The sequence below is a fragment of the Megascapheus bottae genome, chromosome 6 (genome assembly GCF_031878675.1).
Source record: "Megascapheus bottae isolate mThoBot1 chromosome 6, mThoBot2.hap1, whole genome shotgun sequence".
Taxonomy (NCBI): Eukaryota; Metazoa; Chordata; class Mammalia; order Rodentia; family Geomyidae; genus Megascapheus; species Megascapheus bottae.
Genome location: NC_143514.1, coordinates 47,883,278 through 47,955,366, shown reverse-complemented (window position 1 = coordinate 47,955,366; position 72,089 = coordinate 47,883,278). Strand labels below are relative to the sequence as shown.

At 38.9% G+C, this 72,089-nt stretch overlaps 2 long non-coding RNA genes across 2 annotated transcripts; one reads left to right on the top strand and one right to left on the bottom strand.

The window, feature by feature from the left end:
* Positions 1-22,911: 22,911 nt before the first annotated feature.
* LOC150061759 (uncharacterized) lies at positions 22,912-25,448 on the top strand. The gene is made up of 3 exons (XR_016535855.1): positions 22,912-23,080; positions 24,218-24,263; positions 25,072-25,448. It is a non-coding gene; the product is annotated as an uncharacterized LOC150061759 (long non-coding RNA).
* Positions 24,578-44,366, bottom strand: LOC150061758 (uncharacterized). The gene is made up of 3 exons (XR_016535854.1): positions 44,316-44,366; positions 44,130-44,212; positions 24,578-25,141 (listed from the first exon to the last, which is right to left on the bottom strand). It is a non-coding gene; the product is annotated as an uncharacterized LOC150061758 (long non-coding RNA).
* Between the last annotated feature and the right edge of the window lie 27,723 nt (positions 44,367-72,089).

The following is a 72,089-nucleotide window of genomic DNA, read 5'->3' as shown; positions in this document are numbered from 1 at the left end:
GTAGCGAAGTATGGTACCAGGAAATCCAGGCTAGCCTTCAGTATTGAGTCCAAGGATGTTTTAGGGACTCACTCTACTAGTGCCAGCTGTGAGGTCTGGACATAAGCCTGGCAGTCTGACAGTTTAGCAAAAGTTGGCCCAAAGGCCAATGCCTGCTTCTCTTGCTATGGTTTTAATGGAACTCATACACACCCATTTGTTTACATATTATCTGTGGCTGCTTTTTCCCTACAATAGCAGAGTTGAGTAATTGCATCAGAGATCATGTTTCCAGCAAAGCCTAAAGTATTTACTATCTGGCACTTTTAGAAAAGTTGGCTAACCCTTGGCTTAAAAGAGTATGTGTGCTTAAACAAGCTGTTCCCACCCTTTAAATGAGGAAGCCAATCATATGCCTTTAAGCCAGACTAACCCACCATATAGCAGAGTCAACAAATGAATGAAGCCACTTCCAGCTTATTCAAAGCCTTCCGCTGCTTGGCTCCATCTGGTGACTACCCACTACCTCTAGATTTCTGTCCAATTTCTGATCTAGGCTTGACTCTTGAACCTGGCAGTTAAGCCTAATGTCCTAGTTAAATCTTTGAAACATCCTTAGGACTCAGAGATTGCATTTCCTCCTGTCTCTTTTGCTCTATTTTATTTGGCGCAAATATTGTTTCACCCAGAACTAGCACTCCATAAAGAAGACAAGGGACACAGGTTTTTACTGTACCATGCTGTTTCCATGTCCTGTGATGTGTACATAGAGAGACAGAAGGTGGCATGGTAAAGAAAAGGCAAAGTAGAGGTTTGAGGGTTATGACATCTGCTCCCTTTCCCACTGGATCTTGTGGTACATGGAGCAGACCCTGTCACCACTAGATCCCTGACTCCCCTGCCTACTGGTTCTGGCTTCATTTGACAATAGGAGATCCTGCTGGCAAGTTAGGGAAGTTGGCTGAATGTGTCTACTCTGCTCCTTCTGTTCCACAAGATGTCTTTGAAGATGTCTACCTGTCCTCTACTATTGCAATGCTCTTGAGGCAGCAGCTCCTTCCATAGTCTCAATTTCAGATGGCCTTCCTTCTTTTGGAGTTCTGGTAATTTTTTTTTCATTTCTTGTGGTTCCTGCAGCTCTGGGGAAGTTTTGTCTATGTTGCTAATTTTGAGGTCACCTCCTGGTCCCTGTTTATCTATTCAGCAATTTTCATGTTTGCCACAAGTTTAAACTTCCTGGTTAGATTTTGTTTATCAGATTGAACTGTGAAACAGGGGAAAAAGAAAGGAAGAAATAATCCATGGAAGAAGGATGAAAGTAAAGGTAAGGATAAGAAAATGTGTTGAAAAAAATCCCTAAACGGAGTTACAGTTGGATAGGTTCATGACTCAGGGCTGCCACTCAAAAGTTGTGGCCACAGGAAACCATTTCCCATAAGAGTAGGTCTAGAGCGATGGCAGTTATACAGAGGCATTTAAGCCACTCCAGTTTTCTGTAGAAGAGCAAATTCAGATAAGTATGGAAACTTTTTTTTTCTTTTTTTTTGTGCGTCATGGGGCTTGAACTCAGCCTGGGCGCTATCCCTGAGCTCTTCAGGTCAAGGCTACCACCCTACCCCTGGGCCAAACCCCACTTCCTGTTTTTTCTAGGGGTTAGAGACAAGAGTTTCAGGTACTTTTGTGCCAGGGCTGGCTTTGAACCTTGATCCTCAGATCTCAGCCTCCTGAGTTGCTAGGATTACAGGGATGAGCCACCGTGCCCGGCTAACCACAGAAACTTTTAAGAACCTTGTAGTACTTATCAGAAGATGGACAGCTATTAGTAGCTCTCTGAGGCTGGGCAGGAGGTTGGGAAGACCTAAGTTGAGCAGATAGGGGTTATGATTTCCTAGACAGTACTCAGTATCCAGTATTCAGTACCTAGTTCATAATCCTCAACCAGTCTCCATATTGTAGTCCAGATTTACCTGAGAAGTATCAGTATACATTGGAGCAAGCTCAGAACTTTTGAGGCTGGTGTGGTGGCTCACATCAATAATCTTAGCTACTCAGGAGGCTGAGCTCTGAGGATGGAGGTTCAAAGCCAGACCGGGAACAGAAAAACCTGAGACTCTTATCTCCAATTAATCACTAGAAAAGGGGAAAGAGGGGCTATGGCTCAAGGGGTAGGGTGGAAGCCTTGAGCTAAAGAGCTCAGGGACAACACCCAGGCCCAGGGGTAGGGCAGTAGCCCAGATTTCAAGCTCCATGACCCATAAAAACAAAACAAAACAAAACAAAAATGTGGAATCTAAAAGCAGGATACTGATTTTACTTTGCTATTTGATTGCCTTGTAATCTTTTTTAAGATTTGGGAAATTTAAGCTAAGGTGTTGTTTGGTTTTGTTTGTTCTTTAACCTACAAAATAGATAAAATAGCACCTACATCATAGAATTGTGACATCAACATAAAATTATTTAAAATATCAGTAAGAGTATAACGAAGTGTTAAAAGACATGCTATGGTGTTTCAGGTGGAACACATGCCCTTCCTTGTATTAATTTCTCTAACCTGGCCATGTTATAATCCTAGATACTCAGAGACAGGAAAGTTGCAAGTTGGAAACAAGTTTGGGAAAAATGAAAATAAAAATCCAAGGGCTAGCATGTAGCCCTAGGCAGTTGAATGTTTCCCTAAGGAATGAAAAGTCCTGGATTTTATCTCCATGTCATAACATAATCAATTAAAAAATAAGTCTCAGGGGCCGGGAATTTGGCCTAGTGGTTGAGTGCTTGCCTAGCATGCATGAAGACCCGGGTTCGGTTCCTCGGTACCACATACATAGAAAAGAAAAATAAGTCTCAAAGCATAGATTCTTCAGTTAAAAGCTGAGGATAATATTACTCTCTACTAGAGAGACTTGTTGCAAAGATTAAGGTAAATAATTATTGTAAATTGTTCAGCAAAGTACCTGTTACCTTTTAAACATGTGGCATCAACCTTTCAGTATACCCTGCTTTCTACTCTTGAGGTATAGACTAATGCACATTTTTAAAATTTCTCTGTCAGATGAATATTATTAACAATTTTAGTTAAAAACATTAAAGATATGCAAAAGTGTAACTTGCTAGAATGATATAACTCATCCTTGTCTATGATTACATATTTAATTAAACACCAAAGTCTGGCTCTGACTACAAAACCCTTACTCAAAAAGAACCTGCATATTACTCTCAGTGACTAATTATTAATATGATTTTTATTATGGTTGAAATATATTAAGGTGCCTGATCCAGATCATTTGATTTTAATCTGTTTTCTACTTTTTATGTGTAAGGAAACATGTACTACCATCTTTTAATATTCTTCACTATGGTTTAAGAATGACTTTTCTCCCCAACCAACCAGAAACAAGGACATACTAAACCCACTAGCACAACAATGTTCATTGCAGCACTATTCACCATAGCAAAGATATGGAACCAACCTAGATGTCCCTCAGTTGATGAGTGGATCAACAAGTTGTGGTATTTGTACACAATGGAATTCTATGCTGCTGTCAGAAAGAATGACATCGCCCCATTTGTTAGGAAATGGAAAGACTTAGAAAAAATCATATTAAGTGAAGTAAGCCAGACTCAAAGGAACTTAGGCTCAATGGTTTCCCTCATTTGTCATAATCAGTAGAAACCTTGGGCTCTACTAGCAGAGATTTGCAATAGAGCAAAATCTTGATACATAAGGCCATATAATGTGAAGCTAATTGAAAGGACCTCCAGGATAGTGAAACAAAAGCCATATAATGAATGATTGTTGTCCTTAATGTACTATGTTGTCTCTCATCTCCTTTGCTGTCCCTTGGTTATCTCATATTGGTATAGTATCTCACTTTGTTATCTGATATATTGAATTTATTTGTATTTGGATATTTGAAATTTGATAGGGAAGGGGGGAAAACCAAGACGGGTGGGGAGTGGGGGGGGGGGAGGGAAATGGGTACCAAGACATGTGAAAGGGTATCAATGTATGTGAATTAATGCACCTTCTATCTGGCAAATATCATGTAACCCTTTTACTAATTACAATAAAAAAAATTAAAAAAAGAATTAAAAGCCTTAATCTCATCATTATTTCTTGAGAGTAATATGTAAGAATTTGATTAATAAACTCTAAATACTTATTAAGCCAAAAAAAAAAGAATGACTTTTCTCAAGTGAATTAGGTTCATTTTTTTTTGTGCTCCTTGACAAACTGAGACTTTTTTTGCCCCAGAAGTAGGAAATGCTTTTTACTTTTTCATTTAGTTCAATCTTAAGTTCAAAGATGATGTATATTTTGGAAAGGTTTTTTTTTTTAACTAAAAGTAATACAATGTCATGTATATTTTTTATGGTAGGCAAGGGAAATGGTTTAGAAAGAACAGTGAACCTGGCTTTTCCTGGTCCAGGAAACAGAAGTGTAGGTTCAGCTCGGTGACCTTGAGCTTGAGCACACACACACACACAGACCTCTGCGGGGTCTTGGTTTCTTCCTCCATAAACGGGAACTATTGAAAGCTGTGACCTCTGACATCAATCCCAGTCTTAAACTATGAACATTATTTTGCCCACAAAGTCAGTATCTTCCATGATGATTTTGGCAATAGGAGAAGTTCACTTAAATGGGCACCTTAGAGCCTTTATCTGACAGCACAGACAGGGCCTTATATCCTCTAGTACTTGGCTTAAAGCAAAGTGTCAGTCTGAAATTACAACTCCCTGAAATCACATTATTTCTATGTATTAGGCTGAACCTTAACACTTAAAGTTTGAAGTTTTTATGATTTTGGCGAGAGCAGACATCCTGTTTTCCAAGGAGAAAGAGCTTTTTAAAAATCTGCTTCACTGCAAATTTACTCTCTCAAAATCATATTTTGATGAGTTAAGTGCAAATGAATAAAAAAACATACGGATTTCATTTTCATCAAAATACACATAGGTTAACTGTGGGGAGAGAAAAAAGAAGAAATGAGGAGAAAGACAGAATGCAAGATGACACAATGGAACAGAAGGATTATATCCAAGGAACAAATTTCCATGTTTTTCTGAAACAATTGCAGGGCAAGAATTGTCCCATACTTACTGTCACAGTCATGGCTGAAGGACTCTTGTGTCCCCAAGAGTTGGACTCCAAGGGTTAGACTCCAAAATCAGTATGACAAAGGGAAAGAGCAGTGGCTTTGGGATGGGGCCACAGTTTGACCCTTTTGCTGGTCCTGTTGTCTTTTGTGTATTCAGTCTCAGGAGAGCTAGCTGTGTAGGTGGGAATAATAATAGCTGTGATATATTCTGGGTTGTCTTAATAATTAACATGGTGATCCTTATACTGTGATGATAGTAGAGTGGTAACTTAATCATTGGCTTGGATTTCTGCATCATTTCTAACCTGGCCTAATCCCCAGTAGAGATGGTACTTTTGGTGGAGAATCTCAGAGGGCTGTGAATGTGCCTTCCTTCCATCTTTCCATGGAAAAAGTCAACAACCTGTACAAATAATTGTAATGTATGTTCTAGATTTACTGTGACCACAAAACAATATGTTTACAAATACGTTCCAGCTGGTGATAAGAATAATAAGGAGTATGGGAATGGCTTTCTCCCAGCTACTCTAGATCACAGTATCCTGGATTTACTCCATGTCTAGAGCCAGTCCACATAGCTGGGCATCTGTCTAGCTGTTTCCAGGGTGACCTTTTTTATTGCTCCTCTCAAGATTTTAAGGTTAGTGGCAAGTCTCCTCCCCTCTCCTCATAGGCCTTAGTCCTGGATCTGCCCTTTTCATGGGAGCTTGAAAGCACAGCCTCTCTCTTCCTTCTCTTCAGTGAAAGAAGGAAGAAGGGAGGAACTTTCATAACGTTTCTGTTCTGGGTCTGATAGGTTAAGTGAGCTGAGGGTTAAAGCATTCTGAATCCTTGAGCAAATTAACTTTCGGGAACCTATTTTCCCTAAGTTCTAAGTCCTATACACACACACGCATGCACACACACACGCACATTCTATGGCTTGGTATTCTTTAATTTTAAATGTATTTGTATGCCTAAGTAATGGGTTTCACACATCTGAAACCATGCCTTTGGAAGATGGAATATAGAAACTCTAGGCTGGTAACTTCTGTTTTTTATGTTTTGTCTTGTTTTGTTTTGCCAGTCCTGGGGCTTTATCTTGGCCTGAGTATTCTCCTTGGATTTCTCAAGTGTAGAACACTACCACTTGAGCCATAATACCATTTCCAGCTTTTTCTATGGATATTTGGTGCCAAGGAATCAAACCCAGACTTTTGTGCATGCTAGGCAAGCACTCTACCACTAGGCCAAACTCCCAGCCCCCCAGCCTGGTAACTTCTGTGGAGTCAGTAAGAATCAAAAGATAAAGATCAAAAAACATATGTAGTTTACTGATTCCACTTAAGAAATCCAGAAGAACAAATCTACATGCATCCTCCAAAAACATATACTAGAGAAAAATTATTATAATAGAAATATTGATAGAAATTATGATAATACACATAATTTAAAAATCCAAGGATTGTGCACATGCATGTACCAGGAATACATGCCTATTCCTGGTATGTATGGGAGAATGACTAGGAGTTCAAAACCAGCCTAAGCTATTTAATGAGACATCATCTTAAATGAACAAAAACAATCAGAAAGTCATTTTCTCAGTCTGTTTTCTGCTATGATAATAGAGTAGCAAAGACTTTTCAGTTACCAAGAAAATTTTTTTTCCTCATGGCTTGAATAGGTAGGGTCCAGTATCTGGTAGGAGCTTCTTGCAGAGAGAATCCTTCAGTGAGAACAAGGGTACATGGAAGCTCAGGCCTCTCTTTCTCCTCATAAAAATCCATTACTCCTGTTCTGTTAGCCACAGCTCATCATAATCTCAACTAACCCTAACTCCTAAAATCCAAGCACTCTCAGGATACGAATTTAGAGATGAAGTTCGCAACACATCAACTTTTAAGGGATAGAGTCAAATGATTTCAATCATCCCCTATTTATCAACATGATAGTTACCTACTTCTGCTCTTTCAATTATCTCAATAAACTTTAAATATTTTTCCCCATCCTACAGTTTAGGAAATAGATGCCTGAGTGGTGATATACCTTGTTGAAAGTCACATTGTTCATTCAAACCAGTATTACGAATAGAGCTTTTCAGGTTTCAGAGCCTGGGCTCCAATGCTCTAATAATGAAGGAAAGTGCAGTGGGTAGCTGGTGTGGGTGGTAGCTTAGAAAGACAATGAGAAAGGCAGGTATGGAAGATGTTGCCAGAAACACTTTAAGAATGAGCAACTGAAGCCACAGAAGAAGTCAGGGATCAACAGTGGAAATGAAGGCTGCCAGTAATTGGGAGACTGAAAGATAAGCTTGGTTAGAAATCATCACCAAGTAGATGCCAAGCTAAATCTTTACCTCAGGCTGCCAAACAAGGCCACCAACCACACAGAGAAGACTGGTATAAAACGAAAAGTAGATAATCACCAGGATGAAACCAACAGCTCAATGAACTCTGGAACAGAGCAATGTCATTGCCATAAGTAGATCTCTTCTGCTCACCTGTACAGTGAGACAGACAACAAAATATTATAAGTTCAAAAATGATATATACCATTGTAAATGTTTGGAGCTTCTACCCCATGTCAGACACCAGACTAGACACTTTATGTGATTGTTACGTATCTCTCAATAGATAGAGTCATTATCAATAGCTCTCCAGAGATTGAAAACATGGGTTCATTTTGCCTGGCTTTTTGATAAGTCACAGAATAAAGATTTAAACAGAATTTGGAGGAATAGCATGTATGAATCTATCAGCATGACAAATTAAATTGCTTGAATTACTGTGAACAGGCAGCAATAAAAGGCTATGAAATCTGAGCTCTTCTACTCAGAAAAGGAAAAATCCATTCAGTGTTGATAAAATAAATGGCCTCTTGTATTTGCCTCTTCCTTTCTTCCTCCCTTCTTCTCTCTCTCTTCCTCCCTCCCTCCCTCGCTTCTCTCCTTCCTTCCTTCCTTCTTTCATTCATTGTTTGACTTTCCCCCCCAAGATTTTCTGATTGGTTCTTTTGATTGTTTCTATATGGTGAACTTTTCATTCATATTCTGCATAATCTTTTTATTCCTTTGTAGTATACATTTAGATACACTATCTATCCTCTTACTGAGTTTTGGTTTAGATAATTACTTAGTTATTTTTTCAATTATCTCATAGATTTCTTTCAAATTAGGCCATCCCTTAGGAAAAGTTATCATTCTCCTTTGGAAGGGTCATGTTTCCTTTCATATTTCTGGGTCCTTAAACTAGTGTCTCCATAAATAGTGAGCGGTTCATTTCTTCCATATTCATGCAGTGGATTTCGGGAGCTAAAGAACATGCACCTGTGCTTCTTTTGGTCCCAGGAGCAAGAATGAGTGGTGCTAAGACTTTCTACTGCAGCAGTTGTAATTAGAAGATTGTGTCTGGTTCAAAGACTTTCCTTGGATCCAACAAGTGCTGTGCAGGCATCGGAAGAGGTTGTGGGTCCTTGATCCTGCATTTGCAAGGTTGTGGTCATGGGCCAGAAGTCCCTGGTTATTCCTTACATTAGTGAAACGGGGATCTTGTCCCAGAGTTCTCCCAGGCCTTTTGATTGGGAGAGGTATCTCAGATTTTGCCACAGATATGAAGACATGGATGAGTCTCTGAAACTCAGACCCCAGGGAGGACTTTTCCCAACCCAGAGCACGTAGGTTTCCATGCTCTGAGGAGGAGTAGAGAGAGATAGATCAGAATCACACCAATCCAGGGATGTACAGACCCTGAAGCAGCCAACTTCTATTCAAAATGGTGGTGTTTACTGAACCTGAAAAAGACAAAGAGCTGGAAATCGAGCAGTTTCTATTACACATGTGTGAATGCTTAGGTGCTAGCTTGCTAATGATACACTGTCATTTGTTTATATGTATGGAAGAATTTAGTCTGAGATTAACACCTGACATTCTCCCAACTCAAACTCTTTAACTTACCATTTTCTACCAAAAGGATTCCAATGTGTGTGCTTGACCCAACTGGATTAAATCAGTTTTTAACACATGGCCTTGACATCTTGCTATAACTAACCAAGATAATTTGCACATATGAAATAAAGTTTCTGCAAGGAGAAATAAATATTTATTCAAAGTTCATAGAAGCAAATTAGCGGCCCACCCCCCTGAAATTGCCAAATTGTTTTAAACACAATCCAGTTCTCTTAGCTGAAGATTTTTACACTGGCTAATGCAAAGCACCTTTTGCCTTTATGAGTAGCAGATTCAAGACAATAAAAGTGGCATCTTCTCCAAAATCTAGTTCAATACTATGTTAGTAGTCTTTTTATGTCCAATGCCTTACAAAAGAGCCTTCAAAAGCATCCCATGCTAAATAATTTCCTCTCCCCCCCAAAATAGACTTCTCTAGTCAAGAGTTTTATTTGCTAATCATAGTCCATCTTAGTTAATTTGAGCAGGAGTTCTACAGAACTGATATGATAAACTGAATGTTTGATGTTCAAATGCAATCAGTAGAGACTTGCAGCTAGACCATAGATATTGCCCAAAGACCAAATGTAGTGCTTCCCAAAGATTCATAAGAGCACCGATCTTTTAGGGCCTAGATAATATTTATTCTGACTCTGTATGTCTAGGGTCTGGCTTGAAGGTCTAGTCAGACCTTACATAGTGCCATTGTTGCTGGTCTTGGAACCTCAGATTTAGCGTAGACCCTAGCTGATCCCTATCTGTCAACCATTGCCACCTGCCAAAAACTTCCATGGGTTAAGACTGGAGTCTGTGAGTTAAGTCCTAAGTTCTCTAGAAGAACTTTTCCTTATGGAAAAGGAAAAAATACTGCCTTCTCCCACTTCCTATGTTAAGTTTAAATATATTTGATTGGTATAACCCACACCATATAGCATCTGCTCAAGGATGTCCGAGAAAAACACAGGTCTCAGATTTTTAGCAAGTTTAAAATGGTCCCCAAAAGTGCATGTTTTAAGTGTTGAGTAGTCTCAGTATTTACTAAGAACTCTGATATTGACATTAAGAGAAATGCATGCTATTAAAATCTGTTAAAAGCAAATAGTATTATAAATTATTTTATTAGTAAGATGTATTTTATCAGCAACAAACAGAACTTATGCTTATTAGTGGGGTATACTAGGTGATATTTCAATAAATAAATATATTATATAATGTTTAAATCAGAATGACCATATATCCCTAAACATTTGTCTTCATGGTAAAAACATTAATTATCCTTTCTTTTCTTAAAAAAATCATTATATAGTGGTACAAACAGATTTCAATTTAATGTGTCCATTTATTTACAATGTATTGTGATTTACTCTTTGAGATATAACCATTAGTCAATCCTGTCCCTATGGCAAATAACTGAGAGAAACAACTTGAATAGAAGAAATGTTTATTTTGGCTGGTTCCATTGTTTTGATGCCCACAGCAGGGCAGAAAGAGAAAGGGCTTAGAGCATAGTAGAAATAAGTTATTTACCTCTTGACATCCAGGAACCAGAGGAGGGATAGGAAAAGGGCCAGGGCTACACTATACACCTTAAAGGCACTTCCTCAATGAGTCATTTCTCTACAATGATGCTCCCCTTCCATACATCTACATTTCTCACAATGATGCTCCATCACCTCTCCCAATAATCCATTCAAGTTTCAAATCATATGTAAATCGAGCCATTGATGGGGCTACTGTCCTTATGACCTATTCATATCTGAAAAGTCATCACAGATGCACCCAGAGATGTGATTTATTCAGTAGTTAGGTAACTCTCAGTTCAGTCAAGATGACAATCAAGCTAACCATCTCGTGTAACATAATTATGATCCATAGTATACTGTGAAGTGACCTACTAGAATTCCTTACTTTTATGCAATGGTAATTAAATGAATACCATGGATCAACCTTTCCCTATCTTCCCCGCTCTCCCCATCTCTACTACTCATCATTCAGCTTTTGACTTTGATTAGGTGAACTTGTGCACTTGAACTACTATATTTAAATCTCTGCATAAATACTATCCATAAGGTTAAGAAACAAAATGACGGAATTGTCAGCTAAATTCCCCTAAAGGCCACAAAGATAGTCACTGATGAAGACAGAATTTGAATACAGGGGATTAAACACCAAAACTGCTTTGGGACTGCCTCAATTAAGACCTAAAGCTAGACAAAGTAGAACACTTCAATATCTGAGGAAAAATATACAGCTGAGAGACTTAACAAATTTTTCTTAACATACTTTCAAATCATATGTGGCATTAATATTTTGCCAATTATATTTCTTAACATTGAGCCGAAAATATTTCACGAAACCAACTTTGAGAAATTTAGTTTTAAATACTTTCTTGGCTATAGATAGACCTTGGTTTAGAATTTTAAGCCAGATGGACTTTGTACTGTCACTTAATATCCTGGATGGATAGTTCTCAAATTGCGTTATGACTCAAGGGGCCTGAAGAATGTTCTCTTCTAGCAAGTGCTCAAAAGTTGCTCATGGTGTTGATCTAAGACTCCATTTGGAGAACTAGTAATTTGGACATTGGCAACTTACTATCTCTGAGCTTTGATTTTCTGATTTGTAAAATAAGACCAATAATGCCTAGCTCATATAGTTATTCACTCCACCATTAGCAAATATTGTTGAATGCCTACTAAGGGCAAGATAGAGTATTTGATGCAAGAATGCAATAGGTTAACTAGAAAATTCCTGTCTCCTTTTAGAATTTACAGGTGGAAGTATAACACTTCCGTAGATAATGAGACTTAATGTGTATATGGTCATGCATGTCATGAAGCATTTCTTCTTTTCTTTGCATCTCCTTACCTTAGATCTAAGTAAGTCTTACTCCTTTCTATATACCTACCCACATCCCATAACTATATCATTTCTTCCTGAACTTTATCATACTATTTTAAAATCTATAGCTCAACAAGTGCCTCCTTACAGAAAACGTTCTCATTTGTCTCATCAAATGGCTACCTTTTATTGCACTAAACTACTGAAACTGTGACAGTTTATTTATACATGGGATTTTAAATGTAGCCATTATTTTCTCACCAATATGGAGATGAGGTAGCTATGTAGATATAAGATTACATCCAGATTGCAGATATTCATACCTTATTTTATGTTTCTAAGTATTTATTCAGCATTTGTTATGTACACGATACTATGTTGAACCATCAAGAATATTTTCTTGATTCTCCAAGCATGCATTGCTTATCAGAAATGCTCTGACAATCAGCACCATATATTTGACTTGTTTAACGAAATTTTTGGCCCTAATTATATGCAATTCACTAAAATTTTTGAGAAAAATAAAATATGATCATTTTAATAGGCTGCTTCTTTAAAACAAGGGCAATATTGATTTCACATTTAAATCATTAATACTAATATCCTAATATTAATACCTAATCTAATGCATTGGAAATAGTCAATATAGTTTTAGAACAGCTCACAGATAAGTGACTATAATACAATGTGGTAGAATGATAATGGGATTCTACCCAGAGCTCTGTTAGAGTGTCTTTCTTTCTTTTTTTTTTCTTTCTTTCTTTCTTTTTGTTGTATTCTATTGTCAGATGATGTATAGAGGGGTTACAGCTGCATTTATCAGGTAGTGAGTACATTACTTGTTAAACACTGATACCCCTTTCCATGTTTTTCTCCCATACCCCCCCCCAGATTCTTTTTCAGAGGTGTTCATAGAAAATAGGTAAAACACATAATGGCTGATACTCAAATATGAGGGAATTTCCTCTTGAAGACTGAAGAAAGAAAGACTGATGAAAGGAAAAGGAGTTGCAATGATCTTGCAGAATATAAGTATGCATTGTTCTCAAAGAATGATAAGAGTTGAAAGCAGTTTCCAGGTATGAGTGAAAATCAAGACTATATATTTTCGGGCATGTAGGCAATGATTTAAGATGATGGGGATTATATGCAAAGGAATATGGGTTATCCCAGACTAAAGATGTGCACGCCTAGATTCCATTACATTTATCATGATGGATTTTACTTTCAAATATTTAACAATTGTGATAATTCCCCCTTAAAAATCACTTTTTTGGTATCTCTTGAAAATTTGGAAGTTCTGGCTCCTCTTTGGTCAGGACCACTTCATTTGTGGCAGTGTGCCTCCTCAGTCATCCACACAAAATCTTTATTCTCTATTCATTCTTCACTCACCACACAAGTACTTCTGTAGGCATCGAGGATACAGATACATAGATACATCAAGAAGTCACAACTTAATGAGGAGGGTGAGTATATAAGTAAATGAATTCACAGACCTACCACTCCAGAATTTACTAGATCTCTCTATTGTCTTGGAATGGGAGAATCCAGTTGAAAATTGACAAATCTTTGACAAATCTTTGAAAGATAAACAGAAGAGGAATGAAAAACATATATAAAAGTTCAATAAACAAGCTCTTTCTAAAAGAACAAATGGGAAAATGGGGGTTATCGAGAGGAATGAGGCCAAATTCTGAATTGATAGACAAAAGTTAAACCATAAAATATATTATATTCTATGCTAATGTAGACCTTCTTACCAACAATGCCATAGCTTTGTAAATAATGATCTTTAGAGCCTCAAAAGTGATTCCAAAACACAAATACAAAAATACAACAATGTTTTGACTCTAATCCTTACACTTTCCTAGACATGAACTAAGTATTGAAACATATTTCATAATATGTTTGTAACAAGTTAATGGGTGCAAATGAGAGAAGAAATATGTTTTAGTTTGTCTTTCTATTGCTTCCTTTAATGATAGGAACATATTCCTGGGAAATGTATGGTCACTTGTTATTGTTGAAACATCATGTGAAACAAATTTACTCTGAGACAGAACTGGTCAGTCACCCCACTCCAAACCTTTCCTTGGCATGGCCCAGTTACATTTCCCCTTTTTTATTTTGTAACTATCTTTGGCAAGCTACCTTTTATTAAAGTTTCTGTTTCCAATGATTTTTCACTTTAAACATGTGAAATTGCATTGCCCAAAGGAGGGAATTCTATTCAAATACAGCATAAAATTGCCTGGACTTTCTGTTTAGAGTCTCCTAATTTGAGACAAGTCACCAATCAAGAAAAGAAACTTCATTAATATTTTTGTTGTTGTTTTGGAATGCAAGCAACAGTGGGGACATTAGAGAGTAAAGATGAGATGAATAGGAGGTGATTAGTGACACTGGAAATGACTCAGAAGTTTTCCTACACAGCGGCTCATTTTGGGCCCTCCAATGTAAAGGTCCATGGGAAATATAAGCAGGCTGTCTTTCGGAACAAAACTCCTGGGTGGAAAAGTTTCTCTGCTTCTGTGTCTGGCTTTTCTCACAGTTCTTTTTCCCCCCACTCAGTAGCATTTGAGAGGATGTAGGGGAAAGTCTTAGGAAAAGTGTGTTAGTAATAAGTATTTAAAATAACCACAGAATTTTAGAATTAAAGAGTTTGAGTAGAGTGTTGGGAAACCTGAAGGTGTCAATTAGTCTTGTAAGAAACCCTCTACCCAGCGAGCCAACTACAGTCAAGTCTCATTATTCACAGACTCCCGTTTACAAATGTGTTTCTAAACTGAGAGCCCACAGTTGTAGTCCATGTTCATTGCAGGACATGGTGTAGAGGCAGAAAAACATGTGTCTTACATTTACCCCATTGAGGTCTAACAAAGTGATTCTCTGATTTCTAGTTTTACCTCCCTAAGCATGAGTGTACTGGCCTTGAGTTCAACATCAATGAATTAGCACTAAGAATTAAAGGTATCTTTAGACGGAAGCACACACAAAGCATGGTTATGAGTTAATTGATGGATGAAGGTGTAATAACCAGAGTTTCAAAGGAATCTGAACTTCCTCTAGGAGTAACTTTTAGCATTTGCCAATGTTGTTCCAAACAGCTTTGTAGACATTACCCCCATAAATAACAATAATTAACTGTAGTTTTTTTCCAGTCCTGGGGCTTGAACTCAGGGCCTGGGATTTGTCCTTGGGTTTTTTTCAAGACTAGCACTCTACTTGAGCCACATCACCACTTCCAACTGTTTTCTGGATTTCTGGTGCCAAGGAATCAAACCCAGGGCTTCCTGTATGCTAGGCAAGCATTCTACCACTAGGCCATGCTCCTAGGTCCAATTAATTGTAATTTATTGACAACTCCATTTCCAAACAGATTTTTTTTTTGCCAGTCCTGGGCTTAAACTCAGGGCCTGAGCACTGTCCTGGGATTTTTCTCAAGGCTAGAGCTCTACCACTTGAGCCTTAGTACCACTTCCGGCTTTTTCTAAGTATGTGGCACCAAGGAATTGAACCTGGGTCTTCGTGCATGCTAGGCAAGCACTCTACCACTTGGCCAAACTCCCGGTCCCTCCAAACAGATTTTATCTGACCTCTGTTTCCAATGTGTCGTGACCTCTTCCCAAAGGCTCTTCTTTCTCCCTTTCTTGCTGTTTTGGTTCATGGCATGAATCACCCATTCATTCAGGATGGACTGATTGTACTTAATTACTTGCTTACTGTTTGACTCTTTTTTCTACAATTTAAATTTTGTGAATGCAGAGATACTTGTCAACTTAAAACCTAAGTTCAGTATCTGTAATAGTTAAAGGTACTGAGAAGGTACACAAGTCTAGTGAAATGAATGAATGAATGAATAAATAAATATATGTGACAAAGATAATGCAAGGAAGATCAGTTCATATTACTTTTCCTTATGTTTTATGAGGATCTTGGTGACTAAAATCAAGGATGTACTTTCTTTTCTTTTTAAAATTTTATTTTAAAAATGCTGAGAACACAGGGGCTATTGCTACATAAGTAGGGCAAAGCAAACATTTCTTTTTTAATGGTGTCACCCCTTCCTTCACTCTTTCCTTCCTAGTTTTTTCCTCCCAACCCACCCACAAGTTACATAATTCATTTTCAACCTAATGTCTAGTGAGTACCATTGCTGATACATTACATTTATATTACATAAAGGGAGGCCATTTCTGTGTCTCCCTTTCTATTAGCAAAGACATAGACAAAATAGACAAAAATTATATTTCATTCATAGAGTAAAAGGGTCAATACTTAGCATTTTGTAGATCATGTTCTACTTTGAAAATATGATAAAGGAAGAAAGAGTCTACATAGGGAAACAGGTTCTCATTTATGAGCAATGTTCTATTTATATTTTCAAGAAGTTAACTCTATTCTAAAAATTATACTCTAAAATGATAAAAGAAAAAGTACCATCTTTATTTTATTATATAGATAAAGAGATTGGACTGAACATTCATTTCTTTGAATGAGTCAGGCAAAGATCTACATTTTGGGTCTCAGAATAATGCCAAAAGAAATCTTTCCCTATCCCCTCCTTAATATACCACTGCTCTTCTTTTTTTTAAAAACATGGTTTTTTTGTAAGGAGGGAGCCCTCAAGGTAGCATTTCATTCTGTTCCTAGGAAAGAAAGCTTTCTAAGGCTGGAGGTGAGCTCATGGTTTCAGATGGTCCTTTTGAGTAGACACCTCCATAACTTCCCATTTTCAACTTGTTTTATAACATCTTCGGCTTCCACACATCTCCTGCCATCACCCCATTTTATATTAGGACATCTGGCTTTCCAACTGGAATTCCTTCTCTACAATTCAGGGAGTGTGATGGGACAGGAAATTAAGTTTCTTTGCTCAACTGTGCATGCTTAGCAGCTGTCACTTTTTGCTGTGCCCAGACCAGAGAACATGTTAATACAGGTTTTCTCTGGCCTAGCAGTGATAAAGCACACAGGTCCATAGAACCTAAATACTTATCCTACAGAAGTCTGCACATGAAGTTACCATACAACCTTCACTCTTGTTGCAGTAAATTAAGAAGTATTGGCACATTCAGGCCAGCATTATTTTTCATTGGAGTGTCTCTCCTTCTCCACTCCTGGTCTTATGTGAATTTCTCATTTACATCCACTTACACAATGCTTTCTTACCTTTTTCACTCCAACTAAAATTCTGCTTCCTCCAAGGAATCTTCAGTTAGCTTTTTCAGCAGATATTAAGCTGTCTCTGGCATATCACTTTCACTGTGCATCTTTGAGTGTGTGTGTGTTTGTGTGAATATGCATGTGTGTGTTTGTACGAGTACTAAAGCTTGAACTCAGACCAAGGTGCTTTCACTTTGCTCTTGGCTGAAGGTAGGCACTCTACCACTTGAGCCACACCTCCACTATTGACTTTTTGCTGGTTTATTGAAGGTAAGATTCTTATAGTCATGATCCTCAGATCTCAGCCTATTGACTAGCTAGAAAACATATATAAGTTTTAACATTTTGTCTTTATGACGGACTGAAGGTGATACATTAGTATGAAGAATGACATTTTGAGCTTTGACTTTAGTCTTTGATGGCTGAATGATACCCTGAATGAGATCTTATGATATTGGACAGTGTCACTTCCAAGAGGTCGTGTGATCACAGGATAAATTCTGATATCAGGGTCCTGTGTTGTGAGTGTTAAGATTAGGTACATTAAATGCATTTTGATTTCTATTTTCCACTTATATGGGGTCAGTGGGATGTAACTCTACAATGAATAAAGGAACTTCTATTCATGACTTTCTATATAGACTATTCATGAATAGTCTATAGCCAGATTGCCTTGAGCTGAAGACTGGCTCCATTACTTGATACGGTGTATCCTTTGAAAATTTACTTCCCTGTGTTTCATCCCTGTTTCCAAAATTTGTTGTGAGAATTAAGTGAACAATGTGAATAAGGCTCTAAGGAATGTACTCAATAGGCTTAGATTAGGTGATGTTATCTAGATTATAGTTGCTAGCATGTAGTAAAATCCAATCTGAAGATCATTAGTAGTAGTATTGAAATGGCTGTTACTGGGGACTGAATTCAGGGTGTTACTCTTGCTAGGCAAGCTCCCTACCATATGAACTACTCCCTTAGGCCTTTTGCATTTTCTGTTTTTCAGATCAGGTCTAGAACTTATACTAGGGCTGCTCTTGAACTAAGATATGCATACCTCTGCCTGCTGAGTAGCTAGGATGATAGGCCTGCCCCACAATGCCCACCATAAACATGATTTTATTCATGTAGTGGATTTTGAAGCAATGATTTGTTGCTGATTCTTTTTTTTTTTTTTTTTACATTTTATAGACACTGTTTAAAAAATACAAACTCCCAGCTTCTTGTGGAAAATCAAAACATCAAGAGCTTCATCCTACCTGGCTCCAGTCCACTGGAGCGGAATAACAGATTACTCCATTGAAGCAGGCCCTCACTCCTCTATGCTCATCAGTTCTGGGATGGATTCCCTGTTGCCTTTTGCTCAGCCACTTCTCTTATCTGTGTTTCATGCTCTTGAACTAATGATCTCTCTTTTCCGCCCTGGCAAAGAATGTTTTGTACTATTATCTAATCTACCACATGCTTCGAATGAGTTGAGTTATTAAGGTTTCAAGTCCAAATACAATTTTAAACAGCAAACTAAGTGAGCATTCATGTTAGCTGCCTGATAAGAAGATGGGTGTTGGAATAGATTCAGCTGATGAGCTGAGGAAAGGAAAACCCAGTTGCAGAGAAAATATTGCAGGCAAAACTCAAATTCATAGTGTAGCATCACAATGGAATAGAATAGCATGTTAAATGATTACGGCTTATATAAGGAAACTCCTGACCACTAGCTCCCACGTGAAGGGCTGAAAACATTCCACTTGCTAATTGATCCGCTCAGACATCTCAATCACATGCTCTCTGTACTAAGTAGGACGAATGCTTTGTTTCTATCTCAGAAGGCACAATTTGGGATCTTCTCTTCCTATCCTTGTCTCAACCTTTCTCCACTAAATTACAGTCAGTCCCTGGTATATGGGTCCTGAAGAAGTTGGTAGAGTGTTCCTTAGGACTAGGCATTGTACCTTGGAGTTACAAACTAGCATACCAGCTACTCCTGCAATCCCAGCTACTTGGAAAGCTGAACTATGAGGATTGAAGTTTAAAACTAACTGGGTCAGAAAAGGCCAATAAGCAAAAAGCAGGTGTGGTAGAACACAAGCTGGGAGTAAGACAGCCGCGCAAGAAGCTGGGAGTTCTGATTTTTTTTTAATCATGTGAGCATGTACTCTATTAAAAGAACCTTAATAAGGGTGGCTGGGCTTTGAGTTTTAGTCCCAGTCCCAGCATCAATATATTAGCCAACTTAAATAAAAAATATAAAATATAACGTTCCCCAAGTATTTCAATAAGACATTTAAGAAGAGCACTGAGTATCAGATGCCATGGGGAAAAATCACATATGTGATATGTATCAGGCAAATGATGTATATAATATACAATTATTATATATGTGTATATAACATATATACATATCATCATCATCATGTATATGATTTTTCCCTGGGAACCAGGAAAGAGGTAGCTTCTAGTTTGTTTTGGGGTAGGATGGCAGGGAGATGAAATACTCAATTAATTCTCTCATTTTCAAAATGATTTTTCTTTTATTCTTTGAATCTTAGCTTGGATTTTCTTATGGACTTCTCTTTCTGGCATACCTATGACTGTATTTCAAACCTGCTACAAACATGGCATGTTTGTCTAGACTTAATTTCCACAAAGACCAAATTCTGTCCAGTCAGTTAACCCCCCAGTTCCCCCCCCAATAGAGTACTTGCTCACATGATAAAGAGAGAGAAAGAGAGAAAGAAAATAAAAAGAGAAGAAAATAAAAGAAAAAAGGATGAGAATACCCAGAAGGATTGTAAGAAGTCAACGCCATATTCAAAGAACCACAGATTTTAGTTGCCATCATTATCATCAGTGACACTGATGAAGCAGGTGGCTGAGCTGAAAAATCTTTGGTGGTGGTGGCTGCTTTCCTCCCATCTGTCTCCCTGGCCCAGCCCCTTCCCTGCTCCATCTCCCATGGAACTCTCCTGATGCTGACCCCATGCAGGGAGGCAGGGCTGGAGAGGTTTACTTCAGCTTCCCCAACCTAACTGTTCCTCATTTCCTGCCCATAAATGATACAAGGTGTGGAGCTGCCCCTCCCAATGTCCCAATCTCAATCATTTGTCTGCATTAATCGACACTAATGGATTTTACAAATGTAAGTCTTTAAGCACCAGAAAGTTACACGTGTTTGAGGAGGCCATGAAAGAAGACAACCTCCTTGTTCCTTCAGCTTCTAGGAGAATGTTTTCTCAGAATATCCTGAAGGCAGGGGCAGGGCTCAGCATTCCAAAACCCTGTGCCTTTGCTCTGAGATCTCTCAAGAGATTGGGTTGTTATTATTAATAAAGTGTGACTTTCTCCAAAGGAAAGAACAAAGGCTTGCACATTACCAAATGCATGGAAAAGACAGGGAGGCATGATGAAATTTGAATTACATCAGTTTATTTCAGCACCAAAAAAGACTTGTGTCTAACTTATTTATGCTTGAAATTATTTTTAAGGAATATAACAACATTTGATAAGATTTTAAAATATATGTGTGTCCTTGAGCCTAAGGCCAGAATGTTCCTGCTGGTCCCTTACTAGAAGAGTAATTGTCAGTGGATTTTGTTGTTGTTGTTATTTTCAGTTTAATAAAGTTTATATCTCTTTCATCCATCATACTAGAAATAAACTTTGCTGGATTTAGGAACTAGTAATTGTTTCACTATCTCTAATCCTATTTTTTTAAATTAAATTAGATACAATAATTTGATCTTATATTAAACTCTATAATTTTGAAAGTAAGCACAATAGTAAGAAAAAAAGCAAATAGAAGAGATTATGAAAAACAACTCACCTTCTTTGGCAATAATCATCTGCTCTGAATTTTAATTCATAATTTTATTATGAAAAGTCACAACTCTCATTATTCTGAAGACCAGACATAGGCAAATAAAAATCTGATGGAAAGAATTAAAACATACTGTGTAATTGTGTGAAGGGTTTATTGACAAAGCTGTGTTTCTGTCACACTGTGGCAGGGCCTACTGCTTTGATGTTAAACAGCTTGTTGTTTAGATATTGGACATAATGGCTGGATTCAAAATGTAGTCATTAATAAACTTAACTTCATGTGCAAAAAAACGAGTTAAAACAAAACAAACAAACAAATGGGCCTTAAAACCTCTTAAGTAGAATAATAAACATTAGCACCTCAAAGTCCCAAAAGTAAAATACAGGCTCCAAAACAAATACATAAAATTTTGAATAATACTTTACTTTCTTAACATTGTATCACTAAAATTAATTATTCAAACTCTATTGCCTCAGTCTGGATTTCTATAGAGTGGAGCACCCAGTAAGACAAACAAGTCACACAGGAAATTTGGTAGGATATGAAGGCCTGAACTAGTCACCACTATAGGAGAGTATTACTGGATCCTGTGAAGATGCCTAAGTAACCTAGAATGTATGTGAGAACTATTCTCCCTGTGGGTAGTGAATGGAGAAAGCATTTATTTCTTGGTTCTCAGTCCCATTGGCCAAGCATAATCCTACGGGAATGAACACATTCAATCACTGTTTTTCCTGACTTAATAGGTTGAAAACACTCCTTGTAGACTGACTCCGTTGTCACAGCAGCCGCTGGAGTAAACGGGGGGGGGGGGGGGTTGAAGTGGCTCACAGAGATATCTAATGCATTCCATCCTTGGAATCACTCAGCTTTTGGTCCTGCCTTCCAGTAAGTCCATCTTCTTCGAGGAGGTGGCTAGTCCATGTAAAACAAGCTAGATCTTCATAGCTCAGTTGTCCTAAGTCTTCCTCGTTATCCATCACTTCTCTGTCACATACTTTCTATAGATCTTCCTTATGTCCAGTCAATATTTCAACTGGTCTAGGCTGTGTCCTGGTGGATCTTGACTATAATGGTATCGGTTGCTTTTTTGCTATCAAGACTGTGCATGTGAGTAGCAAGCATCACTTTTGCCAGCTCCCTAAGCTCCTGACATGTTGGGCTTTGCCTGTTGGAAAAACTTTGCTGCCTCCTTATATTCCATTATCCCTTGTTTGTTGGTGCACTGAAGGGAAGGCCCTACAGTGCTCAGTGGACATAGTATGAAGTCTATAGGCAGTGTTACTGCTGCATCTATGGCTGACAGCATGCCCCAAAGTAGGTAGTTTGGGCCTTAAAAGTAACAGTCAAGCAATGAGTCCTCAATGAGTGCCTTGAATGTTAACCAACTATCTCATCTTAGGTCTTTCCAAAGATGGGATCTGAGAGAAGACTTGTGTGCAGGCCATTTATGTGAGAAGACATTCCAGGAGGGACAGAGAGGAGTAGAAAATGAAACAAGGAAAGAAGGGGAGGGAGGAAAACAACATCGGATAAATTGTCCATTCTGCCATTGCTATACTAACTAGGTGTTTAATAAGCGCATTTGGAAGCTGTGGCCCCTGGAGTCAAGGGAGTAGCACTTGTGTCAGTACATGGTTAAATTTTTCCATTGCATAAAGCTATGTCAGTCACCATTGCCAAAATTCCCTTTCTTTAAAACACAACATTCTCAACACACAGTGCAAGCTAATTTTATTTTATTGTCCAGGTCAGGGACATTTTCCTGTATCAGATGTCTTTTTTTTTTTAATTTTTCTTGCCCAGAGCTTCTAAGTTATTCTGCCTTGAAGCTCCAGTATTGGATTTCTCTTCAGTTCCAGGATTTGACAGTCCTTCTCTCTGTTTAATGTAACTTCCAAAGGTTCACGTGGCGTCCCTATTTCCAAAGGACTGCTTACCCCTCTATTCCTCCTCCTCCCCTATTCACCTCCATGCATTATGGATGGAAGTCTCTCTACCATCCCCTTCACCCAGTATTCGACCAGAACATACTGTGATGATAAAAATTTTTGCCAAAAATTCCTGGCTATGATCACATTGAGCACTGAAGGAACACGTTTTATTTTTTTCTGATAAATTCAAACATGTGGAGTTGTAACTTCTTCCCAGAGACACATTTCTGGCTGAAGACAACACTGGAGGGAGTCAGGAGACAGGGTTCAGCCTGTGCCCTTTTGTGATGGGAGAACTTCAGGAAACTGGATCTCTCAGGAGGTAAGAACATTTATTTGCTCATCTGTAAAAGGATTGTTATACTGAGAAAGAAGGAAAATGGGGTTAAGTAAGAGACAGAAACAAAGGCATGGAGAAGAGGAAGGGGGCTGAGAAGAGGGGAGGCGAAAGGAGGAGAAGAATGGAAGCAGGGAATAGTGAAGTAGGGGAGAGAAGGGGAGAAGAGAGGAGGAGAAATTTTTCTTATAAGGAACCAGCCCTATCAGATAAGGGTCCAACCTTATGACCTTTGACCTTAGTTGCCTCTCTAAAGGCCCTATCTCTATTCAAGACCAGGTCTTCAACTTTTGTATTGGGAAGAACAAGTTGTAGTCCATAATGCCTATAAGATGATAGCACATATATTCAATTTGGAAAAATAGAGATGCCACTCGGACATAGAAGGCCTTTTGGAGTTTGCATTGCTCAAATGTCCCTTCTCAGGCCTCCTGAGTGCTAAAGGTTCCAACACGGCTGCCAAAGCCAAGTGACAAAGCTTCACAGTATGTACTCAGTTGTATGCCCAAACATAAGGGCACACTTTTCTAGTAGCTATGATTGGATAACTGAGGGTTAAAGTCTAGCAAGTTGACACATGTAATCTACTATCATAGGATCCCAACAGCATTGTGCTGGCAACACACTAATTCTGGACTCCTTGCTTCTGGGTCAATTGTTGTGTATGAAAGTAATGATTTGAATCTTGGCAGCCAGATGTATCTTACAGATTACACATAACCTTGTGCAAACTGTAAACGATAGATTATCTTTTTTTCTTAGCAAAAGTCAGTTCTAAGGATTGCAGAGAACTTGCATCCCCTATGCAAGTCCTTGTGTTCCATCCCTAGGAAAATAGGAGGTGGGGGAGGAATGTCCTTCATAAGCCATTACTAGTGTCTCAAACATTCCTTTAATTTTAGGGTCAGACTAGAACGATAGCACTAATGTTTTAGAAAGGTACTCTTTCAGATAAAGCACTGCAATCCATTGGTTCAAAGAATGAGGAACAATAAGACACGGAACTATAAATGAATATGTAGACAAAACAGTCCCATTTTTGGACACCTAGGTACAATGAAGTTTGCAATGCAAAACTACCTAAAATAAAACTTTTTTTTATTTTTCCTATTCCAATATGAGAGAACAATTCTGCTTGGCTTTCTACAAGAAAGAGAACCAACAACAGGTAACTTTATTTACATACTATATTAATACAAATGACCATTGTAAAACCTTTCAGTAATATTGTGCTCATTAAGGTTTATTAAATATTAGGTTTTTTATTCACTATGGTTATTGAAATTAATATGTAGCCAGGCACTGATGTCTCACACCTATACTCCCAGCTACTCAGGAGGCTGAGGTCTGAGGATTACAGTTCAAAGACAGCTGGGGCATGTGAGACTGTTATCTCCAATTAACTACTAGAAAACCAGAAGTGGCGCTGTGGCTTGAGTGGTACAGCACTTGCGTTGAGCTGAAGAGCTCAGGAACAGAACTCAGGCCCAGAGTTCAAGCTCCATGACCAAACAAACAAACAAAAAAAAGAAAGAAAGAAAGAAAAAAAAGAAATTAGTATTTATATTTAGGCTAACCTCAAAACAACAGAAACAAATCAGAGTTTCACATTGATCTAAGTGCAAGCTACACCAGACAACAAAGGTTGTTTGAGTAAGTGGGCAGGTAGAAAAGAGCAAGTGAGCCAGTGAGGTCAGGGTTTGTACTTGTTCTCTCCTGCAAGTGTGCTTCAGTGCAGCTCTTAGTTTGTGCATGTCAACTTGATTTTGACAACATTGGTGCAGATGTACAAAGGCAGGCAGAAGCTTCCTGTCCCTTCAAGACTTCAGATGAGAACAGTTCCTTGCGTTTTTGTAGCTTTATGGGATAGTTCTTCTTTGGCTCACAGAATGCCACAAACAGTATTAAGAAGTAATTAGTTATAAAGTTTCTTGAAAAAAATAAAAAGATTTCTTGATTCTCATTTTGTATTTGAGGAAGTAACTTCAAAGACACAACGTGACTCACTGTAGTTCTTGTGGCAAGCTTCACCACCCTCCTCGAGGCCTGGGAAAGAAAGAGTGGAAAAAACAGCATCTTAAAGTACTTAAGAAAAAGAAAATCTCTTGAAAACTGAATAAAACTTGAGTCAGAAAGTTTTGTTTATGACAAGAGACTCAGGAATGGGAATGTGCATGAGCCTTGGGTTCCCTTTTAACTAGAGGATTAAAATCCAAAATCTGCCCAAGATAATGTGCTTCGTACTGTTTGCAAATGTTGTATGTTTTTTGTGAGGCCATGAAGAAACAGTTTGGGAGAGGTCGAGCTTGTTTTTCTGGTTGGTATCCTTGAAATACCATTAAATTTGTGCCTATATTGCTCCATGGCTCTGAATATTTTCAGGCCCCTCATTTCTTGGACCCAACTGGGGATGTGGCCAGCACCAACTGAGTCACTAATGAGATGCCTGTGGTTGGTAATCAATAGTGGGAAAAAGAAGAAAAATGTTTAATGAACCCCCCCAAAGCCTGTTTGGAAAAGCAGGGAATAGGGAGGAAAGAAATGGAAATTTGATGGAGAGAGTGAATTTGTTCAAAGTACACCATGTGCGTGCATAGGAATAACACAAAGAAACCCCTCATATTACCAATGAATGCAAACTCAAAAATAAAATTGAATTAAATTAAAAAATAATAAAAAATACCATTTTCCATAGGATATAATGATACCAGGTTTAAGTCAAAGAGTTAAAACCAACCTATGTCTGACTATTTTATTTTTTTTCTAATGCCATCCTGGAAGTAGATAATAATTGTGAGCATTTGCATGGTATTTTTTACAAATTATACTGTCTTTACCAAGCTACAATTTTAATCAATATAAAAGAGAGCCTGACCTTCTTGGGGGAGGGCGGGCGCACATGAAAGAAGATTTCTTTTAAGCAAAGAAGTTGGGTTTGGTCACCTTCTTTCCTGCTATCCCCAAATCTTAGCAAATGTCATTACTCAGCTGCCTATGGGAGAAGAATCACAACTAGAACCCTTAAGTGTTTGTTTAGTGGGTATATTCTTATGAATGACCACTCTAAGACTTGTCTGGAGTGCTTATTTACATCATATTTATTTTTTCCATATATTTTAATTGTAATTAATAGAAGGGCTGCATTATATTCACCAGACAGAAGGTGCATTACTTCACACACATGTCTTGGTCCCCATTTTCCTCCCCCCAACCCCACCCCTCATCTTGTTTTTCCCCCTTCTCTATCCGATTTCAAATAACCAAATACGCACAAGGTGAAATACTATAACAATATGAGATAACCAAGGGACAGCAAAAGAGATGAGAGATAACATAGTACATTAAAGACAACAATCACTCATTGTATAGCTTTTGTTTCTATATCCTGGAGGTCCTTTCATTTAGCATCATACTATATGACCTTATATATCTAGGTTTTATTATATTGTAAATCTCTGCCAGGAGAGCCCAAGGTTTCTACTGATTATTTACATCATATTTCTTTACTGCATATTTATTTCCTAACTCATGTGTGTATATATATATGAGTTGAGATTGTAAATTATGCATCTTCTGTATATCAGACTATATGTATCTTCTTCATAATGACAAGTGTGAAGTAGTCCATGGCTATGTAAAAACTAGATGAATAAAACTAAACACTGAAATAAGTAAGCAAAACTAAAAGTGTCTGTGTTTGGGAGCAAAAAGTGTAGAGTCTTCAGGACAATGATGGCGTATTTCAGAGGGAGTTGAGCCCAATTCTGAGAGCTTAGCACGTACAGTGCTTTGAGAGTATACATTCAGTATGTGTGTACATATGTACATGCAAATGTATGCATATATAATATATCACACATGCCTATATATCATACATGCCCATGCAAATCATGTGTACATATATCCATATGTACATAGATGCAATTTAATTCAATATATATCATAGTGCTTGAAACCCTTTTGCATCATTATGATTGTACATTATAAATGTTTCTTAAATGAATTGTCCCCACCCCACCATTTTTATCACTGCATGGTCTATTTCTGCTGCTGTCTTTACACCGCACACAAATGTCCATAAACAGTAAGTCATTTGATAAGAACTTGACTGAACTAAACAGAAGTGTTTTTTCAATTTCTGTTTTGGGTATTCAAAGGGCTTCAGAGTCAACACCATTTAGGCAGCCCAGGAATTTGCCTTCCGACTGCCAAAAAGGAGAAAGTAATATGATGCAGAAAGGCTCCCACTCTGACAAATCTGTGGGAAGGTTTGGTTTCATGGCTGGAGACCGACTGAGCAATCAATTAAAGAAAGGGAAACGGTTGCCATTGGAAACCCCGAGGCCCTGTAGCTGTCAGAGGGAGTGAAAAGGTGGAAGCTAATCAGGCATAATGAGCTTACAGTTCCATAGATCATGTCAGCCAGCATTCTTATTAATTTCCTGCCTAAGAACCATGCACAGAGGAGCAATTCATCCATCAGTCCTTTCCTCATCGAGGATGTTAAATCACTTGTCAATCAAGAATGCACTGATGAAATTTCAGGAGTGACATAGTGGCAAGGATATCATTTATCTTTCCTTTATATCCCACCTTTACAATGCATCTTACCCACACTTCCTCCTGAGTGGGGTGGGACCAGGATCGGCAAATGGCAAAGAAAGGGCACCCAGACTATGGCGGGCACTACATTCCATTAGTAATAGGTCAATCCTATAGTAAGAAGGATTTCACAGTGGTACTCAGGATGGAATGGGTAATTGATTTACAATGTCTCTCCAGGATAGAGAAAAAGAGAAATTTCGGCATATATGCCATCATACGTCATTCCTCATCTAGTCTTACCTTTTCTTTTCCAGATTAAAAAAATTAGTATAGACAGTCTAGTCTGTTCACATATTTGTTAACTTAATAAATATCTACTGGAATATTTACTGTATGCCAGTCTCTGGATTAGGCTCAAAAGAAGTTCAAGACAAGCCGGGCACAGTGGCTCACACCTGTAATCCTAGCTACTCAAAGCCAGCCCAGGCACAAAAGGATCTGAGACTCTTATCTCCAATTAACCTCTAGAAAATGGGAAGAAGGGCTTGGCTCAAGGGTGGGACAGTAGCCCTGAGTTGAAGAGCTCAGGGACAGTGCCCACACCAACTTCAAACACTATGACCCACCCAAAAAATAAAGTTCAAGACTTACTGCCAACTTGTAAGGAGAAAAGGTCTAACAGAAAGGACTGACAAATATCCAGGTGATTATTCAAATTAATATCAGGGACATGCACAGAATATGACAAGAAGACAGATTAAGAGACATTTTAATCTAGATGAAGGGCTCAGGAAACACCCGTGTGTGTGTGTGTGTGTGTGTGTGTGTGTGTGTGTGTGTGTGTCTAATGATCTCAAGGCCATTAGGGCCTCATCGCCTCATCATTGTCCCTGAGCTTTTTTTTTTTTTCTCAAGGCTAGTCCTCTACCACTTGGGCCATAGTTCTACTTCTGGCTTCTTTGACACTTAAGTCTAGTGTATTTTCTAGGCTGGCTTTGAACCAGATCCTCAAATCTCAGCCTCCTAAATCACTTGGATTATGGGCATAAGCTACTGGCATCTGGCCAGGAAACACCTTTTAACAGGGGTGAAACCTGAGTTGAATCTTAAGCATCAAAGCTAAGACTATGACCTTTGTGTCCTTATATCTAGTCTTGTAGCAAGAGGTACTTCCTAGCTATAGAAATGATAACATGTAAGTCAGTTACATCATTGTCTATATACAGTGTTCTGCATTTATTAGATATGCACTCATAAACAAGAGGCTTACTCTTGGGGCCAGGAGCATGGCCTAGTCGTAGAGTGCTTGCCTAGCGTTCATGAAGCCTTGGGTTTAATTTCTTAGTACTACATACACAGCAAAAGCTGGAAGTGGTGTTGTGGCTCCAATGATATAGTGCTAGCCTTGAGAAAGCCCAAGGACAGTGCTCAGGCCCTGAGTTCGAGCCCCAGGTCTGGCAAAAATAAAATAGAATAAAAAAGTTCATCCTTGCATCCTCTGTACCTTAGTTTGAAATGTAAGATAAGATTTATTATTAATGGTTGCTATGGAAACAAAAGGAGGGGGTATATTCATAACTCATTGCTATATACCTAGAATATAGAAATATACAGTAGCTGTTAACTGCCACATACATATTTTTCCATTTCCATTCATTCAGAAACATAATAGAGGGCCTATTGCTTACCAGGCAATAGTTATAACATTTGGTATCTGGGTCAAAGACTAACAAGGCCCTCCATCTGTGTTCTTACAGAGAAAAATCCAAAGAAATAAGCAACTTATTTGTTTGGAATGCTTTCAGAGAAGATGTTAATTGAGCAAGGAAGAGATTTTCCATGTGGAATGAGGGTCATGGAAATATTTTTGATTACAAGGCTGACAAGTAAGGATGGAGATTCACTGGAGAATCATGAGATTAAAGTAGCTGCAACCAGGTTGCATTTTGAGAAAAAAATTGGAGATGATACAACGAAAATGGAGTTTGTTGAGAAAGCTTATGGATCAGGAGTGTATTTTTGTTTTGTTTTGTTTTCTGAAAAGGAGTAGCCAATGTAAACTTTTAATATGCCTCACATGTCTGTAAAAAAAATTTCTTGGTGAAAATGATGTCTGCTATTTGATGTTAAAAACACGCCTTTGTCCATCTCTTCTTCCAATTCTCGGGGCAATCTATTGGCTTGGAGTATGCCAGTCAAGAGTTCCTTGTATCATGATGCTATCCAAGTATGTAAGTTTCCTGCTTGTCTTAAGTAGAGACTTGAAGGAGCCAAATGAGTTGAATCCTCATTACATGGAGAAATAAATGTGCATTGCTGCCAGTGCTGTGAAAACAAACACCCAGAGGCTGTAAAGGGAGAAGCCATTGAGTTTTTAGCTTGTGAACGGGAAGTATATGTTCCAATGTACATGCTTAATTGTATCCAAACAAAACAGAGATTTCACGGCGGGGGGGGGTATAATATGTCATTCAAGAAGGCCACACACAAGAAGGTGGTTTATAAGTAGACTCCTGAGTGATCAGGAGGGATTTGTCAATAAAGAGGTGACAGATATGGGGGGAAAAAAGAGGTGACAGAGACAATAAAAGGAATCTCAGACAAATGGAATGCCAAATGCAAAAGTATCAAAAATTCCAGAGACCTGGCTAAGCAGTTTTAGTGTGAATTTAGTTAGGTTACTCTATTTGTAGCCCAGTTTATCTCTGCATTAGAGACTCCATAAATCCTATCACAGAGTGGAAGAAACATGCCTTAGTAATGTTAAGCAACTTACCCAAGGTCATACATCTAGCTGTGCAGATAGGAAACAAATTCTACCTTCTTTTTTAAAAAAATCAAAGTCCAGATCCTTCTCATGAGATTCTCTACCTCTTATGAGAAGAGGTATTTTATTTCATCTTTAGGCTGAGAGGTACTGAATGAATGAGGAACTCATAGAGAACACACCATGACATCAAGTGAATGGTAAAGAAACCTTAAGGATATGAGATCAGAGTTGGCAGGCAGCCCCTGAAATGGAGGCAACAGTTACATTACATCTAAACATGTCAATGATTTCATTCACGTTGATTTAGCTTTAAAACTGCAAGACTCACAGTGGCCTGCTACCAATGCTAATAGATAATTTCCTTTCTGTTAGTTGAAGCTAATGCCCCCAGAAGACATTGAAGCAGGCTGGTAAAAACTTAAGCACATTTTTCTTTCTTCCAGTCATTCATAATTTTAACCGGAATGAAATGAGGCCCCATGCACCAGCCACTGTGCTAAGCACTGAGGGTGCTTGGAGGAAGAAGTTCCTGTGCTTTGGTACCTGTAGACTGGACGAAGGTTTACACACAGAGATTGGAGTCCAGAGAGACTGAATAGTATACTCCTGAGGGCAAAGATTATTTCTGCAATTGTGTATCTCAGTATTGAATGCAGTGACAGTGCTCATGATGGAATTACAAGGTGAGCTGGTCATGAGAAGAAAAAGAAAGCCACACTTTTAAGCACTCAGTATGTCCTGTGCTTGTTCTGACTACTTATTTTATCATCAACTCCAGAGGTAGGCACTACAGTTTATTCAGTGCAAGTGAGCCATGAAGTAAATCTGAGACTTGAACCCTTTAACACTGTCCCAGGGCTCAGACACTGGGTACTCGGTACTCTAATGCTCAGATGAGAGCATCAGAAGTGCCATGAAAACATGACGGCTGTCCTAATAAGTCTGATGTGCCCTGAGGCTCCCCTTGCCTATGTTCTATGGGGAGCTAAAGTACTGAGGTATACTGGTTACAGGTTTTTCTCCAGCCTGTGCTTCTAGAGCTCCAGCAGAAGAAGAGGCCTTAGGATCACATTGAAGTGGGGACTTCAGGGACAAGCAGGTCTGGTAGTTCCTAAATGGATGAAGACCCTTCCGGGAGATTTGCAGCTTCTGGGACTCCGCTGTCATTAAGACTAAAGTAGAGCTACCCTCAGAGCCACCGTGATCATGTCATCTCCAAACAAGATAGTAGGTAGGGATGAGTTGCATCACTAATTATGCCAAAACAATATAAATGTTCATCAGCAGACAAATGTGATATATATGTGCATGTGATATGCATGATACATAGGTATGTATACATATATCATAGATGCATATAACATCTATGATATATACATACACATACATATCACACATATATGATCTATTATATATAAAATTATATACACGTATACATATATGTCGCATATGGGTCACATTTGTGTATATGTACATATACGAATATATACTCAACAGAATATCATTCAGCCTTAAAAAAAAAAGAAATTCTGCTACTTGCAACACATCGATGAATCAGGATGACAAGTGGAATAGGCAGGCACAGAAATAGAAATAATGTATGATCTCACTGTTATGCAAATCTGAAAATGAGCACTTGCAGAAATAGAGTAGGATAAGACTGGCAGAGGGTGGAGTAGAAAGGAAGTGGGGGAGGAGAGATGCTCAAAAGGTTCAAAATTATGGCCAGGAGTTTGGCCTAGTGGTAGAGTGCTTGCCTAGCATGCACAAAGACCCAGGTTTGAGTCCTCAGTGCCACATACATAAAAAAAAAAAAGCCAGAATTGGTGCTGTGGCTTAAAGTGGTAGAGCGCTAACCTTGAGAAAGCACTGAGTTAAAGCCCTAGGACTGGCAAAAAAAAAAAAAGGGTTCAAAATTTCAGTTGGACTGAAGGAATATATTTTAAAGATCTACTTAAAGCAGATAATAATGGTGCGTACTTCAAAAATACTAGAAAAGTAGAAAATTCGAATGTTTTCAACATAAAAGAAGGTGGGCATATGAGGTGGTAGATGTATGAATTGGCATGAGCTAATCACTGCACCCTATAAACATTACCTTGTACCCTATAAAGGCATAGATGTATTATTCCTCAATATGGAAACCAAGTACATATAATTCTCATTAAAAACTGCAGCAATTAAATTCCACTTATTGTGTCAAAAATAATAACAAAAAATAAGTAGCAGAAAGAAGAACCATTTGTTGGCCTATTAAGACAGCTTCCTTAAAGGTGACAGGAGCCTGATACGTTTAGGGCGTTAGCTACATGTGAGTACTGGCCCCAGGTGACAGAATATTTTAGCTGATAGCCATGAAAATGCTATGAGGTAGATTTACCACTCCTATGTGACAAATAAAGAAACTGGGGTGCAGAGAAACCACAATAGCTCTTTTTCCCCCTTTTTCTGGCAATAGAATATGCTGGCCTGAAAGGGCTTCTGGGTTTACATCAGGCCACCCATACTTGAATTATCTCTACTGAGAATAAAACATAAAGATGAAGTAGTCAGGAACATATAACTTATACCCAATGCTTTAAAGCCAGACATAAATTATATTTTAGTGGCATGTCAACTATTTTATTGTGACTCTTAGCAATGGAATTACCACTTTGATTGAGTTGTGGCATAATTCTGTTGTTTTAATGGGTCATGCATCCTTGTACATATATTTCTCTGGTTATAAAACAAAGAAATACTATAAATAGTGATGTATTGAGTTGGCTGGATAGATTATACCAGGAAAACAAACAAAAATTTCTGTGTTTACAAACAGCAAGTATTTACTTCATCTTCTGCTTTCTTCCTGCCATATCAGTGGGGGATCTGCTCTATATTTTTGTCCCTTTGCCGGACCCAGGCTGGAGAGTAGCATTGTGTAGAAAATCACCTTCTTCCTGTTCCTGTGGAGAGAAGAGAGAACCCTTGCAGGTTGCACACTGGTGACCGATTACCCCTCTCACAATGTATTGGCCTTGCATCACAACAAGGAGCTGTGGTAATGCTTAGAAGGGAAGAACATTTCAAATATTTGAATAAAGTTCCCTCATAACTTAGGACATTTTGTATTTTCTGGTCTTCTCAATAAATACTAAGTCAAACCCAGTTACATGTCAGACCCGGTACTAGGGATTACACATAAGATAGGATTCTCTGGCTTTCCAAAATTCAAGGTCCCTTAATATATATTAGACCCAAAAAGGTGTAAGTTAGACAAAACAAACAAACAAACATGCGTTTGATGGTAGAAATCTAGATGATCAAGCTCTAGACCAGGTTGTTCTTCTGTAGATGGTGAGATTGAGATAGAGAGACAACCCAGATGGGAGACGCCTACTCTGCATAGCCCACACCGCATTAAGACAAATAGTAAAAAGAGGGCTACAGGCCCTTGTGTTTACAGAAGTCTCTTGAAAGTTGCATAAATGCTCTAGTGTCCTATGTTTAGACAGAAAAACCCAGGAATGTCGACAGATATGACAGAGGCCAAGAAGGCTATGAACTCTTAAAAGGGTCCAGGAAAGCTGTGGTCAGCTGTTCTGATCTGGCTTGCACACTGAGCACTTTAGAGTCTGAAGGAGTGGAGACATCTCACAAATGGGTTCAAGTGTATGTGGTTAAAAACAAAGCAAAACAAAATCCCATTTGTACAAACCATCTATAAACGAGACTGACTTACATATCAACTTATAGGATGCTTTCTTTGCCCACAAGAAACATCTCTGGCATAGTACAACTGACTGGTGGTCTTTTTGTAAACAGGGGAGACAAAAGAGCTTTGGGCCATAATCTGTTTTGCCCTTGAACCCCAGTTGTGTCCCATTATCTTGCTCTGTTGCATATCCCTTGCATTTACACAAGGCTTTTGGCACTGAGTACTGTGGGCTTCCAAGATGAGTTCATGCAGGAGGTCTTCAATGCCTGCCTTTTGTTGAATATTATTTCTGGTACCATAAGGATGCCAAAAGAGTTTTAGTTTCCTTTATACCTATTTGGGCTGAAACTCGGCTGAGAGGTCATATTTGTGTGGACAAAAGATTCCATTTATTTACATGTCCCCCATTGTACAGGGGGAGAGAGAACAGATGAAATTTCAGTCCCTGAACAGCAAAGGTACTCCTTAGCCACGTAACAGTCTTGGGTCGGAATTGGCATGATCGTTCTCCTTCGTACTGAGGGCAGCTTATACTATGTACTCTGTGGCTCACCGAGCTGCCCTGGGAGTGTCTGGACATCCCAGTGGTTGGAAGGGGGGGTGGGTGTGAGGAGCATGTGTGGAGAGGAGGCAGGGCTATTTGGAGGAGAATCATCACATACACTCATACAAACAGAATAGTAAATGAAATGCATAGCTTTCTACAAAAAGGCAAAAATATCTGCCACAGAAGAATAAATTCTTCTGTATAGCTAGCAACACTGAGTATTAAGAGCAAATTACGCCCTTCATAGCTTTTATTGCCACCTATTCAGATCGATGTCTCTCTCCCTCCCTCCCTCCCTCCCTCCCTCCCTCCCTCCCTCCCTCCCTCCCTCCCTCCCTCTCTCTCTCTCTCTCTCTCTCTCTCTCTCTCTCTCTCTCTCTCTCTCTCTCTCTCTCTCTCTCTGTCTCTCTCTCTCTCTGTCTCTCTCTGTGTCTCTCTGTCTCTCTCTCTCTGTGTTTCACAAAGATAGATTTGGTCTGGATCTTAAGTTTAAAAGCAGCAAAGAGTAGTGCTAGTTGTTTTGTAGCCATTGTTTATTTAATTCTAATTAGGTGTTACATTGTGGGGATCCAAACATGGGGATGAACTGGGAAGATCAGAAAAACAATCTCGCATTACCCAAGATATCATGATAAAGTTCAATCATTTTAATGAAACATTGTTTGAGCAACACATGAAGCCATATGTCCAACCTATTTTCTATCATACATTATTATGTACATAAAATATCACTTACGTTGTTTTTCTCACCTCTGAATTCACTAGAATGGCCAATATTACATTAATAAGTTTTAAAGTCTTAGTTGATTCATTACCTTGAAAGAAGTAATGGAAGGAATTATTACAGTTCTGTTCTCAACCAACAAAATATGATCTCACTGTGTGACTGACTGTTCCATTTTCTGATCTGTGATTATTATTCCTTGAGACAGTAACTTCCGAAAGAGAAAACTCCTATTATCAGAAGAAAAAGAGCAGAAACTGAGCTTAGTTTAAAGGAACAACAAAGGCAAAACCTCTAGGTGACTCTATGAAGTAGGATTGTCATCCATGTTTACAATAGTCACTAATAATAATAGCTGGGCACAGGTGGCTCACATCGATAATCCTAGCTACTCAGGAGGCTGAGATCTGAGGATCAAGGTTCGAAGCCAGCCCAGGCATGAAAGTCCATGAGATTCTTATCTCCAGTTAACCACCAGAAAACTGGAAGTGGCACTGTGGCTCAAGTGGTAGAGCAGTAGCCTTGAGCTGAAGAGCTCAGGGACAGTGCCCAGTCCCAGAATTCATGCCTCATGACTGACAAAAAAATTAGTGATAATCATAATATTAGTGATTCTTATTCAGTATTAATTATATAATAAGAATCAGATTCTTGTTTACGTATCAATAATCTAACCCTTATCTCTCTACTTTTCTATATTACTATTACTGACTGTGATCGAAATTCTTGAGAGAACAACTTCAAGAGAGGAAGGACTGATTTTGGCTCACCGTTTCATCGAACAGAGTTTCTGGTTGCATGGCCCTATATACTTGAGCGGGACATTTTGAGGGTGGGAGTATGTCAGAGATGGATGCTGATGTCTCATGATGAACAGGAGTCCAAGAGAGGAGAGGGCCACGTCCACAGGATAAACTGTCAAAACAGTCCCCAGAGTCTTCCACAGGCTATAAAATCAGCACCCCTGTCTGAGACTCAGCCAGTGAGTAACATCTCATATTCAAACCATAATATTCTGTTGCTGATACTTAAAAGCTCATGTCCATCTCACAATGCAGAATGCATTTAGTTCCTCTCTAAGCGTCCTCAAAATCTTAACCATTCCCATGTTGTTTAAAAGCCTGAGTTCAGACAGTACTGAGACTTAAGGTCACTTTTAGCTTGAGACTCTGCAATTATCAAAAGACAATCATTTATTCAAAAATACCACTTAGAATAACCATTGCATTGCAAAAAGGGACTTATGTGAGAATAGCAAGGAAGGAAGAAACTGAAAAGAGACTGAAATCTAGCAGGGCAAGCATTAAATCCTGCAGCTACATATCTGGCATCTGGGAAATATAGTATCTGGGTACAAGTACCCAACAGTCTTAGGCAGCTACACTCCCAGAGCCCACATGTCCTCTTTTGCGGGGCTAACTATACTCATTGCCTATGGCTTCTCCTGGAACTTTGTTTCCTTGGCATTTCCAATCTGCTCAGTTCTCCATTTTGACTGAGGCTTTCCTCTCACAATTTCATGCACCATACCCACTGAGTTATCTATAGAACCCTGCTATATGTTGCCTGGCCTCCAAGATTCTCTTTGAAGCCTAGATGGAAGGCATTATGACTATGTTTTGCCTCTGACTGCCTATGAAACCAGTATCACGTAAAGAACACCTATGGTCTGCCACCAATTCAAGAAGTGTCTGGACCCCTTTGGACCACAGCTATAGTGTTTTCAGAGTGTCTGAGTTGCTTAACAGAAGCAAATGCTTCCCCAGGCCACCCTATTTCAGTTTGGTGACCCAGCAGCTTTCTCTTCTTCAAGAAAGTGTTTCAAATGAGTTTGCAATCGTACATGCTAAGATCTGGCCAATTCCTTAGATACCATCAAGGAATCTTTCCTGTTGTCCCTGTGCCAAGGGCTTGGCTTCTTTTTAATGATACTAATCTCTTTAATAACTCTGTTTACAAATTTCAATACTCTCCTTTCCTGCTCAGATTACATAGTTTTCAAATCCTTCTGCTTTCTCTTTTTCACTCCAGATTCTCACTGCAAATCTGGCAAGTCATCATGAACATGCCATGGCCTAAGTGCTATCTGCCTTGCAATTACCTCCTCCAGATTTCTTAGTCCATTATCTTTTTCATCTTTATTTTTGGTGGTACTGGGGTTTGAACTCAGGGACTTAAAAATAACTGGGTAGGCATTCTATCACAAGTCAAACCCCACCATCCCATTATTTTTCTTTTTTCCACTTTAATTTTTAATTCTCTTCAAGTAGTTGTACAAACAAGTTGTCACTTAACAAAGCAGTTTATGTTCCCATCCCATCAAGTCTCAGAACATGAGCAACATGTAGAAAAAGGGTCACTGACAGAATGTAAGATGGGTGGCCTACCCCATTTTCCAACAGAATCCTCATGAACCCAGCCATTCTGGTCCTCAATCAACCTGATGAAAACCATTCGCTAAAGGATTTCATTGCAAAATGCTAAGACTTTTCTAGACTGTTTCTCCCAAATCTCCCAAATTCTTCCCCAGGCTAGTTCCAACTACATAAGACTTTACTTCTCTGGTACCAATCTTCTATGTTAGTTGCTTTTATGAAGCTGTGACAACGTATCTGACAGTAACAATTTAAGGGACAAAGAATTTATTTTTGGCTCAGACAGTCCATGATCATTTTCCCCCATGCATTTGGGCAAACATCTTGGTGGGTGAGGATATGCTGGAGGTGAGCTGTTTATCTAATGGTAGACAGGAAGTAGAAAAGTGATGCCTAGCGACCTGGTATAGCATCCCAAGATGCACTTCTAGTGATCTGCTTTCTCCAGCTAGGTCCCATCTTCCAAATTTTCCACAATCATCCAAAAGTGTTCAAATGTCAGTGCGGGGAAGCTTCTCCCCCTTTGTTGCTAGAGTTGTCACAGTAACAACAAAGATGCAAGGAAAGCCTTAAGAAACAGCCAGAGGCCAAGCTGAGCATAGCTGGAAGTGAAAGCAGTAGTCCCAGAGAAACCCCAGTTCCTGTGGAAGCCAGGGAACGGCTGAGCCAGAAGAGGTCCTATGACTCACCTGAAGATGAAGGAAAGAGAAAATCACTCTGTTAAATGTTTCAATAAGAGCTAGTTATTAATTTCGAACAAAAGTATTCAAAAGAAATGGTTCCCATTTATTGATGAGGACACCAAGTCTTCAGTTACAGTATGTGACTTGCCCCAGGTGAACAAAGATTCAAGCCCTGTCTAGTTCCAGCATTGATGTTCTAAGTTCCAGTCACATTTCCTAAACATTGTAACTTGCCTCAAATCACACAGCTTTGTCTCCAAGTGACCAAACCAGAACCTGGATCTTAGGCCCTTTGGCCTCCAAGGTGCTTGTCTTGCTATGAGGGCCAGATCATTATTTGATTGAGATCAAATGTGTATTTCATCAGTACCTCTTAACATTCTGCCCTTTATTGCCCTGGAATGGGTCTTGTTCAAACTTCCCTTCCACAACTCAACAAATAAGCAAACGCAAATAAAGTGCTTAGCTTTCCATGAAGAGAGAGTGTAAATAGCTGGCAAGTTTCCTGGGTCTTGGCTTCCTCTGGCTGGGCCTAAGTGCACAACAGTGAATATATTTGGATTGCAACAGAGGAGGCCCTGGTAGACATTAGTCACCTCCTGAAAAAGCAAACCAACCCCAAAACCTACTGATGGAGACACAAGTGCTCTTGTTTAACCAAAAACTAAACAAATCATTTGAGGTTTGGGGTTCAGATGCAATTCCCACATACACAGATAGAATGTGTATGTGTGTGTGTGTGTGTGTGTGTGTGTGTGTACGTACGCGTGTGCACGCCCTCGTGTGTTCTTCATTGTCTCAAATGAGTATAAACCTAAATATTTACAAATACCTGCAATCTAAAATCATCCTCTAATTTTTTCCAGTTTTATGAAATAATGAACCAAATTGCATCTCGAATATAGACCAACTTTTAATAATACCATCAAATTGGGGCTGGGAGTTTGGCCTAGTGGTAGAGTGCTTGTCTAGCATGCATGACGACCTGGGTTCGATTCCTCGGTACCACATACATAGAAAAAATGCCAGAAATGATGCTGTGGCTCAAGTGGTAGAGCTCTAGCCTCGAGAAAACCTAAGGACAAAGCTCAGGTCCTGAGCCCAAACCAACTGGTAATACATAAATAAATAAATAAATAAATAGTGCCAGCAAATTGGTCAGATTTCTATACTATCAGGATAACTCGGAATCAGTTAAGTTCTGTGGACTGTAATTTCTCATTTGCTAAATCAGGATAATAAAAGGATTATCTAAATTTGACTGTGGTGAGGATTTAGGAAATGATATGAAAGCCTTACTAACTGTAGAGCCCTATACTTGGGCAAAAGATTTGTTTATTTCTCTCTCCTCTGGCAGCCTCAGTTCCCATGGCCCACCAACTCCTTCAAGACACACCACCCCCAAGAATCAGAGGTTTCATAAAAAGATAGGTACAGGTGAACTTTGTTGTGGGTAAGCAAGGTAAAAAACTGATATAGCCATATTTAAGAAGGTATAGGTGAGATAGTTATAACACTATGCAGGTTGGTATCTTCTGTCGCAAAAGGAAGCAGGAGGGATATATTCGTAATCAGTAGGGCAGAACATTCACCTCAAAGGACAGAGTAAGACAAGTATACAACAGACAGCACAGGCAGCATGGACAAGGAAGGATAATAGGAACAGGGTATATGTTATCAGAGATGGGTCCTCCCATAGCTGGCAGTTAAACTTATGGTTAGGATATTAGCAAAAAGAAAAATACCCATCAAAGACTTAAATATATTAACACATAGTTGAACAACTAGATAGCACATCATGAGAAAAACTAAGCCTTATTGAACTTGTCCTTAATGCTCTAAACAAAAAAAAACAGAATCAATTTGAATTTCAGCTTGTTTATCAGTTTTAAGTTCCGTGGTTTAATTGGATTTCATTTTGAATAGCATGAGTATGAGAAACGCTATCATTCTTTTAGTCTTAACTCAGGTCCTTGGGTGCTAAGTGTCAACAGGAGACCCAAAGAGAAAACAAGATCATAATAATGTATCCCTGAAGTGGACAATTTTGAGTATTGGACTTCAGGGGAAAGGAGAGAGGAGGCAGAAATTATCATGTTTAAAACCCATATTAATATCAAGATGTATGTAGATTATATAATCTAAATTAATCTTCCATAAATCACACCCAGAGGTATGAATTGTTTTCTCATTTCATGAACAAAGAGATAAGATGGAAACGGCTGGCCAATGTAAAAGTCAAGTTTAAACTGATACTGTTGTGATGAAATCACATGTTTAGAGAAAAAGGAATGGGATGGGGAAGAATGAGCAGGTTGTCACACAGAGCTGGTACTGGGTAAATCCAATTCTTGTTGTGTTACTAGACCTGAAATGGAAAGAGGACTCTGAGGTGACTACTTTCAGTCACCTTATGTGATCACCTTATGACCTCAAAGCCTTTAGCAATACAGAAAAAAATATTCTCATTCTTCTTTCTTGGCCCCAAAGAAGAAAGTTACTCGGAAATCTCACTCACTGTGTGTTTCTCTCAGATTCTTCATCTACTCTACCGCCATACACAGAAAAGGAAGAAAGATCTAGAATAGGGGAGAAAACTCATGTTTAATAAATATAATTTTGTGTATACAAGTCATTAAAATTTGTAAAATGCCTCATGAAAAAAGTTACATATGTACTGCTAGAGTAAAAAGTATTACAAGTCAGTAAACAGGGGAGAAGTTAAAGTCACAAGAAAATTATAATTACTCAAAAATTTCCATCCTCTGGACAAATATTTTGATGCTTCATTAGTACTAAATATGCTAATGGATAAATAAATGCATCCATCTTCAAATATATTGTTAGCCTCCACTTTTTGTTTTGTTTTATATTTTTATTGAAATGACAATAAAATGATCATCTTAATCAAACTCTTGCTTTACAAATATAAAGTATAACTAAAATCAAGTGATATATTTTATACATTTCCTGTTAACCTTACCAGAAAAATTCTCAAGGGCAAACTATATGGTAGCCCCCACTTTTTAGACTGTAATTTCTCCCTCTTTTCTGTAAGGGTTCTATCCATTTTCTCCAGGTATTAAGTCTTGTTCTTGGATGGAACAGAGGGAATTTTTAGATTGTATGCTTGTATGAAAGAGAAGCTTTTTGTCGGGCATGGTGGTAATCCTAGTTACTCAGGTGGCTGAAATCTGAGGCTGGAGGTTCAAAGGCAGCCCAGGCACTAAAAAGTCTGTGAGACTCTTATCTCCAATTAATCACCAGAAAACTGGAATTGGCACTGTGGCTCAAGGGGTTAGGGCAGTAGCCTTGAACTGAAGAGCTCAGGGATAATGCCCAGGCCGAGAGTTCAAGTCCAATGACTGACCAAAAAAGAAAAGGAGAGAGAGAAAGAGAGAGGGGGGGGGGAGCAGCTTTTGTACAAGCTTTAATATATGAATCAGATATATTAAAGACTTGAGGTGAGAATGGCTTGGTTATAGCTCCCCCTCCTCCTCTACTTCCTATGGAAAGACAAAATCATGTCAACTGTGAGTCTCAGCCAGAATTTCCACAACAAAGACACTTGGACAGGCATCAAAAAGTCTGCCTCAATCCATCATTGATTTGACAACTCTTACACCAAACTACCAAGTGAGATGAAATATATGAACACAAAAGACACAGGGTGGGATCTCCACTGGAGGTTGTTTAGTGAGTTTTCCACCAGAGTGGGCTACGATAGGAAATATCCAACAGTTTAGGCCTGTTTGTATCTTTATGTTCCTATCAGGAAGCCTGTATGATTGATTGGGTTTTCCTAGAAAGAGCCATCTTCTTGGAGTCTGAATTCATGGTACCTTAAATTATCCTCTATTTTACCTCTCAATTTCACTTTGAAGAGGAAATGCTCCCGCCCCTCTCTGAGGCTGTGGCTGCAGTGGATGGATGTAAGGGTGGATGGGGAAGCTGTGAGCCAGCCGAGGGTGAGTTTTCAGAACATGGAGGATGGTGATGGGATTGGGTAATGGAAGCTATTTATTTACCACCAGCTGCCTCCAGCTGTGACACCATGCTAAGTTATGGAATAAAGCAGAGTAAATAAACACCCCGAGGAGACACGCTGAAGCACAGCACACACATGGAAATCCATCTCCTCACAAATCCTAGAAAAATATGTACTTAATGATGAGCACGTCCAAAGTAAACTATCCCAAGCCAATGATTTGGAATAAATTCCACATTTCAGTCCCGTGAGTGCTTCCAGAGGAATAAAACAGGTTGCTGGAGTCACTGTTCTGAGCAGGTACACTGTCCTGCCCTTTTCCTTGTGGTACCAAATCTTAGGCATGCTTCAAGTCTCAACCCAGGAAGAGCCTGGGGGGACATCTTGCAATCTAGCATGACATCTGCAAACAAGTTGCTTTCTCTGGGCTTCCACAGCTCCTGGACTCCCCACATCATAGAGCTCTGCCTCCCCCACTTACCCCACATACATACACACACATCATACTGAAAGTCCCTAACCATTTAATCCTTGCTTCTGTGTAAACCAAAAGCTTCCCCTTACTCCATGGAAAACTCACTCTCATGCCAAGCCTACCCTTTGCATTGCTTCACTACATTCACAAGGAAGCATGCCATCTAGACCTGGATAGTTAAGATCCCGTGTTGGAACATACTTAGAGATACAGGTTTAGAAAGAATAAAATGTGAAGTGCATGTGTTTCCCAAAATCTGTATGGAGCTGCCCCTACCCCATATTGAGATACCCCAAGTCAACTTATAATGAATACGTACTCTGTAGTGTTGACCAAATTCAGCAATCCAGTTGCCTTGGTTCAACCCCTGCTGAACACTCTGCTAGATTTTTTTTCACCCCAACTCTCTTTTCATTACCATAAAACTTTACAAGATTAATATCATTACTATGTCATCTTTAAGAAATTTGAAGTTTAACCAAAACATAGGTACTTGAAATGGGGGTAGACTGGAGGGGTGGGATGGTGTAGAAAAACAAAAGAGGAAGCTAGAGAGATGTATTCATAAAATTCAATGCATATCCTACACAATTAAGAAAAGTAAGGGAAGGGGTGGATTGAGAGAGATGGGTTAGAATATTGAAAGTGATGACTTTGATGAAGATGAATTGTATTCGTAAACTGCTTTGTTGAATGGCAGCTCTTTTGCATAACTACTTAAGGATGAAAAAAAAAGAAAATTTTAATTTAAAGAGACTACTTAGCATACCCCAAACCTGAAAGCCAGTAGACAGATGAGCCAAGATTCAGATATTGCTCTCTGATACGAAGCACATATTTCTTTATTCTACCATTCAACAATGAAGACATTGAAGAGAAAAATCCTATTTATACAGATACTGTATCTAATTTCTATGCCCTTTCCTGGAAACTAGTTTCTTTCCCTCTTTTACCCTTCCAGAGTATTTCTAGAAAATCTTAGTTGATGAATAGATAGGGATCCCCAAACTTCGGGAAGCACAGTGCAGAAGTCAGTCATGAGAAACCAGAGCTGGTCAAGGACCAGAACCCAGGAATGTGGTAGGAAGGGGGGTGTGAGGACAGAGCAGTCTGGCTCATTTTGTAACCATGGAGAATGCAGTTTCCCGGGAGTGAGAAAAGCTTCCAGCGGGCTTCCACCCAGCACATCAACTCCTGCCCAACAAATATGTGCAAAGCAACACTACCCACCTGCCCAGGGCTCCCCTCCAGGTCTGAAGGATGGCTCCATGCTTCTGTGCCTGCTAGTGAGGCTGTGAGAACTTGGTTAGCTCCTGGAAATGGCAGATTTGACCATAATGAAGTACCTATTTTAGCCAAACCAAATTAACTTCCCCATAAGTACTCCCACGAACCCCAAATAGCACTCCAACTCACCCCAGTCCTCCAGACTTGAAAGGAGAGACAGAGGCTGAGCAAACCCACTCCTAGGAACTTTCTGGTTCTAAAGTCCTGGTGAATATTCAACTTTTATTATTATTTTTTTTCACTTTCTCAAAGTAATAATTTACAATTGAATCAGTGGTTGATTCTGAGACCAATAAGCAGAGTTCCACAGTGATTCAGCATGGACTTTAATTCCAATAATTTGCAATTTCAGTAATCAGGTGACTCCCATTCATCTCATCACTGTGTTCCACAGCAGCCCTGCAGGGTACACTTTCAGATTTCAGACCAGACTTCAGTGCACTATCCAATGGCCTCCAGCTGAGAAGTTGCTGAGCAGAGCTGCAACCAAGGCTTACTCATTTACCAATTCACATCCCAATACAATGAAGCAGAACCAGGTAAGATGGGCTGATTCAGGAAGCAACAAGATACCCATAGTGGTATTCAGACATGCAGCAACAGAGGATGTATGAATCATTGCACTATAAAGAAGAAATTCCAGATGAGCAATAGGAAAGGGTTCTGGACAGGGAGTCAGGGCCAGATTATTGAAAAACACTCTAGAATCTTCCGGCAGTAGGCCATGGGGGATGTTTGAATAGCTTTAAGCAATGAATTCATCATTCTTTCAACAAATACTTTATGTGATACCAACTATGTGTTAAGCCCTCAGGACAAAATAGTAAACAGAAGAAATATTTCCAGTTCCAACAGAGAGGGCCAGTCATTTCCACAAAGTATATTGTAGGGCTGAAGGCAAGACGGCCAGAGGGAAGTGGGGCCTATGTCAACACTAGGCAGAAAGTGAGTGTGGGGAAGGAGGAGGTGAAATAGATTGTCACTGGCCATAAAAGTCTAGGCAGGCCAGCAAAGGTGCATTACATGCCAGAATGGGAAAGTGGAAGATTGGCTCTAGCTATGGCCAGAGATACAGCAAGAGGAGTAAAAGGGGCCAGACCAAGAAGCTGAGAATATTACGTTTACCTTTTGTTTCATTAAATCATTTTGAGCATGGTGGCAATTGGACATTGACAAGAATTAGGATGCATTATCTTTTCAAATAATCGTATTCTTTAATAATATAAGGAGTGTGACAAATGGTTTTACAACTTCAAAATCTACCAAGCTGTATGTAGGGATCTTTGAAAACATCATGGGAAGGGGGTTCCAGATATTGACAGACTATGTAGTAGTTCATGTTTGTAACTCCAACTACTTGGGAAGCAAAATAGTACAAAGCCAGCTGATAAAAACAGTGTGATCTTATCTCACCAACTAAATTAGGGGTGGTAGTACAATCTGTAATCCCAGCTATGTGGGAGGCACATGTGTAGGAGGATTAAAATCTGTGGAAAAAGGAGGAAAACTTTATCCAAAAACTAGCCAAAATGGAAAGTCCTGAGGGAAAGACTAAAGTGGGAGAGTGCTTGCCTAGTAAGCTCAAGATCCTGAGTTCAAAGTGGGGCAGGAAGAGAGAAGAAAAGTAAATGAAACTCCCAGGAAGCAACTTTTGCTGCTCATCCTAGTCCATTCAGATGCTTTCAGTTGCAAGCAATAGAAACTTAAACTGGTTTAATAACAAGGAAATACAATATCTACTTAGGAGAAAGTCCTAAGATAGAGGAAGTCTAGCACAATCAGTTATGATGGCCTCATTAGGCACATTAGCTTTTCCCATTTCTCTGTGTAGCCAATCCTAAGCCTGCCTCTTCCTAACCCTTGTACCCTTCAGGTTGAAAAGTGGTTGTCAGCCATCAATTGCGACTGTATACTTCTTTGTTATTCCCAAATGCAGGGGAGAAAAAGAAAGCTATTCCTCAGTCATGGAGCAGAAGACCTTTCCTCTGTCTCAGTATACTCTCAAGTCACTCCTGCACCATCAGTTCTGGGTGGAATGCCACTAGGTTACTAATAGAAATGGATTGTGCTTTATCTTTGGAATTAGAGTAGCATCGAGTTTCTCTGTGCTTTGTGGTCCTGGAGGACATACAGCCAGAAGGAAATGGGGATCATGTGAGGAAGTAAGAGTATGCCTGTAGCCGACACTCTACTCATCATTACAAATTAGGCACCATTGCTTCTGAAGAATTGTGAACTTTGCTATTAAAGAGCAGACACATTACGGCTCAATTTTCCACCAGTTAGCCACTCAAAATAACAATACTCAACAATAACTCTTCCCCCATAACCTGATAAGTTGAATTACATGGAATCATATGCCTAAACAAACTACATACTGAACATAAACAATCCTGGATAAAATAGAAGCGTATTAAACCAGACCTCACATTCACATACATTTTTTAAGCCACCATCCAGGCCAAGACCATTTTTTTTTCTTTTTTTTTGCTTTGCAGAATAATGTTGAGGATCAATTTCCCCAGCTTAGCATCACCATGCTTGGCAGCCGTTTGGATACGGGATATAAATGATGTCATCTGCTTGGCCTCTTCCCATCACAAACAGTAAATCTCCAAATCTGGAGAGATCTTTTATTTGGTTACACATATTGTACAGCATCAAGGGGTTAGAACACATGTGCTGGAGATTATTAAAATCATCTGGAAGAGAATGGCTTATGATTGGAAAGCCCAGAACTGACAACCCTTTCATGCCTGTTGTCTCCATCAGCTTTTCTTTAGCTCCTGCCTTTTCAAAGTAACCATTGTGCCCTGCTGTCTTTTGTGCACCACGTCTGTCTCTTCTCTACAAAAAGCTATCTCTAGCATGCAGAGCACAAAGGAAAACAGACAGGAGTGAGCATTAGATATTTGTTAGCGACATGCTGAATGAATGAATTTTGGTAAAACACGTAAATTCTTTCAGCTTCGATCCCTCATCTAGAAAAATAGAGCTGAAAGTTACCAGAGATAACAAGGTTATCTCTGAAAAAGTTTGTCCAAAGTCGTTGAATGAGTGCTTATCTTTATGTAATTGGTAAAAATCTTTCAAATGCATTAGCCTTAGACTTACTTTACAAAAGATATTTGTTAGATGTGGGAATGGGTGTTAATACGGCGGGAAAGACTCTAGGTTGTTAAATCATATCACATCTCTGAATTTAACATTTCTTCAATTATAATGTGCACATGGATTCATCTTCCCTTTTCAGGAATTTTGTGAAAATTTGGCAAAATAATGAATGAGAAGCCTAAATGCCTTAGTTAAGGTCTAGTGAACTCAAGAAATATAAAAGTTTCCATTAGAGAAAGTGATAAAGGGAAGAGACCAATAGGTGAAATGCATCTGAGATAGATCACAATAAAACCCCGTTGCACAACTAATATATGTAGAAAATTAAGAGAAGATTAGAAAAGGGAAAGAAAAGAGAGGAAAGAAAAAAGAGAAGAAATAGAAAAGAAAGAAAAGAATTCCCTTTCCTCCAGTTACTTCCTCTCCCAGAGCTTTATTTTCTCAGGGTGCTGGTGGCTCACACCTGTAATCCTAGCTACTCAAGAGGCTGAGATCTAAGGGTCAGAGTTCAAGGACAACATGGGCATGAAGTCTGTGAGACTCTTCAATTAACCACCAGCAAACTGGTAGTGCAGATGTGGCACAAAATGGTAGAGCATTAGCCTTGAACTAAGGATAGCACCCAGCCCTGAGTTCAAATCCTGTGAGCAAGAAAAAAATGGAAAATTCTTAACTTTTTCAAATCATAAATAAACAAATAAACAGCCACAAAAAGTCTAAAATAATGCAATAAATACTTTGATCTACTAGATTAAAAAATACCTGTTACCATTACAATTCCAGATAAATGGGAGAGGGGGTAAACATCCATAAAGAAGAGAAAGCAAAATTTCCTAAAGTATATCATAAAATTGAAGAATTATTGACTCATTCTGTTATCCTTATTTTACCTTTTCCCCCCAAAGGCAGGGAAATTTGGCTAATGTGTGGGTTAAAAGAAGCATTTGAATCCACTGGGCTGCATGAGATTGCCTCTAACACTCACAATGAGGCCACTATTATCCTGTGTGGAGTGGTGATTCTTGGATTGTTTGATCAGAAAAAATTAGAAAAGTAATATTCCAATTCAAGAAATTAATTAAACAGCAATTTTACAGACTAGAATGACTCTGGTCTTACCAGGGAATTTGCTTATTACATGTGGATTCATACATATCAACAATCCTACAAGTCCTCAAAAGATCCTCTTGCCACAACATGAATCCCTCTCACTCAGACTTTGATCTTTGCCAACAGCAAGCTATGATGACCATCTGGGCACCTTTGCCCAACAAGTTCTGAGAGATACTGAGAGCGCTAAATATATCCCAACATGTTTCTGACCTAAGAGCCACCTGTTCATGCAGAGGTCAATTTTCTAACACTTTCCACTCTCATCTCAAGTTAACAGACTTTAATATCAACGTCCCTGTGACAGTGCTGTATATTTTATTGCCGAGATTCTGAATAGAGTCTATTAGAGTCTTATTAATAATTAGCATTCATTTTCTACCAAGTTTAGTAAGGCCCAAAGTAGAAATGGACAATCTGAATAGGAGGAGGAAGAATTGCTAAGTCAGGCCAGGGGCTGAAGCTATGCTTGAGTTCTAGGGGAGAAAAAAGTAGAAAGCCAACAGAATTTATTCTAAGCTACATAGGACAATAGAAGATATCCAGAACTTTGATTCTAAATCATCAAGGAAAATTTAGGCAGAATTCAATAACCTTCTCAGGAAATAGATGGCTATTTGCTTTGTTAAATAGCCATCTATTTCAATGGGTAGAATAGATTCTCAAAGAGCCATATCTCAGCTACCAAGAGAATCATGTCAAGGAGGTGTATGCTAATTGTATGATCTTAGATAAATGGAACAAATAATAGCAATAATAGAAAAATAGAAATAATGACAACTCACCCAATGTGTGATGTTGTAGTGTTCTTTTTATTCATGTTCTCATTTAACACTCAGAACAACATTGTGAAGAAAGAATAATAATTACTAACCATTCTTCTCTCCATGTACAAGAACTGAAGCTTAGCTCAGATAGAAGCTTGCCCAAGAAGAAGCAGGGGGAGAATGCAATCCCTAGTCCTCTGACCTCAATGCTGAGCTTTCTCCCACCCTCCATGCCTCTCTCATCCTTATAAATAGCTGTACAACTAAGAGGTTCAAAGGAGCCTCCATTTAGTTCTCAGGCCCATTGTAAATGCCACTTGCCCTGGGAAGGAAAATAAAGCCTATCTTCTTTGCTGGCCTATGTGCTAAGTCATTGGCGCCCAGAAATAACCTCTCAGAGACTATGGTCCTTGTATTTACCGCAAAGCAGTGGGTAAATAACTAGTTGGTGTTTTAGTGTTTTGTGGTCACTTAATCTGTTGCGCTTCTTCCCAAGACTCTGTAGGTTTCCTTTTTCAGTTAATTTTTATTTACGTTTCTGAGGTCTGTGTTGTTTGGGGTTTGGTTCATTGGATGTTTTTCTTGGAATGCATTGCCACTGGCTTCAGGATGTTCCTGCTCTGCTATTTCATGGAATTTTCCCTGAGTGTGGATTGCTATGTATTTCTTTGGGGCAATGAGCCAAGGTGGTGCTGGTATGTAATCTGTTCCTCCAGCCAGAGGACTTCTTGTCACCCATCCACATGCTGCTTGGTTATATTTCTCCACTGATAATTCCCCTCCCATCTGTTAATGGGCAGCAACCTTGTATGTGGGCCATAATGTGCGTTATGCGTTATTGGCTCTAGATCAGACAAGCCCAGTTGCTTCTGAGAGAGATTGTGACAACTGATGCTCCCAGTTTGTTCTGTCATCCCAGGACGGGGACAGAGATGTATGCCAAGTATCAGGGAGCGAGTGGAGTGGACTCGTCAAGTTAGTGCTACCGACAAAGCAAGAGCGTGAGACTGAAAATGTCCAGCCGTCCTCTCCACTTTGTGCCCCTCTAGAAGACAGCTCCAGAGGTGCCAACCACATGGCAAACACCACATACTCCACTGGCTCACACCAAGCCATACTTCCTTTCCCTCGGACAAATCCATCAAAACTAGGTGCCAGATTTAAAAAAAGAAGAACTAGTTCCATATCACAGTGTTTTGTTCTTTGGGATATTTTCTTTGTGAACAAAAAAATAAGAAAGGTCAAATTATGTTTGGTCATTAGAATGGTATGCTTTTCTCCAGGGCTTTCAGCCTAATTAAAGTGCAAAGCACACCATGAAGCAGAAAATTGCCCAGGATGAATCCTGTCTTTGGAAGTTTTATTGATTGGACTTCATTTCATTATATTGTGTATGTGTTCCATATTTTTAGTCTTCTCACAAAGAATTTGGGAAGCTTACAAAATTGTGTCAATTAAAAAAAAAAATACTCCCTTGCTGGGCACAGTGGCTCACGCCTATAATCTAGCTGAGCCCAGGCCCAGAGTCCAAGCCCCAAGATCAACAACAACAACAAAAAATACCCCTTTGTTATTGTAAGAAACTGAGTAAGTGGATAATATGAAAGATAGGGGAAAGATGATGTTTAGTATGTCAGAACTAATAAGCTTTAAAATCACTGAAAGCCAGCCACATAATAGATTCAATGTCAGTATTTATCCTTTATAGTGTGTTGGAGTCCTCCAATTAATTGGGTGCCTTTAAGAATCTGCCTGATTTCGTTTTAATTTGGAAGTGGAAGGAAACAATTCCAATTGCCATACCATCTTCAAGTCCAATATTAAAATCTGAAAACTGACACTTCGTATTTGCCAGCTTACATTTTTGTCAGCTTACATGCAATGATAAATGCTAAACATTGTAAGTATACACGCTTACCATTTCATGATTTATTGTATTCTGTCATATATTCTATGAGATAAAATTCCCTCCATTGGACAAATAACACAATAACTTGCTCAGTTCATCTAGCTCATAGGCACAGTATCAGGATCATGAAAGTGCCTGAGACTAAGGTAAAAGAATTGTGTATAATTCTTCCAGTTGGTGAGTATTAGAACTCTCAATCAACTGTGGGCCATTCAAAAGTTGCCCACAAGTCTGTAGGTGGGCCAGGAAATGGCTGTAAATTACTAGCTGGCCAGCACAATGGAATTATTTGTAGTATGTCAGGAGGGATTTCCATGCAGTGATTGTCCTCCCACCATTCCAGAAAAAATATATATTCAAGTATCTCCAAATTTCTATAGGTTAAAGGAAAAGTATATGGTAGAGGTGGGGGTAGGGTTGTGGTTTATTATGGATGGAGGAGGCTCATTAATCAGAGTGAGAATGATAATTGGTATTGTGGTTCCTTTCAACCAGAGCAGTCAATGGCAAATCTTCAAACGGAAATCCTCATGCTTTCCTGAATTCTTTCAATTCTGATGTTTTTCAAGGGCCATCCTTTCTGTCTTTCTCTGATTGTCTTACCTAGAAAGTGCCTACATATCCCACGATTTATTATATACCATTTGTGCAATGAGTTTATGTTTTCTCCATATGAAAAAGTAGGAACTCGATCTTCCTTAACTCCCTGAGGAACTCTGTCTTCTATGCCAGGACTTATGCTATGGATCCACACCATAAAAGTTTGTGGCTGTTATTTTTGTATTCTTTCTTAATATTCTATTAGTGAACAATGAAAAAGCTTTTAACTTCTAATTTCTAATTCATTCATTTAATCATCAGAAAAATCTTTAGAAGGGGACGTGTTCAGTATTCATATTTTGTGATGAACATAAGGGCACAACAGCTAAAGTAAGTTGCTCAGTCCTAGGGTAGGTCAATGGTAGAACTAAGACTTGTTTTTAAGCAGGGTAGTTTTAGACCCTTCCTACATGCATATGCTTATCACATGTCGGTGAATCACCAAGGTTTTGATTTATTTCTTCTTTCAGAGAAGTTTCTTCTTGTCCTCAGCCAGCTTCTCTATGTCTTCTTTTTCTCAACCAAATTCTGTCTTCTTTTTTTTTTTTTTTTTGCCAGTCCTGGGCTTGAGCTCAGGGCCTGAGCACTGTCCTTGGACTTTCTCAAGGCTAGAGCTCTACCACTTGAGCCTCAGCACCACTTCCGGCTTTTTTCTATGTATGTGGTACCGAGGAATCGAACCCGGGTCTTCATGCATGCTAGGCAAGCACTTTAACCGCTAGGCCAAACTCCCGGACCCCAAATTCTGTCTTCTATAAACTATGTGTACTCCCTTTAGCCATGAAGATTTTTATCCTGTCTCCAGGCTCTAAAACATCTTCTTATAACCTGCAAATGCAGAAATGAGGGCCCACCAATGAGAGGGAGTAGAGAGCTATAAATAATAGTTTGAAAATTAATAAAACATTTACTGCTGGTTGAATTCACCAGAAAGAATTGAAAGAATAGACTACATAGAGGACTTTGCTCAAGAAGATTCAAGTTCTTCATTGGGATGCCATTTGCAAAGGGAGAAGAAAGATAAGGTTGGGAGGAGCTGTGATACAGTCCCCCAAATTTTCCCACCTGTGTAGACATGGGATGAGATAGTCAGATTGCTAGGCCATCAGTCAGCCATAGGAGGCAAGCTGTCCCTTGAGAAGAGTGGGGTCTTAGGTGAGGGAGGCTGTCACTGAGGACCATCTTGCACATTATTCCCTATGGCTGAGGAGGTGGGTTCTTCATTTCCAAAGCCAGGGTTGTGTGATCCAATGCAGCATTTACCCTATGTTCTAGCCTTTGGTGCCTAGCATCATGATAGTCTAGAAACTACAGCTGGGTTTTCCAGATAGGATAATCTGGCTTCACATGGTATGGTACCATGACAGAGGTCTTGCTAGATAGCTACCAAGCTGCTATTGGACCCAAACATGGTAACTGGAAAGGCCATGTTTATTCACTATATTAAATCACCTCCCTCCAGCACCTTATAAATTGTATGACAGCATGGATGTGGTAATCTTTTGAAGACCAGAAATATACACTCGTAGAACTGAACTGCTTCCAGAATGGCACTCTTTCACCCTTCCCCACTCCCTTGGAGCCCACACACCCGTTTGCCCTCCTTCTCCAAATGTTTACTTGGATGTAGTCACAGATTACACACCAGGCAGATGTCATCTGAAAAAGACGCTACACTCATTGTCAAAGCAAAGTAAGAGGAATGCTCTCAAATTAAACTTGATGTGCAACCAACAAGCTGAGTGTCTCTTCATGCTTAAAAACAAGAATAAATACAATGTTTTCTAAAACTGTATACCAATGACCCCAGGGGCTACTGGAGGAAAGCTATTTTCATAAGGATATAAAACAATCATTTGCTTCCCCCCCCCACACACACACTTTCCAGTATTTGTTTATTGAGTGGACTAGTGTGGCAAAGTCACAATGAATGGCATTGCCAGTGCCACAGCAGGGAGAGATACTGTGCAACTTTACTCAGTACTAGTAGTTGAGTACTCACAGCTGCCAACATGAGTCCAATTCTAATTCACTCGGTGGAAGAGACCGAAATATTTATACTTGAGTGAATAACAAACCTCGGTTACTCACATTAGGGAATGTGTCATCTATTTTCTAAGAGTAAATAAGAGGAAACTGTCACTTCAAGGAAAACAACTCATAGTGTTCGTTGCCAATGAGTCAAGCTGACAAGCAAAAGCTAAAGTTCTGGAAAATTGGAATCAACCATCATTAGCTAGACAGACATCATGTACATCTAGACTCTTGAAGTTTCCTGGTGATCATAAGGAATGAGATTTTTTGATGAAAAACTAGTTAATGAAATTGATTACTTGATGAAAAATAATTAATGAAGTAAGTTATCATTTTGAAGATATACATAACTCAGTGGACTGTTATTTTTCCATGTTTCCAGTACATGATATTACATAATTATACATGAGCAAAGTAATCAAAGGAGGGAAAACACCAATGGATTTATGGAGTACAAAAAGCTTCTTAATGTGGTTTTCAACTTGAATTGCAACCAACCTGTAAGAAATAGCCCCTTGCCATTTTTAGTCTTTGAGAACGAAATGTAAAGGTCCCTTTGTCTAGGACTGGAAGAACAGATTGATTCCAGTCTAGAGGTTTTTGTTTTTATTTTTGTTTTTTAAATATCTTCATTCACATGATGATTCCTTCAGGACAGAGAATCGAATATTGCATCTCTGTATTTCCATTCTAGATCAAAGAAGAGTTAATATCATGAAGAAAGGAAAGGAAGGAGGGAAGGAAAAAAGGAAGGAGGGAAGGAAGAAAGGAAGGAAGGAGAAAGTAAAGGTAAAGTTTTAATTCTAATGAAGCTCTCCCATTTTTCTGTGCTGTAACTGCTACCCAGATGCTCAAAGAAAGCTGCAATGACATCTTTCTTTCCCACATTGATGAATCTGTCATGATTCTTAGGTTTATGTTTCCTAACTCTGATTCAGAGGGGAAAAAAAAATAAAGAAGACTCCACAGGAAAGTGGAAACCCAGCACCAGAAGGCAGGGTGTGGGAAAGATGTTGGTGTGCCTCAACTCCCAGATGCAAAAATATACTGGAAGCTTCCCATGAAACCCTTCCTTGATTTCCTTTCTTACCCCCTCCAGCCATGATGCCTCTCAAACTGTGGTTGCTGAGAGAAACTAGCACCAAAACCCATGGAAAAATCTGCAGAAACAAGTTGAGTATGGAGCCAAGTTTTCCAAAATCCCAAATGAAGGTGTCTATCTGTCAGGGTCCTTCTAGCTCAGTCGATGAAGTTTCAGCCACTTCCTTCAAGGTCTGGTTAAGTCTTCTAAAATCTTGGTCCATCCATCATATTCTCTTTGAGAAACAATTTTCCCCCCTTTCTCCAACAGCACATAAATCTACTCATACCTTTCATTGAAAGGTTCTAATATTTTTAAAATATTAGACTACAAATAACAATAAATAATCAACAAATAAAGAATTCAAACCTGATTTTTTTCTCCCTTCCTTCATCTTCATTTTGCTTTTTCATATAGTTTTGTACAAGAGTTATCTACACTCTGGCCCATTTCTTTGTTTCCAGCCAATTTTAAGCCCATGACAATCTGGTTCCTCTCCTTCCGCTCTTCTAACTGCCAATTCCAGTGTGTGTGTGTGTGTGTGTGTGTGTGTGTGTGTGTGTGTGTGTGTGTGTGTGTGTTTATCTTATTGGGCACACTGCAGCATTTGACCTTTATGGCCAGTCAGTCCTTTCTATTGTCCTACTTTGACTCTTAATAGCAGTATTCCTCTGTTTCTTCCACATCCCTGACCACTGCTTCAGAGTTTCATTTCACTCACCATGCTTCCTCTCTTTATTAACATGGGCTGTTGCCTATTAATTTCACTCCTGGCCTAGTTTATTTCCTCCTCATTCTTATAAGTACTTTGAATGAGTCAAACTTTTATTCTAAATAATCAGGGAGTGACAGGCAGTCCTTGTCCTGCGGAGTTTAAAGTGTGGGGTCTGGGGGTGAGGATCGAAAGGATTGTTTATCTCTGTCCACTGATGATCAGATTCCATTTGCCACTAATATACACTTGCCATGGATACTCACCTAACTTTATAATCTATAACTCTGTTTACAGAATGATCCTTTGTTCAATACGCATCCCACTACCCAAAAGTCCTTTATAAAACACCAACCCCATCTATGTAAGGCATTATTTCCTTGCCACATAGAGAATAAATCAATTTTATCTGAATTAAATTCAACTTATTTCTTCTACAAAACCCATGCCTTCTATTTTATTCCCTTTCCCTATAAAGGATACCATCATCCCATTAGCCATTTAAACACGAGTGATAGAAGACATATCAGAGTTTGTTTTTTTCTTCTCTTGCTTTATCCAACCAGTTTCCAGGTCATGAGGGTCTTCTAAGTAATCTTATCCTCTTCTGGACACCCACATCAGGTGTCACTGATTCTTTTCCTCCATAGTTATCTCCTGTTAGCCTTACATAGATTATAGAGAGATATCTCTATAACGTAAACTTTCTAGCATGCCATATTGCTAATATTACCAATCACAGCTCCCATAACACAAACCTTCCATGATCAAGGCTATACCCTAAACAACTCTCCTACACTGCTATACAATTCAGTGTTGTAAACAAATTAGTATTTTTAAAGCTATTAGATAGGAGCTAGGTCATGGTTTTATCTCACTAACACTGAAGAAGAAAACCAACAATGCTTACCTTTTCCTGCAATATTATACTTGTTTCTTACCTTCCTGTGGACTTCAGTACTATTCTTTATTATTCCACTGATGATATAAACCTTCCCTTAGCTCACCAGGCATAATTAATTCGTTTCTTCTAACATTGTGTACATGTGGAATACCCATCACATTTTTAGAAACTGTTCGCTGTTTTCATTAGGGTTTTGGGTTTTCATGAGGAGTTTGGGTTGAAGATGTTACTAAGGGGTAGAGTACTTGCATAGTATATATGAGGCCTTGGGTTCAAGCCCCAGTACCACCACCATGACAAAGAAATTGTAGATCTCATGTGTTATTTTTTTTGTCCTATGAAGAGTATGTAACATAAAGTTGATGCTAAGAAAATGTACTAGTGTAATAATCTTCAGAAACCTAACTCTTTCTTACCTAAAATTCATTTGACTCTGTAACGATTTTAATTGTACAGGCCATTTTATTTTGTTACATTGAAAACTGTATTCTTGGTATGTACAAAATTTCTGGATAAAGGATTTCACAAGAATTTAACCTGTCCTTGATAAGTTCCCAAACTGATAACAGTGCCATCCATAGTTGGGTTCCTAAAATAGCTTTGTTTCTGGAATCCTGGTCATTCAGTAGCAAACCAATTATTTTTTTCATATATTTTTATTGTAATTAATAGAATATAATTACATTATATCCACCATATAGAAGGTGCATTACTTCACATACATTGATACCCTTTCTCATGTCTTGGTCCTCATTTCCCTCCCCCCACCCCTGCCCCTCTGTTTTCCTCCCTTCTCTATCTGACTTCAAATAACCAAATAGGCATATATAAAATATATCAGATAACCAGGTGAAATACTGTAACAATATGAGATAACCAAGGGACAGCAAAACAGATGAGAGGTAACATAGTACATTAAGGACAACAATCACTGATTATATGGCTTTTGTTTCTATATCTTGGAGGTCCTTTCATTTAGTCATTCTCTATGGCCTTATGTACCTAGGTTTTGTTATATTGTAAATCTCTGCCAGGAGAGCCCAAGGTTTCTACTGATTATGACAAATGAGGGAAACCATTGAGCCTATGATCCTTTGAGTCTGGCTTACTTCAATTAATATGATTTTTTTCTAAGTCTTTCCATTTCCTTACAAATGGGGTGATGTCGTTCTTTCTGACAGCAGCATAGAATTCCATTGTGTATAAATACCACATCTTTTGATCTACTCATCAACTGAGTAGATCTGGATTGGTTACATATCTTTGCTACAAACCAATTATTTTTATTCCATTCATTAAGGTGAAGATATAATTCATCCTATTGGGGATAAGTCTATATGACAGTTAAGGATTCATTCTCTGTCTTTTCTAATTTTTGTCATCTATGTGAAGGACACCTTCTTTTACCTGACAGGAATGAGAGAGAATTTTGAAGGCAAAAGTGGATTTTGAAGGCAAAAGGTGTCAACAATGTCAATTTTATTTCCCATTTGGAGTTTAATAACCACTCTACCATTTCTAGTTTGCCCTGTACCCTAGGGCACATCAAGAGCTCCCCTGTGTAATGGATTATTTTGGTTGACCCAATTACATGGGCTGGCCAAGCCTGTAATCCTAGCTACTCTGGAGGCTGATATCTGAGAATCAAGGTTCAAAGCCAGCCGGACACAAAAGGGCCTGAGACTCTTATCTCCAATTAACCTCTAGAAAACAGAAATGGGGCTTGGCTCAAGGGTAGGGTGGTGGCCTTGAGCTGAAGAGCTCAGGGACAGTGCCCAGGCAAAGTTCTAGGCCTGTGACTGCCCCCTACACACACAAAAGATATGGGATGGGAAATGGGAAAAATACGACTTTTGACATTTATCCTTTGGATTTTCTCCAAGGCAAAAAGCACCTCATGGTGATAGTGTTCTTAATTTGAAGGTGAGAAATCCTGTTGAGTGACTTCTCTTAAGACTGTTTACTCTGAACTTTGTTAAATACCTCCTGTCTTAATCCTACTAGTTTAAGCCTGAAATTACTTCCTGTTGTTACTAGCCACAGGGAATTTATTATCCTTTGTTCTCCTAATCCATGGTCCTACTCCCATTGTGAATTGTTCTTTTATAAAATTGTCCTAAAGTGATCCAGTTTGAGAGTGTCATCTGTTTCTAGCTGGGATGTAGGCTGAGACAGCTGGTGTCTCTCACATCGTGGGAAAAAAAGTTTTCATTGCCTGAGAATCTCAAAATGACTGCTGTTACAGATTTACACTCTAGTGAAGAGCCTAGATTTGTTGGATGAAATAGTTTCTAAGTTAATTTAAGAAAAACTCATTGTTTTCTTTCTTTGTTGTTTTTGTTTTTGGTGGAAGTGTTAATGGTGCTTCTTACCATTCTTTCCCCAGAGTAAAAGACATGCCAGGCAATAATAACTTGAAGTTTGGATTCTTTTTTTTAAATTTGCTATGATAGTAAATTTCATCTCTGTGGGCATTAGACAGATTGCTGTCATACAGGCAATGGCTGCTCTTGGCTGGCTCCATAGGACACGAATGAGTAACTGGACTTAGATGGATTAATTGCGAAGTGAGGACGTTGTCACAGTTTTTCAAAGTGCTAAGGGCATTTACAAGACAACATTTTCCTTCATATATTAGTAACTATTATTTATCATCAATAACTGGACCAAGAAAGAGAAAAGAAAAAGCATCAAGAATCAAGCAATTTGCTTCCAATTCATCAATCAAACATGAGATAGAACACTTTAAAAAGAAACCAGTTTTCACCACTGCAGAATAGTACTAGTGCAACTCGATTGCAATTTAAGGCTTCTGCTTACAAAGCCACCACAAAGTGTGAAAACAAGCCAACTAATTAGAGAACATTTGTAATATTTTTAAGTAATAAGCCATTAATGAGCAGAACATTTAAACAATTAATACAAAATTAATGAGGAAAGTCAAATAACTCAAAGACAGTGATGGAAGCATGGCCTAGTGGTAGGATACTTGCCTAGCATACATGAAGCACTGGGTTTGATTCCTTGGTACCACATGCACAGTAAAATCCAGAAGTGGTGCTGTGGCTCAAGTGGTAGATGAAAACTAAGGTAAATAAATCCAGTATTTTATAGGCATTATTTTATAAACAAATATTTATATGGGGTATGACCTAAAAGCTCTGTTCTTAAAAGCTCTGTTTCTCCCTTAGAGAAATAGTCCAAATAGCTATGGAAACAGAAAGACAGACAGACAGACAGACAGACAGACAGACAGACAGACACACACACACACACACACACACACACACACACACACACACACACACAAATAAATTGCCATGGCAACATTTCTTATAATAGCAAAATGAATTGTCAAATAAAAATAGAGGTAACATAAGCTGGGTGCAGTGGCTCATGCCTGTAATCCTAGCTACTCAGGTGGCTGAGATCTGTGGATCCAGGTTCAAAGCCAGGCACAAAAGGACTTGAGACTCATTTCCAATTAACCCCAAGAAAATGGGAAGTAGGGCTTGGCTCAAGGATAGTGTGGTAGCCTTGCGCTGAAGAACACAGGGACAATACCCAGGTCTAGGGGAAGGGCGGTAGCCTTGAGCTGACTAGCTCAGGGACAGCACCCAGGCCAAGTTCAAGCCCCATCGCCCACCAAAAAAAAAAAAAGTAGAGGTAGCATAATATCAATGAACAGAATAGTGCACTTAAATTGTGATGTACTTGCTTAAATATTATAGGGCAATTAAATGTAATCTTGTGATAGCGATAGATCACTCTGAAGATAAATCTTAGACATGTTCTAACGTGAAGTTGTTGTATTATGAATTGTAACAAAAATAAGTCTGAAAGATATTGTTTGGAAACAAATGTATGATTGGGAGCTATGAGGGGAAAAGGAGAAGGGTCAATACAAAACTCAGAGGGTGGAGAAGATTGCTCCGAACAACAGGTATGATGGTGGGAGAGGGAAACTTGTACAAACGGAGCTTTGACCCTGCTCATTGTCATTTGATGATGGGTTCTTGTGTGTCCTTACTTTGTTTTTTGGTAGTACTGGGGCTTGTACTGAGGACTTTGTACTCCTTGGCAGGTAACCTACTACTGAAATCAAACACCAACCCTTTTTTGTTGTTGTTTTCCTTCCAGTCATGGGGCTTGAATTCTGGGCCTGAGCACTGTTCCTGAACGCTTCAGCTCAAGGCTACAGCCCTACCCCTTGAGCCACAGCACCACTTCCCATTTTCTGGTGGTTAATTGGAGATAAGAGTCTCATAGACTTTTTAGTGCCTGGGCTGGCTTTGAACAGTGATCCTCAGATCTCTGCCTTCTGAGTAGCTAGGATTACAGGCGTGAGCCCCCACCCTGGGCTTGGGTGTCACATTTTTGCCTGGAAACAGACTTGACTTGCCATCCTTGTAACTATGCCCTTTGAATTGGTGAGATTTTATGGTCTTTGTTACTATTGTCTCACTAGTTTAGTCCAGACTTAATTGGCGATGCTCCCAATCTCTGAGATCATTCAGATGAGTCACCACACCCAGATATCATTTATACTACATTATATTCCTATATATATTATACATATTCTTTGCATCACATTTCTTTCTGTAGCTCTGATGGGGTAATTTATATTCATCTATCTCCACCTTTCCTGATTTTTCCCTCTATTCACTAAATTCTGCTCTGTAAACCCTTTTGCTTCAGTGATTGGATATTGCATTTCTAATATTTCAGTCTGACCTTTTAAAATAGCCTCTATGTTTCTGAGAGCACCTATCTGTTCACTTATTTGAAAAGCTTTCATTTTTGCTACCTGGAAGACAGTTCTACTAGGTTGGATTTGATCATTTCAATTTCTGGGTTATCTCCAGCTCCTGTCTTATGGATTGTGTTTTCCCCTTTAGGATAAGGCCAGCTTCCTCAGTCTTCAGATGTAAAGTAATTTTGGATTACCTCTTGAACATCCTGAATACATAGTGATGAGGCTCTCTTTCTTGTTAAAATTTTCTTACGTTCTGTCCTGTTGGCAGGTTATCATTGTCTTGTGATCATGCTGGTAGGTGATTGTTTTTCTGTGTTTGTAGGGGATGCCCTGTTTTTATTGCAGGACATCAACATAAGGTTTATACCACATCCTTCATCTCCCTTTCTGTGGATGGTGATTCCAGTGTCAGTTCAACACTCAGTGCTCTGTTCTTTAGATCTATTCTACATGTACATTAGGAACTTGTGCTGAGTTGTGTATAGATTTTGGAATCTTCTTTCCCAGAACTCTCTTGCAATTTGAGTTCCATAAAATTTTGCAAGCTCCAATCTTAAATGCTATAGCTAGAAAGCTGGAGTTCCTTTCAGACTTTTATCCCCTGTGCTGATAATAAATTCCACATAAATGGTCCTCTCCTTTGGACCATATGCTTTGAAAAAAGCATCTTAGGAATAAAAATAAAATATACGAAAGTAAAGGGAGGGGCCAGGAGTGTAGACTAGTGGTAGAGTGCTCGCCTCATGCAAGAAGCCCTGGGTTCAATTCGTTGGCATCATATACATAGACAAAGCCAGAAGTGCAGGATCAAGTGGCAGAGCTCTAGCCTTGAGAAAGCCCATGGACAGTGCTCAGGCCCTGAGTTCAAGTCCCAGGACTGGCAAAAAAAAAAAAAAGAAAGATAAGAAAAGGGAGGAATTAAGGAAGTAGGGACATGAAATGAAAAGAGAAGAGGAAAAATGGGGATGGTGAATGAATAAGAGACAATAGTAGAGGGAATAAACATTATCACAGCATGTTGCTGTTTGTATAGGAGTATCACAATAAAACTATTTTATACATCTAATATATGCTAACAATTTTTTTCCAAAAGAAAATCAGACATTTTCTGTATTCTTTAAGCCAATGAGGCCTTTTCTCCAATTCATTTGTCCAAACAATATGCCTCTTCAGATTTAGATACCATACCATAGCCATTAACTTATGACTTCCCAAATAGGGCTGGCCCAGGAAAGGACCAGGAGAAAAAGTAAGAACAACCAAAAGTATTTACAGGAATTTTCCATCATCTCTCTAGCTCAGGACAACTTCTGATGCTATCTTCAGGTTAGCAGCAAGGGAGATTTCTCTCAGAGATTTTTATCTTCACCTTCTCTACTGGTCTGGGAGGGATTCTTTCCATACACCAAAACAAGAAGAGAAAAGATAAAAAGTGATTGTGTTCCTGGGTCCTATTATCCAGCAGAATTCAAGAGTAGACTGTTCTCTCCTGTTGGTCAGCTACCGTTAGCTTTCAGAGTCACTAAGTATTTATTGTTTATATTTTGTGTCAAGATTTTTGTTGTAAACAATAGAAGAATAAGAAAGCTGGAGTGAGCTTACACCATTCTGGTAAAGCCCATGTATTCTTTTTCATCTAGCAAATATGATTAAAAAAACAAATAAATGCCTGATAAAATTATTACAATATACAAATGTCATAAGATAGTAAAAACATATTCCATCTGTGGACGATCTCCTTAATTTGCTTGGGGAGACAGATTCTAAATATACTTTACCTCAGAATTTAGTCAGAATTTGACTTCAACAAGGACCAAAGAAAGACATGAAAGTGGCCAGAATTAATACTAAGTAGAAACAGTTTGTCTTGTTAAGAAGGTCGAGTTAACTTATGTGTTCTACCTTCTCCTGCTTAACACTTAACATAGCTTAATAATTAAGTATTTCTTTTGAAAGACTAGTCTTTTCCTAGCCCTTAAATAGAAATCAGGTCAGTGTCTGCTGTGTCACACCTGTGTTGTCTCACACAGTAGGTGGTCAAGCTATTTGCTGACAGGCTCCACAGCACTACCTTCATAGTTGCTGTCTTGGCACTGCTGGGGCTCTACTTCCACCACTGGCCTTTCTCTTCAGTGCATTCCAGCCCAGTCTCCACTTGGGAGCTCTGCAGTCTCTGCCTGAAGCAGTTAAAGCCTGTTTCCTCCACCTGGGTGGCAGGTTGTTTGTGCCAGGAAATTAACTTGTACTGGAAGAAGACCTCCATCAATGAGTGACAGAGTTGATTTGCAAATCCTCCAGTTTCTTGCCCATTAGAGAGATTATTACCCTAGCAGTCTTAGCTTCTGTTGCCTGACAGTGGTCACAGGCTTAATGGATAATGTATGCTTTATTTTCTGCCTTCCTTTTCTGGTTCACCTTAGCTGTTTCTCTTGGGTGCTTCCTTACCCTCTAAACTACTTTCATTTAAATTCTTGTTTTAGGGTCTACAGAAGCTAACAAAATTAGGTGTGCATTCTTCAGATACAGTAATGACACTTGTGTTAAGAAGTTTCCTTATATCTAATAGAGTGGGCAGAGTACCAGATTTTGAGTTGGGAGGGCCTAGCTTATCAACATATAGTCAAGCAACTTGAAACAATTGTCTGGCTTCAGCTAGGCTCAAATTTCCACATTTGGAATGTGGAGTAAAAAAAGACCTACCTTCTAATATTTTTTTTCTTATTATAAAAAAAAATGGGGTCGGGAGAGGTGGCTCATGCCTGTAATCCTAGCTACTCAGGAGGCTGAGATCTAAGGATCGCCGTTCAAAGCCAGCCAGGGCACTAAAGACCCTGAGACTCTTATCTCCAATTAACCTCTAGAAAATGGGAAGTGGGGCTTGGCTCAAGGGTAGGGTGGTAGCCTTGAGCGGAAGACAACACCCAGGCCCAGGGGTAGGGAGGTATCTTTGAGCTAAAGAACTCAGGGACAGCACCCAGGCCCAGAGTTCAAGCCCCACGACCCACAAAAAGCAACAACAAAAAAAACATTGGTTGATTTTAGGGCTTGAACTCAGGGCCTGGGCACTGTGCCTGAACCTTTTCATGGTCAAGGCTAGTGCCCTACCACTGAGCCACTGTGCTACTTCCCTTTCTAATATTTTTTTGTGAAGATGAAGTAAAGTTAAGGATGATGGTTAGCCGCTCCTCCAGTGAAGGCCAGGGATTAGTATGTCCTTGGTGTGTGTCTGCCTGCTTAGGGAAGGATATGTGGACAGGCTGTCTGATGACGTAAGTCATCACCATTTATGTTTAGTTTGTTTCCATATAGAAACTGGGATTTGTATTCACATGTCCCTTGATCACATCAAGAATTGCCAGTGGTGGGGAAATGCTGGAGAGATTTGCTTTGTTTCATCTTGGGTTCGTGTTTCTAATTAACAAGAGCCTGCTTTCTGTCAGCACAAAAGGCAAAGGTTCAGCAGATGGCCCCACCACTCATGAGCCCCAGTGTGCACCAGAGGAAATATAAAACAAGCACTTCAGAGTGAGCGCATCATCTTTTAATGTAAATAGAGTCCTTTTTTATTTGAGAACTGCTCTAAGAAGTTTTCATGGTTTCATTGACTTTATGGACTAGAAAGAAAGCCTAATGATCAGAATGAATCAAACTGAACCTGCCATTTTGTAGTTGATAAACTAGAGATTCTAATAGCCTTTCCTTCTCAATAATATTCAGGGACCATGCAGCTATATCTTGAATTATTTAAAGATCAATCAAGGAGAGATTAACACATCTTAAAGGATGTGACAGGGAGCCACTCATATCCTTTCTGGTCTTAGGATTCTATATTTGCAATCTTCTTATACCTTGAGAACATAGAACAAAATCTCAGGGAAAACAAGATGATTGATGGCCATCAAGCATTACCCTCTGTGACTTCTAAGGTTGACATGAGATGATTCATCCTCATATTTCAATTAATTCATCCCTCTTAATTCTCGTGAAGAGAGTTCTACTCTCTTCAAAGTGGCAGCCCATTATTCACTATTGTTATTTCAGTGTATCTGAGATATGTAGGTTTTCTCAGATATGTTTTAGTAAGATAGATGTCCATTTTATTTTGATTTGATATAGGTAGGGAGGCATGAAGATGAAGATAGCTGGTACAGCAACAGAGGTAATATATTCAGCTCCTTTCAAACACTGAAGTCCCTGCTGAGATGCAAGAAGGGCAGTGAGATGACAGCTTCCACATGATGACACTCTGAAGCTCCAACTCAGCTTGTTAAGGAAGGCACCAGAGTTCCCAAGAACCCCTTGCTTTGACTAAACTTGAGCCTGGCCATTTCAACTTGAGATCTCTCTTGGCTATGCAGCCTCCAGTCAGAGTAGCACTTTAGTCAGACCTGCATCCCTATCAGAGGCTAACACAGTCCAAGATTTCTTCTTTCCTCTTTCACAGATTTTGAATGTACATCACAGTCTGGCAGCTTTCCATTGCATCTTGCTTCCCTATTTCCTTTCATAACTTCATTCTCTGCAAACTTCATATACTCCTAATTCCCATCTCAAAGTCTGCCCCTAGAAGGACTAACTGACTCAATGGTTGACCTTGGTCTAGTGCCCGCAGAACAAAGTTCACAAAGGAGAATTTGAGCATTTTGCATGACCAATGAAGTTGAAAAAGTAAGAAAGACACTTAAAGAATACAATGTAGAATAGTATTGTGATTTGGATAAAAACCATGAAGAGATGTCTTAAGAAAAATGTTCTGAGAAAAGAGAAATTCCACAAAGACTCACAGCCACATAACCCACTCACCAAGCTCCTACGAATGAAGGCAGGGGATCCTGCATCTTTAGGAGAATCAGGACAAGCGAAAGTCACATTCTGTCCATTGGCATTGACCTGTTTCACCATGTAGGAGCATCAGCGATGAGGATTACAGATGTGGAAGTGCCAGCTTTTAGGGGACAAGAGATAGAGTACCACAGCTAATCTATCATTTTGTTGTGTGAATGATACACCTCATGCATTGATGGTTTACTGTAAGATGGCTTATTGTTCAGTTTCTGAGGTTCAGGAATCTGGGAGAACTTGCTGGATCAGTATTTTCATTGGATTGGCAATCATAGATGCAACCCTTTTAAACTTACCTGGGATTCCAGGTGCTGTATCTGTGATCACTCCCATGCATGCGGCCAGGCCTGATATTCATTACGTGGACCTCTTTACCTGGCTATTTGACTCAGCAGCTGGCAGAGAGAGTACCCAAGGTAGGAGCCCCAGTCCTTAAGAGTCCAGTGACAGAACTCAGCTAACTGCATGCATACAGTGTAACTTCTAAAATCCATGCCATATCTTTTTTATATATATTTTTATTGTAATTAATAGAAGGGTTACATTATATTCACCAAGATAGAGGGTGCATTACTTCACAAATATCGATACCCTTTCTCATGTCATGGTCCCCATTTCCCAACCCTCCCCCCCCCGCGCCGCACATGTTGTTTTCCATCCTTCCCTATCCAATTTCAAATAACCAATCAAGCATATATAAAATATATCAGATAACAAGGTGAAATACTGAAACAATATGAGATAACCAAGGGACCACATAACATAGTACATTAAGGACAACAATCACTCATTATATGGCTTTTGTGTCAATATCCTGGAGGTCCTTTCATTTAGCATCATCCTATATGGGCTTATATATCTAGGTTTTGTTCTGTTGTAAATCTAAGCTAGGAGAGCCCAAGGTTTCTTGTGATTATGAGGGAAACTATTGAGCCTTTGTTCCTTGGAGTCTGGCTTACTTCACTTAATATGATTTTTTCCAAATGGGGCAATGCATTCTTTCTGATGGCAGCATAGAATTCCATTGTGTATAAATACCACATCTTGTTGATCCACTCATCAACTGAGGGGCATCTGTGTTGGTTCCATATCTTTGCTATGGTAAATAGTTCCATGCCATATCTTATTGTCACACAACCAACCTGGGTACAGACTAGGAGAGGATCATTCAACCACATGAGGTAGGGATCACAAGGGTTTTACTGGAGTTGGTTGCCATAGTTGCAAAAAAAATCATAAAAATAAAAAGTACAAAACATAAATTAAAACTTATAAAGTAGATATTTGACTAAAGACTTAGAAAAAAATCACATTAAGTGAAGTAAGCTAGACTCAAAGGAACATAGGCTCAATGGTTTCCCTCAATTGTCATAATCAGTAGAAACCTTGGGCTCTCCTAGCAGAGGTTTACAATAGGGAAAAACCTAGATACACAATGACATATAGGATGAGACTAAATGAAAGGACCTCCAGGATATTGAAACAAGAGCCATATCATGTGTGATTGTTGTTCTTAGTGTACTATGTTATTTCTCATCTCTTTTGCTGTCCCTTGGTTATCTCATATTGTTACAGTATCTTAACTTGTTATCTGATATATTGTATATATGTGTATTTGGTTATTTGAAATAGGATAGGGAAGAGGGGGAAAACAAGATGAGGGGAAAGGGTGGGGGGAGGGAAATGGGGACCAAGACATGAGAAAGGTTATCAATGTTCGTGAAGTAATGCACCTTCTATCTGGTGAATATAATGTAACCCTTCTATTAATTACAATAAAAATATATTTAGAAAACTGAAGCACAGAGAAGCCACGGGACAGGTGGCACATCTAGCTGCTTCTACTTCCAGCCATAATACTGCAACATGTCCCTGAACAGAAACACAAAGGTGAATGAAAAAGCTTGGATGTATTCCAGTTCGTCATTGTGGGTAAATAAGCAAAGAAGGTCATGGATGGTGATCATGTGTCTAGAACAGAGTTTCACAGATCAATTCCTCATTATCAGAGATAATGTTTTTCCTAAACCTAAAAACATAAAGTGATATCCCCATTTGGCAGATGACAAAAGAGAAAATGCAGAATGACAAAATGTTTTCCCTTAGCTGTGCATTTGACACAGTTGAAGTAGAAGCCAGGTCTTCATTTGCTATGCATGTGTCACTAGTCTTTACTTCAACTGCTTTTCCCACTAAGACAACAAGGAGGCATTGGTATTTTGGGATCTCAGCAAGAAAGCTGATGGAAGTGGAGAGTACCACCTACAAACTTGCAAGAGAAAAGTCCTGAATTCTAGGGATTTTTCTGTTTCTTATAACCTGTACATATCACATGTATGATTCTCATAAGCAGTCTGTTCACAAAGCACACATATGAATAAAGAGGCATCAACATTCACTCTGGAGTTCCCCTCTGTTCCTCCTTCCCTTCACTACCCTCACGGGAATTCTAAAAACATCAACTAATACTGCCTCCCCCTTTTTTTTGTAAGTTTTATAAATGAAATGTGTCAACCTTTGTACCTGGCTTCTCTCACTATTTTGTTCTCAATGTTCATGAGATCTAAGCATCTTGTTTTGTATACTTGTTTTCATTCTCATTGTTGTGTAGTATTCCATTGTGGGGTTGTATAATATTTGGTCACCACACCAGAGCTTGACAAACAATAATCCATTGGCTAAATTTGCCCTACCTCCTGTTTATGTGCAGTCTACAAAAAAGGTTTGTACATTTTTTAAGTGCATACAAAAGAAAAAAAATAATATCTCATGACATACAAAAACTCTATGAAATTTAAATTTCAGTGTCCATAAATAACATTTTATTGGAACACACCACACATTCATTTTCATATTATCTATGGTTACTTTCACATTACAATGGCAGAGGGAGAGAGTTCTAACTGAGACCATATGCAACATTTCATTGCTTTGTGCTGCTGCTCAGGGAACCAGAGATAGCAGTGATGCAATAATGACTTGAGTTTTGACTCTTAGCCTGCAGAATCCAAAATATTTACTATCTGGCTTTTCATAGATAATTTTTCCTGACACCTGCACTGCACTATGGATGCCCACTTGATAGTTTCCAGTTGTATGCCATGTTATTATGAAGAGCCCTGCTTTGAAAATTCTAGGTCATGTTTTTGTGAATATATATAAACAGTTATTTGGGGTTCATATCAAGGAGAGGAATTGGTAAGTACTAGGATGTATCCATCTAGTAGGTACCATCTAAGGGGGTGGTAGAAATTCTGCATTATAATAAGCAGACTATGACAATTCCAGTTGCTCCATAATCTTACCAGTTCTGGCATTTCCTAATTCATTTAACCCCCTAGTGGCTATATACTCATAAGGAGAAAGTGATTTTTATAAAAATATTTTCTATTTTTAAAAGATTTTCTTTTAAAATGATTATTCTATTAATGTCACCCATATTATTTGCATATGTAGAGAGACAAATCTATTTTATAAGTATGGAAATTGTGTTCATCAAAAATAAGAAATGTTACTAGGCAGTGGTGGCTCATGCCTGTAATCTTTGATATTTTAGGAGGTTGATATTTGGGGGATTGTAGTTTAAGGACAGCCTAGGCATATGCATAAGATGCCACTTCAACCAGTTTGTGGGTATAGTGGTATGCACCTGCCATCCCAGATTCACGGAAGGCTGCTGGGATGACTGTAGTTCCAGACAAACCTTGGCAGAAAAACCCCTAGAGTCTATCTCAGTGGAAGAAGCTGGACATGATCATGCATGCCTGTCATCTCAGACACAATAGGAAGATGAAAAGAGGTAGATCAGGTCTAGATATGCCCTTGGGCCAGAAGCAAGATTCTATCTCAAAAATAACCAGTACACACACACACACACACACACACACACACACACACACACACGCACGTACGCACACACACACGAGTGCACACTGTCCAAAAAGAAATGCATTCATTTCCTGACTTAAGTAACTGTAAACCCTCTTTATATCACCTTTATAATAAAAATTTTAAAAAAAGAAGAGTACAGAAAAGCACTGGAGTGTGGCTTTATAGTAAAGCATTTGCTCAGCAAATACAAAACCCTGAGTTCAAAGTCAAGTTGTACCAAACAACAACTCTAAGGTTGACAAGATGAAGAATCAGACTCAGATCTAACTGACTCAATGGCCTACAAAAACACCATCTACTGTATCAACTTGCCTCTCTGACAGCCCAGTAATATTTTGCATGCTTGGAGAGAATCAGCAGTATCAGCTTCTTCATCTTGCATTCAAATATTTCAGGTTCTAAGACATAGGTGTGGGAGAAGATAGGTAAACATTCCCTCATTTCTGCTGTCTCCTGCCACATTGGTTTACTCTGAGCTCTGCCTCCTTCCAGCCCTCTGGCTGGTTATGTTTATTACATGTTCTGACAGTAGAGTCCTGTGGTGAAAAATGATAGCAGATTTGTATTCTCAAGATCATCTCCAGATGCTGGCCAGCGGTACCTCTGGATTCATGAAATATTTGTCTTTAGTATTTCTTGAAGATAGATGAGGGAGAAAAAAAACAATTCTAGGAACATTTCAGTATAAATCATGGGGAATTCCTTTCTTTGGCAATCTGGAATGCATTTTTCTATTTCTTTAAGAAGAATAATATGTGTATTAATAACTTGGTTGGAATGGGGTCTGGGCCAAGATGAGATGATCACGGAAATAGTTATTGATGGTTTCTTGTAGCCAAGCAATCTGTTCCCCCAAACCTGGAGTTTGTCATGTAGGTGAATGACTGCTGAAAGGCCACATGAGTCACTTGTATGAGTCCCCACCACTCCATTCATCCAACTGCTACTTCCCTTACCCAATTATTACATTCTACTTTATTTTATTCTATTTTATTTTAGGCAAGATCACATGACTCTCATACCACTTAACTTTCTCTCTTGCATCTCTACATACAACCAAATTGGCACTAGAAATGTTCTATACTCTGTTCGAGGCCTGGTCTTACTCACATATTGTTTTGGACATTTATTACTGTCTATGGTTCTCCATTTTTTTTAGTTCTTTACCACTAATCATAACAATGATATGTATTCATGAATATAGGCAGTTTTAACATTTATGTCTGAAATAATTATGAATTTATACTTCTGTGTAAATTGTGAACTATATGCATTTTTATTTTTAAAAGATGAGATAACAAGCCAGGCACAGGTGGCTTATGCCTGTAATCTTAGTTATTCAAGAGGCTCAGATTTGAAGATTGTGGTTTGAAGTCAGCTGGGGCAGAAAGTCAGTAAGACTCTTATTTCTAATAAACTACTCAAAAATCTAGAAGTGACACTGTGGCTCAAGTGGTAGAATGCTCACCTTGAGCAAAAGATGCTATGGACAATGCCTAGTGTGGAGTTCAAACCCCAGGACCGGAAGAAAGAAGGAAAGAAAGAAAGAAAGAAAGAAAGAAAGAAAGAAAGAAAGAAAGAAAGAAAGAAAGAAAGAAAGAAAGAAGTTTAAAAAGATGGAATGATTAATATACAGAGTCAGCAAACTTCCTCTGAAAAGACTACATAGTAACTATTTTATGTCTTGTGGCAATAGGTCTCTGTTATAACTAACCAACTCTAGCATAGTAGCACAAAATAGGCACAGCACAATGTAAATAAATAAATGGAGTTGTGTTCTATAAGATTTTATTAACAAGTGACCAAATTTAGCCCATAACCCATAGATTGTGATATTTATATGTAACTTTTGCCACTTTCAGTGTGGCTTACATCAAACTGGGTAAAGAAGCTAACTGTTTCTGATTCCTTACTTTTATCCCTATAGTGAATATACTTGTGTTTCTAATAGCTACAGGTTAGCTGGCTAGCAAGGAAAGTGTGGTAGTACACACCTGGGACTCTAGCAATCAGAAGGTAAAGATAGGAAGATTGTAAGTCTAAGGTTAGCCTGAGCTACATTGAAACAAACTGTCTAAAAAGAAGAGCCAGAATAATTGGAAGAGAAAGATGAATAAGAGAAGGGAAGAAAGGAAGGGAAAAGAAAACACATAAAGCAAAAGCAAACAAAAAAACAAAACCCA